We start from the raw sequence: 59,989 nt of genomic DNA, 5'->3' as shown, positions 1-59,989 counted from the left end.
CATCACGGGCTTATTATGACAAACAGCACTTCCTAATACTGTATGTAGCTCCTAAATATTATATTGTATTTCAAGAAATCTTACCCAGTTTTCATTTGTTCCATTGGTAGATTATATTTCACTGATTACAAGCAAAAACACCTTGTATTAAGTGTTTCTTTTCCCCTTTTTGAAGTGTTTTTTTAAACTATAGTATACAAAATGGTTTACAGTTACAGTTTCCCATTATTTTAGTAGAGTATATATTTAGAACTTGTATTTGACTGAAAGGATTTAAACTAATTTAGAATATTTGCTATTCAGACCACAGCTGTTCTCTTCAGCTTTGAGCTGAAACATATGAATTAAACACAAGAGAGCGATTGTTTGTATGCTGTGTCCCTTCAGGTTGTGTGTGTGTGTGTGTGTGTGTGTGTGTGTGTGTGTGTGTGTGTGTGTGTGTGTGTGTGTGTGTGTGTGTGTGTGTGTGTGTGTGTGTGTATGTGTGTGTTGGCAGCTGGCAGAATAGGGGACGGACGCCCCCCCTTTTATACACGTGGATGATGCATTAAATGTCATTTAGAGGGGCAGATTGTCATTCCATTAAGGGGCGGGGCTTGTCTCAGTGTGTGCATGTGTGCGTGAGTGTGTGTGTTTGCCTGGAGGCTAAGCTGTGATCATTAAGCATGTGGAGAGGTGAGCATATGGGGACTGGAATAGACCATTTGACGGAACAAAGGACTGGCAGGGTGTCTGAGCTTTGGAGCTATAGCTCACTCTCTATTGTTAGTGTTTGATATCATTATCCGCTGGCCCACAAATCTCCTTTGTTCTCTCTGTTGCATTTTTTTTGGGCCATTGGCCATTTGTGACAATACAAGCAATTGATCAAATGTTTTGAGATAGTGAAATAGACCGGTGGGTACATGGGAGGGCCCCTATTTTAGAGATGTTATCTTCATGGGACTCAAAACCAGTACTTTTGTCACATGGGAATGGGCATTGGAACATGACCCAACTGCAGTACTGTGATTTATATATTTTTTGTTGTTCCTTGGAAGTAGAAGTATACTCCTAGTAACAAGTGATTCCAAACAGGTAAAATTAACTTTAAATAATAGTCCTTATAATGACTTAAGCTGCTGAATGTTAAAAACCTAGAGGGACATTTTCCATGATAAAGCCCCAAAAAGAATGACAAAGCACCTTGGTACAGGGATTTGTCTGATGAGACAATCTGTGCATACGGTACACTGTTGCTTTTCTAGCTTGATATCACTAGACAAAACTTCAGTACCAAAGTAGGAAATAGAGTAATGTTCCTATAGTACAGCCTAAAATAAAAGGACAAGGTAGAGGTTGGAGATGTGGATGACTTTAGAGAAGCCAATGTTGGGTTCCTTTAACTTTATAGGTTTCCACTTAACGCTGACCGAGTTTTTTAGCTGCAAAACAACAACTGTTCAATCTGTCTCCATCACTCTGTGTGTCCACACCCGAGGGTTGTATCACAAAGCAAGTTCGACATAGCCATGCTTTCTTTGTTGTAGCTTCCTCAACGGAGGCTAAAACCCCACTCAGATAAAGATGGTACCATGAGGGTGGTTATCAACTGTCTTTGTTAAAAATATGTTGCTTCTTCAGGCTCTGCACTCATTCTCATAAAAGGGGGCTTTTGGCACATCATTTGATTCTACTACCTAACAAGATGGACTGACTGCGTGCTGCCTACTTCTGCCATTGAATAATATGAAAAACTATGACACCAAAACATTTTTTGATGAAAGTTTTTATACATATTACGTGCTCTAAAACTTGGAACATATTTTAACCTTAAATTTAGTTCTGACATCGTCGCATACTGAAGGATACGTGGAAATAGAACTTAAATTAATTGTATTGAATAAATGTTATAGACAACAGTGGCTAATCAACACCAACCTAATTGGAGTTCTTTTAGCTGCAACACCACCAGACTTCAGCAAATCAGGACATTGCCTAAAAGTATCATCCAAAGTGGTATGATATGAAGGAATTATGAAAAGTTGTGTTTTTACAAACAACACATCACAACCACACGCTGGTGTCAGGCAATAGGGTTTAACTAACTTAATTAATTTATTATTTTAGGAATACGTAACATGCAAGTTATCTTTAAAAATTGCAGATCCAATGCAATATGATTCCTGATGACGCTATACAATTATTTATAATACATCAGAGGTAATATTTTGATTTCTTTTTTTTTATATCAATTTCAAATAGTTTCTTGAGTTTCATCTTTTTACCATCCAAGACGCAGTTACTGATTTCTCCAGCAGATTAGCCATGCAGCACGAGAACCACCTTCATGAAACCGAGAACTCTGGCCTCAGCATACCTTGCTAACCCTAATCTTGCTTTGTGGTACACCCCTCTGATTTCCTGTTGTTCTCTGTTTACCTTGGATACCCCTGACCTTAGGCATAAAGTGTTAAATGTGGGACCTCATCTAGAGAGGAAAGGAAAGGAAGTTAAAGTAACCGCTGTTGTGGCTAATCAGCAGTGTGTTTTTAATTAATTAACAGGATAGACTGCTGGCATTAACCTGGTTTCTACAGTTAAAGGTTAGCGCCCATGGTGTTCACCATAGCATCAAACAAGGCTAACCAGGCTAACCAGGTCATCTCCCAGTATAAAGATGTGGTTAGTCCTTTTAACAACAGGCACGTGCAACTATCTGTGCTATAGCTTTAAATTAACACTGTGCCCTTTGTAATTGCATTTGCTGTAAAATTTAAGTTAACCCCCTCAGCTCTGCAGAGGAAACGGGGTTAATGACTCCACCGTCTCTGCTCCTCACAGCGTTTGCTCTGCTGTTGTTAAACCTGGCTGTGCTGGAGAAGTGAGCACTTTCTGTGTTAGACTCACTGTGGGAAAAACCATTAGCGGGTTAATGAAGTGCATCCTGTGTTTATGTGTGTGACTTTGTGTATTTAATGTTCTCACACTGTTTATCCGTCATGATTCTAGCTGATGAAAAGTATTCGAGGCAGGTTACATGTAATATTTAGCCTGCTTGCCTCTGTCTTAGTTCTATGTGCACGTTCTCTCTATCTCTTTTATTCTGTCTTGAAGATCCAGTCTCTGTCCAGCTATCTCCTCTAAGCTCATGTGCAATGTAATTCTCAAGCTATCAATTTCCTCTTTGATATTTGTTGAAAACGTATTTTGAGCTAGCAGTGCAATTAACACAGTGCTGAGCTGTGACTTGGCAAGATGCACTGTGTGTTTGTGTGTTTGTGTGTGTGTGTGTGTGTGTGTGTGTGTGTGTGTGTGTGTGTGTGTGTGTGTGTGTGTGTGGGTGTGGTCAGGGCCAAGAAAGGAATGGGATTAGTGTTTGATTGAGCCACTACAGTATTAGTCTAAATACAAAGTCAATATTGATCTGTCTGGGCTAGAAAAGGGGGAATGAAGTGCAGAAGGAGAAGCACTGCCAGCTGTCTTGGACATAAATAGTGAGGAAACTGATAAACAAGATGGAAATAACGGTGCTGTGCTTAGGCACTTGATTGCTTACCTCTCTGTAGCAAAATGTACAGATATTGAGGCAGAGATTAGTTAAGATTGGTTATCCTTGTCACTTATATTTTTAAAGAGGGAGAGGTAGACACATAAAATAAAACATTTGACATGTTTCCTATAATTTAAAGCCACTAAAGCTTGATAGTTCAGGACAAAGAAGCTATGGTATAGAAAGAAGCATTTAAAAAATAAGGTGATGTTCAATTTAATGGAAAATTAAAAATGTTTAAAAAGTCAGTGTGACATCAACTGAAGAAGAGTTTCATCCTTGCTTTCCAATGCATCATTGTTTATTTTTACTCATACTGGGGCATCAGTACAGCAGTAGTGTAACAAACATGTTACAGGAGTTGGTGATCCTGAGCTTGTATCAAATCCCCATCACCCCATTGTATCATTTAAGGTTGACCTTTGAGAGACATTTTGATAAAGTCTTTGGGATGTGTCCTCGGGTCATGATCTGGTTCCATCTTTAATGAAGCAGCCTGCAGCACTGAGTCAATGTTCCCAAAATATCCGGATGAAAGATAAACTGTCCCCTCTCCTTTGCCCCTCTCTCCCTCCCCTCGTGATTCTCTCTCTGTGCACTGCTCCCGCACTCTTTTCCTTAATCCCCGCCTTTTCGTCTCCCCCCCTCATTTCTTTCAAAGCGTTGTCTCCTCCCATCCCCTAATCTCCCCCCTTCATATCAACTCACTCATATCTCCTCCTCTTCTGTGTACTTCTCACTCCACCCATGGTTGATTCCCCTCCTCTGTCTCCTCCCTCTCCCCTACCAACCTAACCTCTACCCATTCTTCCTCTAGCCTCCCTCTTCTTCTCTCCCCTCCTCCACCTTTCCCCTTCCCTCCGTCATTAGCTGGTATATAAGAGCATTCTATCCTCCTCTGCCTCTCTCACACACATACAGTGTGTTTGCTGGGAAGGGGATAGTCAAGGGGAAACTAGAGATTACATTGTCGACCTGCCTGTGAAGGAATTATTTTCCTCTCTGGAATTTCCATTAAAGAGGTACAGCTTTTCCATTAATTATATATTACCATTAAATAGTAGTAAATGTTATGCAATTAAATGTTGGCTGTGTTATTGTGCTCTGCTGAGATTTCCTGGGGGGTGTTTTAAGTATTTTATGCTACTGAACTGCTGCAGAATACTTAAGTATCCTTTGCATGTGTATGTGTTCATGTTGTCACCTGTGTGCATCCTGTTGTATAATGAAATTTTAATTATTTAAAAAATTTGAACCATGAAAACTCATGTTGAATATGTCCATTTTTGTTTGTTTACTGAAAGTCGCTGTATAAAAAGTCCTTTCCACTTGTGCCTCCCGTATCCTCCTTTTGCATTATCCTCTTGATCACTTTTGTCATCCATCACAATTTTTTTCTTGTCTCTTCACTTGTCTTATATAAACCATACAATGACAAATCTGATGTATGCTTTTCCTTCCTATCTTCCCTCAGATCTTGCAACAACACCCTAAAGGGACCTGCTGTTGAATTCTTACCCAGCATCAACTCCCACTGACATCACTATTACCACCTGATCTGCAACACATTTTCCTGCCGTCACCACCATCACTTGTCAGTGATATCGACGCCAAACGCATTTAACATCGCCAAAGGAGACCATGAACAGCAACTACAGCATGACCCTCTCCGGCCCGGCCCCCTGGGGCTTCAGGCTACAGGGAGGGAAGGACTTCAACATGCCCCTCACCATCTCCAGGGTAAGACTGAAACACGCACACTTTGACACACAGCCGTGAGCATACGTCTACTCCAACACGCATTCAATAAAAGCACATGTCTGGTTTCATCCCCGCACTCATTCATCACAGTGCAGCTGCAGAATGACATCCCAGTAATGCAACATGGCCTATAAGTGATTAAAAAGATGAACACTGATTTCCAAGCTCCCCCCCCCCTCTTTCGTCCCCCTCTCCTTCTTTACACCACCTCGCCCCCCACCGCACTTGTGATAGCTCAGCCAAATCATATGGTCATGTATCGACCACACAGGAAACCTTTTCTCCCTGTCTACGCCTTCCACTTCACTTTTGAGTGTCTGCAGCGAAAGCGCCGCAATCAAAGCTCTGGCACACAAATCTTGGCTTCAGCCCCTCTACTCGGACAAGTAGCTTGATGGTCCCTTGGTTTCTGTGCCTTTCAGTGTCTACTCCTAATGTTACCTCTCGTTGCCCTCCCAGTCTGCGGTTCATTCACACATTAAAGTTCACACAAAAATGTTTCCCCATCACCTTAACTAGATAATGATCCTGAAATGGATAATTCTGCTCAAGCTTCTGTTCCGTTCTGCTTGGACAGTGCAGCTTCCACTGGCACACACAAAGTACAGGGATGCACACAATTACAGTGTATTCACACGCACACACACACACACACAAATCACTAGAACTGGCAGGGTACAGCCTTATGGCAACATGAGCTGATGATGAATGGCTTGCCAGGTCCTGTGCCAATCCCCCTTGGGGCGACTTTTGGTTGCCATGTTTATGTTATTACTTTGGATGTGATACTTTTCCCACTAACTGAAGCCATGTGGATTCTTACCACAGTTGTGTGTTTGTGTGTTGTGTGTGTGTATGTTTGTGTCTGGGAGTGTGTGCCTGGACTCAAATTATGGAAGACGCTATCTGAGTACCGGAGAGACAAAAATGAGAAATAGAATCATGATTTACAGAATAATGAATTTTGCCATGCTAATGACGTTATATCTGAAATAAGAAATTCTGATGAAAATATTCTGCATCACAAAAATGTATTCTAAAGAAATCATACTGATAAAACGGATAAAAAAAGATGATAAATCAAAATAATTTGTGATGTTGACGTAGGATTCTTTATTCCCAGAGAGGTTAGCACTCTAAACTAAACTATAAATGTCTTAACAGCCCACTCTGACCTTTACTGCAGTGTCACAATTGCAGTTATATGGTTTGAGGTTTCAAGACATTGGCAGGGTGAGCAAGTGCTGGTGCAGTTTTGGGTGCAGTTAAAATAAATGTTTGTTCGGTCTGCTTAAGACTGTAAAGTGTACCGTAAGTGGATCATATGACACATGAGTATGCATTAATACTTAAAGGTAATTACAGATTCAAATCAATTAATGTCTAAAAACTCCAGCTCCAGTTTTTTTCAATAAATCAGCCAAAAGTATAATGAGAATAAAAGAAAAATCTCAGTTACTGGTTACCTTATTGTGCATCAAAAGATGTTAACACAAGATTTAGCCAATTGAACCAACTCACAAATTCTGCCCTCGGCATCTTCAGCCAACTGATATCCGATTGATTCACCGCTGATGGTGTCGCATTCAAAAAATGATTTACAATCACAACTCACTGTCTTGTATCGAATGTAAAAGTTCCGGTCTACTTTTTGATTGGGTCTCTGTGAAATAAAGGCAAATTGTATCAAACACAACGTAACATGTGGCTATTTCTTGAAGCTCAATAATATTTTTTTTTTAAGAAATGTAGATTAGCAGAGGACAAGGAGAGCATGTGACTGAATCTAACGGGATATTGATATGCAGTGTATCGGATACATCTACTCATTGTGTACAGAAGCTAAGGGTAGCTTGAGGGCTGACGACAGCCAGTCTATCTGTCACTCAACAGGTCATCGATCTAGATTTGCCCCTCTCATTCTTATTATTCCTTCATCCCATCATACATTACATTACAGTCATTTAGCAGACGCTTTTATCCAAAGCGACTTACAATCAGTAGTATATTACATATCATTCACCCATTCACACACTGATGACAGGCTACCATGCAAGGTGCCACCATCAGACTCTACCTAACATTCATGCAACATCCAGTCCACACCGATGGCAAGCCTTCTTGGGGTTAAGTGTCTTGCCCAAGGACACATCGACTGCCGAAGCCGGGTATCGAACCGACCACCGACCCTCTGATTGGAGAACTACCTTGCTCTCCACTACGCCACAGCCGCCCCATACGCTCCTCTTTGTCTCTCTCTTTCCGTCTCCCTCTTTTTTATTAGATCTTATGTAAGACATGACTCACTTCTCACAAACAATATAGTTTTCAGTCCACATACAAGAATCAAACCAAACCTATTCTCTCCGCCCCATTAAACCCATTTTATGGTGATATAGACTGGTACTTCTGACTGCTGATCACCCATATACACTGTGTGTTTTCTGCTGTGTGTTTCACACACATTTGTTCTCTGCCAGTCCAACCATGGTGTTGGTTCTACGAAGAGGTTATAAGGGAACACAGCACTCCTGCCAAACCACACTTAGCCTCACAGCTGCTGTTGCTAAGCTCTATACATATGTGGACATATTGTGCGTGTCGTTTACGCCACAAGTCATAGCCACGGTATTATCACACTGTACCGGTACTGCATCAGAGGGTCGAGTATAGGTGTAACCCCAACTATAAGTCCTGTGCTATCTGCCCAGTATCTGCTTTTTTTACTGTGTAGAAAAACTGTTTAATTACAGGCCAAGAATGACAATGCTGCCTCTCAATGTGCCAATGAAACGTTTTACCACAAAAACACAGTTTGACATAGTCTATAAAAGGAGATATTTGCGGAAAAGATTTGAGCAAAATCAGGCAGAGTGAGAGAGCAGGGTCGCTAAGTTCTCCTTAAATATATTTGTTGATAGCCTGCAGCACCTTGAACATAACCTGCATTTGTTAGGCTTTTCCCCATTAATCTATATAAAATACTGTACAAAACAGCTGGACATACTGGTGCTCTTCTACAGAGTCCACACAAGTAAGAGTCTTGCTCAGAGACATGGCGGATGATGGCCTTAAAGAGAGCAATGGAAGTGTGAGCTGCGATAGTTTGGATACACAATTGCCTCAATGGACAGCAGACGGCCTTAATGCCTTGCCTTTTAGTGAAGCAACCCTTTAATGGATATGCTGCTAAAAAGATTTTGTTGAAAATAGCTTGAAGAAGCACTGCAGTAAATCCTCATAAAAACCATTTGTCTTGAAATCCATCTACTTGTGATCCGTATCAAAGGTTTTTCAAGAACAAGGTCCCTCATGTGTGGAGACAGAAAATAGCTGCCCTCTATTCCAAGTTCACTTTACAACGCGGTGAATCAATATTTAAACCTTACTTAGGGCAGCCCCTTTCAGGATCCACTGCTGAAATAATTTAAGGGAAGGCAACCCAGGGGAGCAAGTGCATTAAGACTCTGAAAATAGATGTGCTGTTTCTCAGGTCAGCTCCCAGTGACAGCACCCACCCATGAGACAAACTGATCTCGGATCTGTACCCCTGTTTTAAGAGCTCCTGGGTCCAGGCTTATTGTTGCTTAATGTTGACCAGAATGCATCTTGGGTATTTTACGTCAGGATAGTTTGATGATAAAGCATTTATCTGTCGTCACTGCATGAATCCTTCCTCTGGAGCTCTACATTGAAATGTCTGTAGAGATTAAACATTTGTTTTGGAGAATTGTTAATCACAGGAGATAGAGTTTGTGCTGTGAATACAGCAAGATGACTGGAAAGCTAATCTATACTAATACCTTTACATGGAAGAATGCAGTTCCTGGAACTCAGTGGAGGCTGCCTCCTGCCTCCCCTGCTTTAACAGGTGATGATAACAACTGACCACAGTGATGGGTCTATTTCAAAGACTGTTTAGTTCTATACATAGTCTCTTTTCTCTCTGTGTTACTGCCTCACTGACTGTTTCCTCCTCTTACAGTACTTGCTCTTACACTCGCATTGCATCACTGTCCAGGTCTTTGTGCCTTAACCTTTCATACCAGATTACCAGAGCCAGTTGACAGCTGCTCTATGTGACTTATAATACCTAAATCTATCTTAATCAAACAAGCCCTGTGCTTCCCTCTGAGTATATATCTATCTTAGTAAAACCAACCCAGAGCTAGAATCAACAACATATCATTTACTCTCCCACAAATCAACCTGTCAGCGCCGATGTGTGTACTTGTTGGCACACAATTGTTGTATTTGCCCAAAGTAACAGACTGGACTTTTCTGCATTCACGGCGGCACGATTATTAATCTCCCACCCCTTAACATTTATGAGATCTGACGTTGCATTTCTGGATTTGGTGTTATTGTTATTGTGGCTGTTTTTGTAATGCTACTAATCTTTTATTATTACTAGTTACCTCTAAGCATTTGTGCGGTTGGCTGGCATCATAATAGCAGCGTTGAGTTGAATGAAAAGAGGAGGATTACTATTTGAAAACATGCTCATACCTTCATATTGTATGTTGACAGTTATCTGGTCCTACTGGTGACCTCACTAGGACATTTCTGTCTTCACCGGTAATGGGCTGACTAATCCATCGTAAAAAGCCCTATCAGTGTCACACATTCCAATACAGGAACCATGCTGAAATGACAAACACAGTGAATCCTCTCAGCAGTTGAAACAGTTTTTCATTCAGGGTCAAACTATCTTACACTAATTGAAATGACTCATGTAAGTGAACAAACCTTACAAAGGACAAACTATAGCGGTCAGTTTAAGGACATTATCAGAAAATATGAAAGAATTATCCTTTAAAATATGTTTTTTGATGGACGCTGCTTTATTATAACTGGAATGAACAGAATTATTTGAGGCCAGCAAACTTGTATTATCCTGACAGACATGCACAGCCAGGTCATAACATCCACTGCAGTGAATTCACAATGAAGAGACTTGAATGTCCTATTGTTTAATGTGGCTATAATGTATTTTCCACAGTAGCAGCTGATCTGTCTGTGTCTCCTTTGCCTTCCTCTCAGGAAACCCGCCTCATGTCTGGTATCATGTTTATTCATAATAATATTGGTTGACTACAAGAACTGATAGATATAAAACTTTATTGGCTGCGGGTTAGGAGTTTAATAGAAGAAAAACAGCTGTTGCTGTCCTCTTTCCTCTTTGGCTTTTAGGTATTTGCTTTTGATGCTTTGTTTAAATATTGTTCAGTGGACTCTAGAACCTGAAGTCTCATTCCTACTGGGAGAATAAAACAGTAGAGTAAAAGAATAGAAGTAGTAGTAGAATAGAAGACAAAGCTGGCAATTTGGTTCACTGAGGAATGGCTTATTTAAGGGACCTTGCTTGCACTGCTGTGTTTGAAATGAGGCTTCTCTAAAAAAGCAATTTTAAGATGTTGTTCAACTGCCTCTTTGAACAGAAACCCGTTGCTATTCACACCTCACTAAACATTCAAGCAGTTTTCATTCCCACATTTCTGGATGGATTTCTCACCCCCTGAGCCCCAACTTGATCTAAAGCATACTGAGTAATAACACTGAGAATATAGAAAAACAATTGTTACCCTAACTCATTTTTATGTTTTTTGGCAGGGATTTTCTTTTCAGATGTTGACTAATAGCATTCCCATTAGAACTTATTATAAACAACTTAAACATGATTTAACCTGTAACTTAAAACTATTTTGGATTCATTACAGCCTCTGTAAGTGTGTGCCGCTGGTGACGCACACTCTGAGTTCATATGGAATAAGAACAATCCAGTCTTGTGTAATTATGGCTGTATTCCTGAGTGTGTGTTCACCAGCCTTGCCAATACTAAGTCCTGCAGCACCATGACAATCACATCATTGAGTCTGGCCGTGAATGATGGCTTGTTTGCCTCTAGTTTACCAAGGTGCAGTTAGTTTTACAATGTGAAATGTGTGTAGTATAATAATATGGACCTCTGTTGCATATGTAACACTGTTACTGTAACCCCTTACTTCATTTACATGTGAAGGAAACATCCAGCCGTCAGTACTTAAACACACAGTGTCAGTGTATTTTGTTGGTGTTCACTTTTCCTTGATCTGCCTTGTAGACAACTACTCGTATAGTAAATTTTATCTTATTTCTTTCCAAAATGTATTCATTTATTGATACCCCTGTGGAGTTTTTGATCCTTGGAGATATGGAGCAATGTTGTTAAGAGTTGGTCCCTACATACAGTCGCATTCCTGCCAGCTGTGTCTCACAATTCCACTTATCTACAGGTGGCAGTAAAGTGCCAAGAAACGCAGTAATGTCCCAGCAAAGCATGGAAGAAGAAGACTAAACGTTCATGTAAACATTGCAGCTTTCCAACTTTTCAAAAAAAAAAAAAAAAATGGTCTGCAAATGCTGAATGAGGACTGAAATGCATTCAAAATGATTGTTGGACCTTACAGACAAACAATGTGTTTAGGTGAGTAACAATGAATGTAAACTTTGTGTTCAAGAAAACTCCACAGGGCACCTTTAAGCATCTACTCTCAGCTTCAGGTTTAGTGCATACACTGTATTGCAAAACCTTTTTGGCAAAACTATTATTTGAAAACCCATATAAGAGGAATCATTTTGTATCTACTTTTTGTGGATATAATAATAGAGAAAGCAGCTTAATCTTAATAAGGTTTATCAGCTTGTATCAGAGGTTGGCTTCTTGTAAGAATGGCAGATCTCTCTCTGTCTCGTGCAAGTCTTTATGTTTAATGTATACAATGTGTTTATGTGGGTTTGGCAGCTGTATCTGCACTGAGCTATCTATGGAAACTCAATCCCATATAGCATTTCCTTATTAAGGTCTCCCATTCACATACAAGTCAGGCAGTGGTTATTACATAATAAAGGGTAAAGGGCCTCAGCCAGGGTAAAATAACATTATATTGATTCCAGAGCACTGTCTCTTCTATAAAGAACAAGTTACCCATTTATTCTTTTTTCCATTCTGTATACTTAGTGTTGTTGTATGTGACGTGTATGGCATACTCACACGTCAGGCTTTTTGTGGTGACATGACTAGCCAGCAGTAATGTGTGCTGTACTTTTCTATTCATAAGTAATGCAGTGGTCTCTTTTAAATTCTTTCAACCCATGATCACTTTCAAAAACTCAACTTTTAACCCACAAGCAAACAATCTGCCAGCGTCAGACTCCTTATAACAGCTGAAAAAGAGCAGCGGATTTTGTCGGATAAACACTATATCCTGTTTCAAGTATTTCCATGATGCACTTGACATAACTGCATGAATTACCTCATTCAGGAGCATAAATTATGAATGAAACGTTGCCTGACACAGTTTATTATGTGTTACTGATGGATCAAGCTACGTTGAGGTGATGTCTGCCCCATCTTCTGTCTCCTGCACATTTTTAATCTTCCCGTCTCTTTAAACTTTTTTCCATCTCTTTCTCAATGTCTCCTTCATAAATCTGACTCACCTCTATATTTCTTCCACTGTCTCATACCCTTCAAATCCGTCTCAATTTCTTCATATAATTTTTTTGTCGTTAGTTTACCGTTTACTTATCAGAGCACTGAAGCTGGCTTTCGATTTCCCTTGCAAATGTTTTATTTTGATATCCATACTCTGGTTATTCATGATTAGCTGGCCAATAAACAACAAGGGTTTTAATAAAAAATTATGTCAATGGAAATATTACACCATTTTCCCATAATTACATTTTTCTGTTCCCACTTGAGATTCAAATATACAATAAAGGAACATTTCCTGTCATGTAGGATCACAGTAAGAGATGTTATCTGGCCTGAGTGGAATAAATATTTCTTAAAGCTGGCATATGGTGGCTGTTTTTGTGGATGTCTGAGTTATGAGGAACAATCTGGGTATTCGTGTGTCCTGCTCTGAGTGTTTCAATCATAGCGTGATGTTAACCATCTGCCTGTCATCTTTGTCAATTCTTTGTGCTGAAAGCAGCCATTGTTCAAAGCACTCAAACTGGTCAGTGTATGTTCAAACCAGACAGTGTTTCAGCACCCCATCTAGCCCTTATTGCTATGTGTTGGAACCAGTTTACTTTTTCAGAGCACTTAAATCAGACAGCGTATGTGTTGAAAACTGACGTTGCTAGAAGCATAATGGCAAGTTCATCTGTGAAGGCTTTAACACACTGCATGTGTTTTTCTCATTCTTTTGAGGGTTTTTACACAAATGTTGACCCTTATATACAAATATATAATAAGCCAGGAAACTTCTACACAAAGGTAATGTATGTTGAACATGTAGAATAGCAGGTATTTTTTTTATAAAGAAAGCATGAAAAAGCAGATACCAGCTTTTATAAATTGTGACATTTAAATAGTGAGTTAGTTAGTTATTTGATTTTAATTTTGGACACCTGAAAAACACAGACTTTACCATGTTGTCCTGCTGATAGGAGAGTCAGATCAGAAAACACTTTGTGTCGTATTCAACGGCAATTACCTACAATGTTTTTGTAATTTAGGACATGTTGTTTTCTGAACACCTGATGAATGTAAGTAAAATGCTCAACTCTCCTTTTAGCTCTGTTTTGGTCTTTATTAACTCCTGAGGAACAATATCTGCAGTCCTTAACTATCTTGATGCTGCACCTAAATTTTGCTTTTACATTACACGTAGAAATTGCATACATTGTCAATGGAGAAAATCTTTATCAGAGCATAACAGAGGGCTTTTTATACCTACTAATTTTCTGTGAAGGATTTTTAGAGAAGCTTCTATGGCAACTTTAGTCACCTTTGTCGTAGTGAGATCAACAAGTCCCAGTCTGACAGGACAGAGTTGAAGGGAAGATCTGTACTTATCCACAATTATAAAATTCCTAAACCGTTAATCCACTTTTCTGGTGTGTTTTAGTTGTGTCAGTGTTGGGATTTTTGTATTCAGAGGGTTATTTCTATAAGTCGTGGTCAAGTGTTGACGGATGTCCCTGCACATTTGGAGCTGAGCTCAGCTGCTGTCGGGAGAGTATGAATATACTTGTACTGTATTACCATCCCCAGTGTTAAAGCTGCTGTTTTCTGTCATGGCCAAAGCAACCGAGCCATAAATCAAATACCCTGGGAAACCTTTTCTCAATGATTTCTTGAACTCTCTTTGATATGAAAATAGAAACTAATTTGAGCTCTGAAACCTTTTTTAATCATATTGATTGAAAACAAATGTTTGCTTTAGGAAACAGATGCCCGCACGAACAATTTCTTTAGACTTATTTGGAATGAGGACAAACGGATTAAATACTTTCAACACAAATCAAACCTTTTTTATTCTCTGTTTGTTGTATAGACTGTGGTTCAGAATCAGTTGATCTCTCTTGCATAGCTGCAGGTTTCTTTGATGCAAAGTTAGGGTTAGTGTTTCTGTATGGATTAGGAGAGAGAGAGAGGTAGTGGTTGTGCATGGAGAGGGCAGGAACAGAGCACTAATTGGGGGAAAACATATAATTGAACATTTTGTGGTGAGTATTTGGCCTCTGACAGTGCCAGAGTGGTTAGCATGAACACACTCGTTGAAAAGGGTCAAAATGCACAGAGAAGAAAGAGCCCACAGATTCAGCAGTTTTTCTCCATCCCCTCTATTTCTGCCTGCCTTTCCATCCACGCAATTCTAATCAGTGTCAAGTCGAACCCTCATTACTCTCTTCTTCCTGCCCTCTGTGGTGGTGAGTGGTGGTGAGTGATGTTGCGTGTGTTGGGCTAATATGACTATAAAAGGTTGGGGCTGCAGAGCCTTAACACTAATCCGGGTGCAGAGCCTCTTTTATTAGCCCTGCCGTGTCTGTCTGTCTTTGTGTGTGAGCGAGAGACAAAGATAGAGGCAAAGGAAATGGACACAGAGGGGACTGTAACACACTAAAGACCACTAAACCCACATTACACCTCCTCATCTTAGACTGTCGTTTCTCATTCAGCAGAAACATATATTCTTGGAGAAGCTTCAAATACAATAGCTGCACTTGAGGTGATAAATGGTAGGTAAGATTAAGTGCCACTTCATAGCTAGAACAGTGTGTGTTCAGTGAAGTGGTGTGTGTGTGGGATCTTTTTTTCACTGTGTCAAAAGTAACAAATGACCTCACTCCCCTTTGGACACACGTGGACCTTCTGTCTGCCCAAGAATGGTCCGAGTCACAGCTGCAGCTTCAACAATATCTAATCCCCTTTTTGTTAACAGTATAACAAACGAACTTAACCAAATTGTCAGAAAAATCATTATGATTTCAGAATTTGTTAAATATATTTTGCAATGATACCATCACATTGGACTTAGATGGAGTGCTTTGGCGTCATGGGAAAGAGAAAAGTGATACTGAGTGTAACATCCTACGCACATTTCCAAATTTGTACCGTCCTCCCTCAGCCTCCTGATAAGACTCTCTCTGTTTTAAATGACACATGCCACTAATGTAGTGCCCCTGTTTGTTGGTGACGGTGATTTGAGTTCAAGACGGTAATAAAAAAAAGAAAAATGAACATGTTTAAACGGTATTTCAGGTCAGAAAGTCAAATATCCGAAACAGACAAAAAGTATCCTTACATGATATTTATACAAGAAAGAAACACAAAGAAACTGTTTCTCCTGTTTGTTTTTCTATCAATAACTTAATTATATCTGTGTCACCATCACTTAAGTAATTTAAATCTTCCTCACCTGTATAAATGTCCTTCAATAGCCCATACTTTGACTTTCCAAAAAGGAAACAGGCGGAGTTTCAACACATAAATATAGAACACAATTACACATTTAATCTAATTGGATTTTATTTCGGTGTGGGCTCCCCTTGTGTGCCTGTGAAGTGGTTAGTTGCCTCGCAACTGTTCTCCAACACTTGTTTACAAAATCTGTTCAGCATTGCTCACAAGTAGATGGACTACAACAGCAGTGGTTGGTGTGGAAAATGTTACAGTTGTTCCCCCAGCATGATTATAGTTATATATTTAACATTTCTGTCAAGAGCAAAATTGATTCAGTACGGCATTTGTGCACATTGAAGCCATGTTGAACAACAGAGTTGGTGTTAATACGAGCCCTGATGTTCAACATGAGTTCCTCTGTGGGGCTTGAATCTGGGTCAAATTAACCAGCTTCCTCCAGAGTGGAAGTGCCGCAATTAAACTTTGTTTGGAGGCAGATATTTGAAGCAAACCTCAAAAATCACGGGATAAACTGAAAACCAGAGACAAGTGGAGAGCATACATTTTATGATACGTGCAGACTAAGAGATGTCTGGCTTGTAATTGCTGTAAACTAAAAGCCAATTAAACTGGTATGTGTCTGTAACGTCCAGCGTCGTACCGTTAGCTATTTGTCACCTTTTTAACTGCAATTTGTTCGGAGAATGATAACATAATTGCTATTTACTGGCACTAGATTCACATTAGTTGATATTAAGTGTGCTCAGTTTTGTTTCTGTTTATAGAAGCAGACATTTTAAAATACCAACCTCATGGTTAAACTTGTGTTGAAAGTTGGCCCTTTGCTCTTTGTGATATAACTTAATTTCCAATGCACTACTAAACATTTTGGGACATTTGGCGTTCTAATACAAGTTCACTGCTTGTATGTTGATAAAAGAATCTCTGCCATAGTGTGGATTTTCATTAAACAACCTACCAATAAAAAAATGACCACACAGTTGAGAGTTTGGATACAAGGATTGCATTATGGCTGTGAGCGTTCTTCCCACACATGCTGTGGTTAAGAGACATTTTGAACCTTTCTCTTTGCTCTTAACAAGCTGTAAGCTCAGTATGACAGCAGGTCATAAAGAAGAAACAAAGGAAACTCAAAGATGAAGGCTCCTATTATTAGACACGCATCAGTGAGTGTACAGTAGAACCGCCATCCTGCGGTAGAGGACCAGGTCTTTCATTAGCTTTGCCACAACACTTCTGTAATGGAATAGATCCATAAATCTTGCGATAAATACAGAGCGAACGTGTTCTTCCAACCCTCCTGCTTAATAATCCTGACTGTGATGCTGTTGGTTTTGTAGATAATTCAAACTGTTTGTGGTTTTTGTGTCTCCGCAGCTGACAGATGGTGGGAAGGCGGCTAAAGGTGGCATTGGTATCGGAGACATGGTTCTGTCTATTGACGGCATCGCCACGGAGGGCATGAACCACCTGGAGGCCCAGAACAAGATCAAGAGCTGCACTGGCAACCTCAGCCTCACCCTGCAAAAGTAAGCCATGATCTCATGTGTGTGCATGTAGTAGTTATACAATAACTTCACTTTAGAATGATTTAATATGTGGAGGTAAGGGGGAAGCCATTTATCTCCATGACAACACACCCATCCGTACATTCCCCTTTCAAACACACCCAAACAACCCATCTCTGCAAATTTAAAGTCCATGCTTCCCCTTTGAACCCCGACATCCCGCATACAGGCAGATGTTCACTGTTGTTGTAGAAGTTAATCTTCGCTCTAACACAGCAACACCATTAGTTCTGCCTGATGTTCCATTCCCTGAAGGGAAGAGGAATAACTGAAATCACAGCTAGAGCATCACACATGTGGACCACCCCCTCTTCCCCAAGGCCTACTCCTCTCTGTTTGGTGGAATCCTGTCGTACAGTGGAGCTGATTTATCACAAGCACTTGTGTTGCATTGTGTGTGTGTGTATGTGTGGCTTTATATTGGTTCTCATGTGGTTTGAATTGTCCGGTTCCTTGGCAGCACCTGTAGGCAAGCGTGTGTTTTCATTTAAACACAAATGTTCAAGGCTCCTACACTTGTCCTTTTTGGATTCGATATCATGAACAAGCAGGCAGATTTACAGTATTTAGTTCATACAGAAGCAAAATGAATCAATTTGCTACGGTTTTTGAAATCCAAATTGAATTAATTTTGTGTGTTTTGCTTTGTCCATTCTTCTCTGCCTGGATGTCATATTTCATCCTCCCGCCATGACTTTCATCTTTATTTCACCCCTCCCCTTGTTTGAGGCTAACTGAGCATGTCCTCTAACTCGTGTCCAAATGATGACGGACCAAAGATGTTTTTTCCTTTGGTCGAGTGGTAGAGAACAATTGCTCTAATACCACAGGGCTTATGATAACTTAAGATCAGTGTGCGGTTTTCTGTGAAAGAGAAACCCATGATCAAGCTCAAATTTTTATAATGAGTAAAGCAGGTCCTAGAATAACACTTGGCTAAAGATCGTCAATGGAGGATTTACCTGTCAAAGTGGAAGTTCATATTCTGATCGATTAAAAAGGTTTTTATTCTGAAGAAAGTTAAGCAGGTTTGGTTGACAGTGCTGTGGAAGATATACAACAAATCGGTCTGGCGGTCGTTTGCTTTATTCCTTTTAGGCCGTTTCAATTACACAGTACATCCTTTCTCAGCATATTGAAAAAACATCAAAATAAAGGTTTCTTACTGATTGATTATTACAAGTATTAGTTTTAAGCAGAAGTGTAGTTCGGCTCATGGTTGTCATAGTGGAACAATACTTCCGCACATGCATCAGATTTTATAGTTTGTCTCCCTGAAGCTGCATTAAATATGTGGATGAGACAACTAATGTATTCAACATTTCTGTGCCTCATCTAACGTTTGGAATAAAGTGAAAGAGGTTGACACTTTGCAAGACTCAACCTGCCAAACATTTGATTTATTGTTATGACTGGCACACCATTTATCTTCTCTTAAAGGAATAGTTTGACAGTTTGGGAAATATGCTTATTTGATTTCTCAGCAAGAATTAGATCAGAGGATTGAAACCACTTGCCTGTCTGGCATAATGTGAAGCTACAATCCAAGGGTAAAAAAACTAAACTGCTGCACATATAAACACAACCCCAACCTGTTGTTTTTATATTTCATTAATTTGTACAAATTAAACAAATGTGATTTAATATATTTTTTGTGAGCTTTAGATATGGTCCTTGTCTCATCACCTAACTCTCAACAAGAAAGTGATTAAGTGTAGTTCCCAGAAGACCTTTGTTTCCAATTAAGTGCTTAAAGACTTGCCAAGTCCCAATTTAACTGAACAAATCTCGTGTAAGGGTGCGCTTGTTTGGGGGAACAGTTAAAGGACTATCTGTTCTGCATCGCTCTGTGTCTGTGGCAGACATCAGCCCTTGGAGGGTTGATTCATGCCCTATTGGAAACACATGGAACAGCTTTTTTCATTAAGTGGCAGCATTATATTGTTGAGGCGGGGTGACCAGGCTGCCGCTTTGGGGATAGCTGGCTCCAGCTTCTGCTTTACTAGGACACTTTAGGGTCCAGAAGATTGACAGTATAATCCCTGTTCCTTCTCCAGACTCCATTAACAATTAGAAATAAGATCAGAATTTTAAAGTTTCATAATGTTTGTTGCTTGGCACTCATTGGCACTGTGAGTTAGACATACAGTACTGTATATTCAAAAAGTGTCATTCCTAGGTCAACATCTGGACTTTAATAGATTTACATGCGTAATGGAAAGAACCAATCTCGTCTCTTGCTCCTTTTAGTTTTTATAGGCGTCGCTCGCTCCTCTTCCCATTTTTCCTCTTTGCACATTTTGATTGGGTTTGTCACTGGGTCAGATAGCAACAGGAATGATAACAGCGAGAAGATACAGAGAAATGTTAACAATTCATGCGGTGTCTGCATGTGTGTATTTTAAAAGGAGACAGGTTGTTATTTCTTTTCCAAATAAACCAGTGATGGGGAGAAGAGATGGACAGCAGATGTGTGGACAAAGACAAGACAAAGAAAAGCTGTAGAGTAAAGTTGCTTCTCCAGTTAGAACTTGAACTCTTAAAAAGCTGAATTTTTCCAGGTTATAATAATGTTTACGAATGACATGGCAGATGCAAATTATCCTGGCACTGATTGGAACAGGACTGGGATTTAATGCCAGAAAAGTGAAGCCAGGTAGATGCATGAATGCAAATACTATGGTTACCAGTGCAATTATCACTAACCAACATTCATTTAGCTGTCTGTGAGACTTATTTCTACAGTGGAAAACCCATCGCAGTATAGCAAGCAGAGCTGAAATGTCTAGTAATAGGTGCCAAAATGCCATCAGGGTAAGTTTGTTGTTGTCTCAATTATTTCAGCTCAGATCAGTCAGTTTTAACTGAGTTTACCAGTTTAAAGGCCGGTTTCAAAGTTCAATTGAACAACAAGAGATCTGCGCATTATTTTAAAAAAAAACACTTTGATGAGCAGCAGATTAAAGATATCTGATTTCGGGTTTTTTTGCGAATCATTTTGCAAACTCTTGATGCACTTTAGGCTTTGGCAGTCACTCTATCAACTGGTTTCCACTGTTAAAACAGCAGGCTTTTATACATCACCCAGGTTTCATCTTGAAAACCAGATCTCACATACATGAAAGGCTTTTTTTATCCGCTTCTTTCATCCAGGAATAATCCCTCTTTTATTGATTTTTTTTTTTATTTTTTTTACTTCTCACTTGCTTAAGAGTTTTTTTCAAGATGATCATTTTATAGGCAGAGTGCACAGACAATTTCTTCTAGAGTTGCATGAGTTTCCCTCCTACATCTCGGCATATAGAGCTAAATTTGGCTTCAGCACCAAGTGTCAACGCAGTGTGTAAATTGAATTACAGGCCTTTAAGTGTGTCGCTTTATCACAGTGTGACTGAGCGAGAGATTCTGTAGGCTTTCATATATCAGTATCATCAGTGTCACATACAATGATTCAGTTAATTGTTTAAAACTGTCTACCGGCTTTCTATTATTTACACTATCTGTGTAAATTGTATTGAAGGTGGTTTCCCTCACTCTAAATTATATACATTTCCTGCATAACTGGAATAGCGGGAAGGGAATAAATAGTTAGTGATCTGAAATGTGTTTGTTGTTTTACTTGACATTTCCATCATTGCCTGAGTTTTTCCTCAGTCTAGGAATGCACTCTGTATTGTTTTGTGAATAATAGCTCTCAAAACACAACATTTGGGTTCCTGACCTTTGGAGCCTTCAGAGCTTTCTGTCAAAATGAATCAGTGTGTGTGTGTGTCTCCACCTCTCCTGCTGACGGGGTGAGGTTTAAATATTGAAAGTAACAGAAACAGGAAAGATGGAAAAAACAAAAAAAAGTCAAGGGAGGTCATTGGAAGTAACACAGCATGGCAAAGAGATGAAAGAGAGACACATAAACAATGATGGAGATGGATTCTCCAAGGCCGACAGTTTTCTGATCAACTTGACATCTGAAGTTTCTGTAAACCGTGGATCACCCTGCTTGATGGCACCAGGTGAGAACTTTAAAATATCACTGCTCCATGTTTAGATTCATAGATATCCATTAAATGTGGCTGTGAGTACTTATGCGCGACTGAGGAAGAAATGCTTTTCGAGTTTTTGGAAATCTTTTTTGTCGGTGATTCATTTTTTTTTCTTCAGCTGAAACGGAATTCTATTTTGATGAGAACTATAAAAAAAACTAATATCTTGTTAGCGAGATGGGCTGTTTTATTACGAGAGAGGTATGAACACATGTGGAGCATATGTTCTTAAAACACACACACACACACACACACAATGGAGACACAGAAAGAGACTGTTTTAGTACATAACATTGAACTTACATTGAACTGAGCAATACTTGGATGACATAGTCTGTGCTAACTTGCAACATCAAATATGTTTCTTGTTAACAAAATAAAGAAACCTTATTTATTAATAAAATGTTGATTCCGAAAATGTTCTACAATATCCGATCCTATCAACTAAAGCATGATTCATTTTACATGGTGATGTTTAGCCAATCGATTTATTAACATTTAACCAAACCGAACCATTGTTTCCTCACATTGGTCAAAGATGCTTTTGTTGCATTGAACCTAAATAGTAGTATATAAATGTAATTACAAGGAGTTTGTCAGCAGAGCAGGATGAGGTAAGAGGAACTGATAAGGTAGAGCAGAGAGGGGTGTAGTTGAAAAGATGTTGAAAGATCTGCACAGAGAATGTTTACAAAAAGGAAAGAAGGCAGGAAAGGGGAGAGGGACAAGTAAAGGAGAGTGGGAAGCTGACATATATATATATATATATATATATATATATATATATATATATATATATATATATATATATATATATTGGAAGAATACAATGCGAACTAAAGTAAAGCTTTAAAGTACTGAAAATGAAAGCTACAGAGGGGCCTAACATTTAGAAGTTGCTGAGGAATTACAAAAACAGAGGGAAGTTTTGTCTCCATGATGATGACTCTGTCATTAAGCAGTCCCTGTAGTATGGTGCAATCACAACGTTTCAACACTTAAATTAGCCTCTTCAGCGATGTCATTATTCTCTTTAGAGGTACACCAAAGTATTAAGCTGTTCATTACAACCAATCAACCCGTGCCTCAACAAAACCACCTTTGTATTTCACTGTTATGCACTTCAGCTGCCAGTGTCTGGTTTAAGGCTTTATTCCCAACAGTTAAGCTATTTTAATGGGCCTGTATGCCTGTGTGTATTTGAGTGCTTTTCCCCAGTGATGGCACAGTCTCAAGACGTCAATGCTTTCGGGGGAGCTAAAAGGTCAAAACTGAAAGGCGGTTGACCTGATGAACTCACCCACAAATGCAGCACGTACTGTAGGCACATCATGGAGCGCTGTAAATGAGTGCACAATGAGAGCAAAGAAGAAAAGTTTTTGAAGCAGTTTTCGTTGTGCTCAGTTAATTGGTTCCACTTGTCTTTTTATCAGAGCGGAGATCTCACCCTGTTTATAGGAACTGAAAGAGGATAATTAGAGTGTTTGACAGGCCGATTCTCTGTGACTGAGAGTCTCAGTGGTGGAGGCGTCACATTTATATTAGTGAAGTCTTATGTACCCATGCAGAAAGCCACAGGGACAGGCCATAATAAGTCATGGATAAACACAATCAGGTTTTAGATGTATTAGGCATGTGCGGTAAAGCGGAGATGAAATACTGGTGTTGTTTTGTTGCGGTGGCACTGATTTACAGACAGACACACACACACACACACACACACACACACACACACACACACACACACACACACACACACACACACACACACACACACACACACACACACACACACACACACACAGACCCCCACATGCATATATCACATCAGTCAGCAAGGAAGTTTAGCTTACCTCAGCACTAATGCACACCCAATGATTAGCATTCACATGTTACATACATAAAAAAATGCATCTGAGGACCTGAATACAAAGTGGCATGGTACACTTTAATGTACCCAAAGAAGACATGCCCACCAACCAAGATACACACACACACACACACACACACACACACACACACACACACACACACACACACACACACACACACACACACACACACACACACACACACACACACACACACACACACACACACACACACACATTGATCCCATGGCAGCTGCTGGAGTTATTTTGAGTGTAGAAGTTGGCTCTGGGTGCTTGGGCAAAGGTTTTAGTGAGGGACTAACATGCTGGGTTGGGGTATACGTTTTCATTTTGTTTACATTGCGTTCTCTGAATAGAGATCCTACGTGGATATGCTGATGCTTGTGCACAGCCACGTGCCCAACAAACACTGATACATTGGCCTGGCCACTGGCTACTTCTAGCACAGAGGATCATTTAATTTTCTCTTTGGATTTGTTTTGTATAATGTAATTATCCTCATAATACAATCTGAAATACATGACTGATGGCCTCTCATCGTATCAAAATCAGTTACAAAATAAGTCAGTTGGTGTATGTTTTTTATAGACTCTTTTTTTTACTTAACTTTTAACTGGAACCCAGAATGGACGGCATGCCTACTTGGAACTGGCCCGCGTGTAACAAGAACAGCGTGTTTGAATAAGCTTGGCTTTGAAGGAGAGAGATAATTGGAGTCCATATTTACAAAAGAGAGAGCGAGACCATGCCTTTACAGAAATACCTGGGTTAATGCAACTACACTGGAAAACATTTGGCCCGCTGGAGTGTTTCAGAGCAAAGCAAAGCTGGCGATTTTCTAGGAAGGGGCACGCAGAGGTGTGAAGCAGAAAGAATATCTCACAACAATGAAAAAGAGTGTGATATTAAAACATTAAGAACACATGCTCTTACAGGGGAACCCCTGTAGTTTGATGGCATTAAACTACAGGGGTTATGGCACAAGTCCATGAGCTATAAGAGTACCTACTACCTTTAAGTCTGATGGTGATGGACTATCCTATTAGAGCTATACAGTACATGTTATGTGTTTATCAGAAAGCAAGAGGCGAAGACTCATGATTGTGGCCTTAACCTGTAGGCCACCCTTGCGCTCTGTAACTCCTAAGAGGATATTACTGCAAAACCTGTGCTTGATCGGGTAATTGTGATTGGTTTGGTCTGAAGACTGATGGACCTCAATGGTGAACTCAAGCCTTAGAGATTTAATGTTATGTTCTGCCTGCTTATTATTTTATACATCACCACCCTGGCCATGGCTTTACCAATACTATAGTAATGTATATATCTGAACTCAATCACTAATCTACATGGGTTGCTTATTGCCGGTCATACAGCTTTTAATGAAAAAAGCCTGATAAAACTAGTAAAAATGTGCTATACACAGGTTAAACAAGTATACTATTGGCTTGATCAGTTAGAACTTGCGAGGCTTGCACTGTAGCTGCAAATTCAAAGCCCTTTCCAAATCCTCTGTACTCATAGACGCCCTACACAGCTGCCATTGTCACTTACTCGGCTCTAATGCTTGCCAAAGATGTTCCAAAGCCAAGAGTGCTAAACTGGGCTCAACTGTCTCGGTCTTTCACTGGTCAGTCATGTTTGCAAAAGATTATTTAAAACTGATGGTCATCATCTTTGGCTAGGCTTTTAGTATTTGCCCATAATATCCTAATACCAAGACAATGCAGCTACAGCTAGACACACCTGTCTCTGCCTGTCTGTTATTTGTCTGTTGTTTTCGTCAAAGGAAATACAAATCCCAAGAACATTAGGGGTGTGTGAAGGTAGCCCACAGACATTCTGAGGCCAAGATGACTGTGTTAAGCTCATCGGTCTCTGTGTTTTTTCTAATTTCTCTCTGCTTCTTGCCAAATCTATCTTATTGTAAGCCAAGAGCACTCATCTTTAGGCCAGCCAGCAATGTTAAATGATACCTGAAACGGGCCGTGGGAACAGTGCGAAGAATCATCTGGACTAATTAGAAGAGAAAAACAAAAAGCTAGATTTCATAAGCGCTGAGTAGTGACTATAAATGAGCGTCGGGGTGCAAGTCCCAGTCGGAAATCACAGTTACAAATGACTCAATAATAAATTGTAATCAACATGTTTTGAAACATAATACTCTAATGAACCGTAAGCAATTCACTGTATGTGATGGCTTCCTACTTTATTTCCATTTTGCAATATTTTTATCACAAAGAAACATGCTCAACAAGATTTCGCTAGATAGTTACGTCCATTCAGGTCACTCATGGTTTGATGCTTTCAACACAATCTACAGTATGTCCATTGCATAATAACACATTGATGCATTTATCTACATAATGAATATAGATGCACGCACTGATGCATGAGGTGTGTACCTCGTAACTTCAGGTATTTGGTCCGTGTTAGATCCAGGATCATTTTATGATCACTATCACAGCATTGTCGCCCGAGTGAGTGAGAGAGAGAGAGAGAGAGAGAGAGAGAGAGAGAGAGAGAGAGAGAGAGAGAGAGTTACAGAGAGAAATGGGCTGAGTAAACAGAAACAGAAAGTTGGACACTGAACCGAGAACCTAAAATAAATCTTGCATCTCTGTGAGTGAATCCTCCGAGTGATACTGACGCACATTGATATCCATATCCCTCTCAACCGACCTAAGCCCAGATGTTGAATATTGAAAACACTACCTGATCCAGCTGCGGGTCATCTTGATTGGCAGGCTGTCTGAGTGCTGAGTGCTGGACCCAGCTGGAGGGCTGTCTGTTCTAGTCTGTATTTCTCTCTGATGTACCGTGTTGTTTCTGTTTCTGCTGCCTGGAAAAATAACTGTGAGCTGCCAGAGAGAAAACTATAAACCGTAGTCAGCAGAGAATAAAACTCACTTTCTGCCTCTCTCACTCACATTAAATGTACATTTTAGGTGTGCCCTCCATTAATTTACTGTTTATTCTTCTGCCGGATACACACATTGTTGATGTAGCAAGACATAAGCACATTGTTTGGGACCATAGTTCAGGGCCCCATTTTACAAAACCGCAGCGCTAAAGGCTCATTAATCTTAAATCTCTGCTTTAAATCATCCCATTTCGGGCCCCCTATCACATGGATGTCCTCATCCAGTTTGGCCCCCCCTGTACCACTGGTTTCCCTTACAGAGCTCCAGCATTTTCCTAGTTTGCCTCCAAGGCAGAGATTAATAAACTCCCTCTGTCCAGGACCCACAGATGAAACAATCTTCATCCGTGTCTCATGAAATCACACCCTGGCTATGGTCGCGCTGGGTTTAACCTGTGTTGTGTTAGCCAGATTTGCTCTGGAGATCCTCTGGTTGTATGGTTCTGGTCAAGATTATCATAGTGTGCTTGTCAATCATCTGCAGTGAGAGAGAAAGCTCAGTTTTGAGATTGCTGTATTGGTTTCAGTGTGGAAACGTTTAGTACGTCTTTCTTAACAAACAGGCTGGTCACATTCCGTTTTATGTCCGTGGAGTCATTAATTTATTCAATTACTCTTTGAAATCTTTTAAGCGATGATGGCGCTGTTAAGTGTGGGCGTTGCCATTAAGTGTTCACAGAGGTATAGCAGGACATTATCAGGTCAAGAGTCATTAACACTGAGTGAAAAAAGCTTTAAACATGCCAGGTTGTGTTGCAAGACAAATATTTTATTTTTCTATTTGGGTGTGTGACTGCATGGCAGCATGTGTTTGTGTCAGCCCTCTCCCTGCGCCTGTGTGTCTTTCTTAGCGCCTCCATGTGAGTTCCTCTGTTTATATGTAAAGTTTTTACTTCTGGGTCAGTTTGCTATGAAACAAAGCTGTAAAAGTTTAAATTAGATTTCAAAAGACAACACAGGATTCCAGTCCTCCCATCAACTTATTTTATTGCCCAGTGACTCAAGGGACAGTGCAGACTAACTTACTCCTATAGCCACTTAAACCAAACCTTAGTGCTTCACATAAAAATAAAACATGTCCTCTTAAAATAATTAATGTAATGTTACATAACATTACTTTTATGATCTTTGGAAAACATCTAAGAATAATTATATGTTGTAAAAGCATGTAGACTGTTCATCTGTTTAAATTATGTGAACTTTGGTCTGCTACTACATACATGCGTTAGATCAGTAACTCTTCTTCTTTGTGTCGTAAAAACTTCAATACTCGGTATAATATTTAACAGCTTTTTGTCTTAAATATATGTCTTCTCCACCCCTGCTATTTACAGCATAATGGACGTCATGCCCAAACCCAGTAAAATATGTACTGCAGCTGTGTTTTCCACTCTCACATATTTTTTTATTTTTACACTGGTACTCTCACACTTAATCTTCTTTTACCAATTGTTTTTGTTTTCCAACCTTTATTTAGTCAAGACTGAGGTGTAGTTGGCCCTTTCTCCTCATGCTGTGGAGTGGTGGGCATTAGTTAGAGGAGTGATACCCCCCCTGCTCCTGTGCTCTGTTGGGGTTTGGATGCAGTACTGTTGACCTTCAGGCTGTTGGAGACATTGCCTCTTTTCTCCTGCCCTGGCGGGGTTTAACTTAATGTGCCTGTTTCCTCTCATGGTCTGCCTTTAAGACTCCTTAGGGTACCGGTCCACTGCTGTGTGTTTTTGTTAGACAGTGAGCTACTATAAAATGTGCTTGTTTGTTGCTATGTTACCACAGGAAACACAGTAGCTCTGTTGCATGTAAATGCATTTTCTTCTGTGGTAATCTACATTTTAAACAAGGACATTCTGTTATCAAATCCACTGCTTATATCAACATACTTACACAGATTTAGCCAAAGGAAAGGGATAGAAAATGTGTCTTTATGTACACATTAGAGTACCAGAATATCCATGTTAAAACACTAAGAGATATTGACCTGAATGTGAGGGACTTGTCAAGTCGCATTAAATAGAAACTTTTTGTTTTCAGGCAGCTAGTGTTAGATTCTCTTTCATGAAAACAACAGTTGACCCGTACCCTCAGGCTTTTTTGTCTAGCCATATTGATTTATGGCAGAAGATAAAGAAGCAAAAACATTACAGAAACTATATAAAAAATATAATATATATCTTTGAAATCGCAGATCAATCTAACATACTTGAAATTGTCTCAAAGTTGATTGATAATTACTTATGGTTTAGTATTGAAACTGTGCTACTTTTAACGTATTTTGTTCCTTTGGTCTGGTCAGCATCAAAGCTTCTTTTAGGATCTTGTGTGACGTCATACTAAGCTGAAAGCCCTGTTGAGGCCCTTTGTGGAGATAGCGGTGGGAGGCAGTGGATAAGGAATGGGGAGGATCACACACACACACACACACACACACACACACACACACACACACACACACACACACACACACACACACACACACACACACTAAACAGACCTACAGTACCTCTGATCTTTGGGTGACCCCTGTCTCCTATGGTCTTGCCCAGTGTGAGGACTGATAAAGACGGGCAGACTCAGCTTCCAGATCTATTTAAAGGCCAGCTCTCGATAAACCCACACACTGGTCTTGAAATAGCAGATAAATAACACAGTTGTTTTTGGATTTAATCACACCAGCAAAGGAATGTTACACCAGCTAGTGAAACCACGACTTATGGTCTCTGTTCAGTCATCATCTTTCTTTCTCTCATATACTCATAGCTACATCTTACCCACTGTATACTCCCTCTGCCTCCATACCCCCCAAACCACCATCACCACCACCACCACCACTACATCAACACATGCACACTGTTGACATTCAAATGCTAAACCACATGTGGCAATAATTCTTATTGGTGCCCTGGCATTCTCTCCTGGTCACGTTGGTCTGTCTGCTTCAGTTTAAGGTGAAATTGCGCAAAAAAAAAAATGAAATCAAACCAGCCCTCTCGTTCCCTTTCTTCCTAATAAGGCACAGAAAAAGAGAGAAATAGACAAGGGCTCAGAGACTGTGTCCCACCTTCTGGAATGACGACTGCATATATTTTAGAGGGCTTTGCTTCAATAAGCATCGTCACTTTTGTTTGAAGAACAGTGACCTCATCCTCAGGGAAGAGAAAAAAAGGAGCAAACGGCATGAAGGGCAGGAAGAAGTTAGTAAGAAGAGGAAATAATTTAAACGCAACAGAAAAGGATGGAAAGTTGTAGTGATGGACTAAAAAGGAAACAAGAGGTGAGAAGAGAGAAAGAAACGGGAACAACGGTTAGGGTAATTCATTTTATTTAGTTAAGGCTGAAAAAACAAAGTTAAAACCATGTTTTACGTTAATGACCCTTGGACACAGTTGTGCCTGTACATAAATTACCAAGCTGCTGGAGTCCCTAATTTACACAGTAAGGGAGGAAGTCTCTCTGCTGTCTCCCCCTCTCTGAACCATGTGTTTCATCTATTGATGGATCCCTTGGGAAAGACAAGACAAGTTTGATGTTATTGCACACATGGATTCACAAACACATTTTTAAATATTGGATTGATTTATTCAATATTGCATTAAAGTTTTTGTTGGACTTCAACCGGATTACATTGTTCCTCTCTGTCCCTCGAAGGAATGCAAAAGTTACCACAAAGACATGCATGTGCTGCCAAAAAATGTCTCAGCAAGACAAATTAGGTGCAGATCGAAGATAAGATCACTGTTCATAAAGAACTGAGAAGGGTTTGAGGTAAACGGGACCAGCTCTTGGAAAGACAGCCAAGCCATTTAAAATGGATCTAGTTAAACTTTTTACACATATAAGCATTTGGAAATGCCCAAGGTACAGTAATTCTAAAAATCGATCTGGACACACATGCTGCGTGTCTACATGTGTGTGCATTTATTTAGAGCCTATGTGCAGGTGCAGATGCTGCAGAGAGCATGAACTGGTCTTTGTAGTCTTTGTTATTGCACTGCCCTGGTAACATTTCCTGGGCCAAACCCGATGTGCCTGAAATCACTGTCACCACACCCTGCATAATACCTCATTGTGTGTGTATGTGTATATTTCTGTGGGTGAATGTCAACTGGGTCTTTGTCCATTCCCTACTTTTAAAGATTCTGTCATCCAAATGGCAGCACACTTTATTAAAGGCCTGCTTTATTCTGAATTACAAAGTGTTTAGCTGTTTAAACAAGGCTGACAAATAGGATTGAGAGGAACTATATATGCAACTATATGGTGTGTTTCTGTGTGTGTGTGTGTGTGTGTGTGTGTGTGTGTGTGTGTGTGTGTGTGTGTGTGTGTGTGTGTGTGTGTGTGTGTGTGTGTGTGTGTGTGTGTGTGTGTGTTCACAGGTACACCCATGTGGGGAGTTTTTGTGTTTGAGTAAACAAAAACTGTCATTTATTTATGACACATAAAGGCATCGGGTGATAGAATCACCTCCTTCAGTTCCTTCAGTCGGCAGCTTGAATGTGAGTGCCTATATCTGTGTTTGTGTAGAATGGTATGTGTGTTTTGCTTGTACTGGTGTTACTAACAGATCCCAGTCAGTGTCACCCCCACCTTTAATAGCCTCTGGCTTTGACCTACCTCCTTTTTAGACGTAAAATGACACACACACACACACACACACACACACACACACACACACACACACACACACACACACACACACACACACACACACACACACACACACAACACACACAAATGTGCCTCCATCTCTTATTGATTCAGTCTTGTTGGTTGCTCGCTGGTGAAGCTGATGTAAGTGCAAAGTCCTGGAAACATCGGTCAATGATCTCTCTCTTTAGTATGAATAGACCCAGGAGATTTAAAACAAATGCACAAATGAGAACAGAGAACAGCCGCAAGGGCACGTGCGATTTGAGAGGAGATGAAGAAGAAGCAACATCCTCTCTATGACATCATTTACTGAGAAGCATAAGAAAAAACTGTAGAGAGACTCAAAGGAGCATAAAGGCAACACATGGGGGCATATTGAAACAGACTGTTTTTAAAAAGATATGACAAGAAAATTATAAATTTCATAACCCTTTAGCTCTAGTTGTCTTTAGTGATGCAGTGTATTTTACAATTATATCTGATGAATAGATTTAATGTTTCCTGAGATGCAGTTCAAGACCACACAAATTGCGTTAAAGGTCTCTCCATTCCCGGGGCCGAAATTTCTGTCCTTGCATATACGTAACAAAATCTGGAAATGTTATTATGCTACACCATTGTAGCCACAGCCTGCCCTTGGATGTGGTAAGGTATCAAAGCAAAATCAGGAAGTCTGTCGGCTTGAAGAATTGCTGGGGAAACACAAACTTGAACAGACCAATCATTCTGTTTTATGATATAAAACTTCCATGACCATCAAACATAGTTAAAGAAACACAGAAACGTATAGCCTTACAGCTAACATGAAACATGCAAGGTCACAATCACAGAGTACAGAAACATGTTTCATATTGGCTTGAACTATGAATCAAATGAAACAGTTTGTGGGGAGAACATACACACAGACTGTACATGTGCATCCCACCAAATCTTTCCATATGAAATGTCATGTTTGTTACCGTCACACTTTCATTGTCTTTATTGTATCCACTTACTCCCTGACCCTCTCGCATTGGAGCTATGGTGAAACAATCCTGTGGCAAAGTGTTTGAAAAGGTGCAATGTCCTGTTGTTTCTCTGCTGTAAGGCAGATCAGCACCCAGGAGAAGCCCCATATACTGATGACATATTATTACTTTTGCCATTTTGAAAATTTAAATTCTGCTGGTTTAATGCATACAGTACACAACCAATGCAGCATGAGCACTTTTATCAGAACAGTTTTCCAAAGCCCCAAGAACATAAAGAGTAATTTAAATAAAACAGTAGGTTGCTTGTTTGAAAGCCTAAAATACCTTTGACTATGGAAATCGTCAGAGAAACGGTATGAATTCTCATTCACTTTCTAGCAGGCATCTTTTTTTCATCCTTCTCACCATATGACCCCAACGCATTTCCATGTTGGTGTTTGCAGTTATAGCTGCAAAATAATCAAGGCTACATCAAACAGGAATGAGGTGACTACTTCCTACTCTATAGGGACCGACCATTACTGGATTTATGGGGGTGATACCAATATAAGAGTGTAAAACATTTTGGAAATATATATCGGCCGATTTGTGCTGGTTTATAGTTTTAACCATGGTTGTTACATTTCTTGAAACCAGCTGTATCTTTCAAATACAAGTGCCTTTGAATCCCTGTCTTTGATGATGTAGTTGAGAAGTTGAAGATTACTGCATCTTGCATTACATTCTAGGTTGACATACTGATTATCACAGCTCCCTCTCTTTTGGATCTCATATCTACTCATTCATATTTTAGGCACTATTTTCTTTAATAAAGAGGTTTCATGTTGATGACAATCAGAGAACACACATGCCAATGCGATTTACCACCGATGTTACTGTGATAGGCTTATATTGCGTCCATGTCATCGGTAGCACAAGTGGTCAAGTGTGCTGTCCTCAGACCAGCTTTGATGTCAGTGAATACTTTGGTGTTGCACTGGTTTGGTATTTGTTGGACTATCTACAATATAGTGTATCCAGGGAAACCCACAGCCAAGGCATACTGCTGACATATTCTTACTGAGAAGAAAAACAGATGAGGTGTATTGCATTGAATGTTAACAGGAACATCTATAACAGTTAAGCAGTTGTTTTTGCTTTTGGTTTAGCCTTGGACTCTTGTGTTGAGATAGCATACACACCCATGCTTCTTAACTTTAAGTGTCAAATCAAATAACCACAAACTGAGTCGTCCTCCAAACATCCAGTGTATTTTATCAGTAAACCTTATTGAGGGGCAGTACCCTTCAGGGTGGAAAGGCTCTTTGAGATGTTAAGATCAGACGTGTTCATGTTTCTCTCCTCCAACTGTATGTTCTTTAAACTTGAGCTTGAGTATTATGTGTGGATTACACACGTTTGATGATAGTTGCTCTAAATATGATTTGAACTGTGGAAAACAATTTCATGGCCTGAAGTCCTATTTGCTGCTGGTGGTAAACATAATTTAAGATCCTCAGATTTCATGTTGATGAAATAGGACAGCTTTATCAGGACGCTGCTGGCAGACTACTGAGGAACAAGAAGCAGGGAGGAAAAGGCCAAGTATATGAGTAGCAGAGTCTGTGGACGGATGTGTTTCCAGCTACTACAAGGCTGTCGGTTCAAATTTACAGAGGTGAAGGACATGAACCTCCCTCTGGAAGTTTCTAGAAGGGCCACTCTCAAAGGAATGCAGGTCTTTGGTTACTGGTCAGCTTAATTAACCTTTGATTTACGTTAACTCATGTATTTTCTTGCTCAATGAAGATGTGATGCACTGCAACAGTTCCATTTATTTGTGTGTAACTTAGTAAGCTGTTGTTAGTGAGGAAATTCGCTCTTCTGAACAATTAATATGACTTATATCTCGTGTTCAAAAGAGTGAATATTGATCAATAACTGCATCGGCATATAGTGTCGTATTGCGCCAATATCTTCTTAAACCAGAAGCTATAAACAGTGTAAACAGATGATAAATGATACGTGTTATGATATGCATTCGTATTAGTTGTTGCACTTACTGTATTTGTATCAGTTCGCTGCACTTATTGAATTTGTATTTGTTTACTGCACTTATCCTATTCGTAGTAGTTTGTAGCACTTACTATATTCGGATTAGTCTGTTGCAATTATTGTTTTCGTAGTAATTTGCCTCTGCACTATACTTTTGCTCTGGTTTATGCTTTAAGATGCTTGTTTAAGAAAGGAGATACTTATGACTTCTGGTGACTAGTAGTTCTCTTGAATACCTATGTGGAATACACTTCCTGTAAGTAGCTTTGGATAAAAGCGTCTGCTAAATGACTGTAATGTAATGTAATGTAATGAGGTGCTGAGCTGATATCACTTCTGAGTCAATTTAACAATGTGTTGCATGCATGTTCCTCAGATGACCTTTTAAAGGAGCTCATGGCATCAAGAGTATCAAAGACCAAGAGTATCAGATTGAAACAGCTGCCTTCAAAAGCACACATACATTGAATTTTTTAGCCCTAGCAACTTAAGTTTCATAATCTGACACAGAAAAACAGTGAGACTCTTTTGGATTCTGACACAGCATAATTCACCATAACCACAGTTCCCCTCAGCCTCCGTAGGAGTAAATATTTTACAGCATAGCCTTTGCATATTTCAATGGCTCTATAAATATCAGCGAGTACTCTTTTGAAATTTTAACCACATTGTGTTAGCTAACAGTAACTTTAACTTATTATAGGAAAACAACAGACATTTTTTCAAAAGAAATATACAAATGTGAAAATGTGGAATCATAACTCATGCACTTTCTCTTTCACTTATTCCTCCTTCTCTTCAGGGCCTGCAATGTTCCTAAACCTCCTCCTGTGGCACCAAAGGTACTGACTGAAAATTATATAATATAATTATATTTAAATGCACAGCATGTCTATTTGCAGATACAAACAAGTCATGAAACGTTACTGTTTAATTAACGCAAGGTACTCCAGTTGAAAAACTTGATTCTGGTTTTATAGATAAATTCCAAAATAATATATTTTGAATCAATACTTTATGTAGTTTAAAATAAAAATGTAATTGTTTTGTAATCAACCAACTTTTGGGTTACCATGGAATGGGAAAAATTAACTCATGACATGACAACTTTTTTGATTGTGACTGTATGACAGCGTAAAAAGAAAAAAAGCCTTTCACCTGAGGTACCAAGTGCTCTACATACTTGTCTTGATTTACTACACCCTTCTGAAACGATTTCATACACACATTTTTGCTGCATGCAACCTTATTCTTAGTTTAAGTAGGTGTGTTTTTTCTAATGTTGCTACATTTATTTTTGTATTGTAAATGAGTTAAGTATACTGATGCCTCCCTATCCCCAGAAAACTCTCAGAACATATTTACAGGGTCTATACTAAGTGATTTTTTCCCAGCTACTCCTAAATTGAATCAAACTGTATTAAAAAGACAGATGTTAGGCTTTATGCTGCATAAAGTCAATGGGACACAAAAATGTTACCTGAGAGGCATCAGTATAGCGTGTGCTGTGTGGTGATTTGTTTTTGTCTGCATGCTCTTCTCTAACGCCGCTAGGATGACAGATCAGACATCATAAAACCAGTGGCCCTCACCCATCCCCCTTCACCACTCCATCCCCACGCTCACTCCTCCAGCCCCTCCACCGTCGGCTACAACAAGGCCCCCAGATCCTACGGGGGCTGTGCATCAGAGAGCGAATACCCACCTTTCATCCCATCCCCATCCTCTGCCTTCACTCCTGCCTCCTGCAACACCTCTCCCTTTCCTCCTCCTCCACCTCCTGTCTCTTACCCATCCTCTTCCTCCTCATCCTCCCCCCCTGTGCTCGTTGCGCCCCAGCCATCAGTGTATAACACACCCATCAACCTCTACTCCACTGAGAACGCATGTGAGGTGGCTATGGGGCAGAGGAGGGGCCTGCTGGAGAGTCAGGGTGGAGCCTTGCCTTTGCAGTTTAATGGGTGAGTGGTGTTCTCTCCAGCAAATCCAACTAATGAATCACTTCTCTGCATTTCATCTACCTCCCACTCTCTGCATCTTGGTTCTGTTCAAGTTCTCAAATGGGAGATGAGATATTCCTTGGCCTGTCAAATGTCAACTATATATTTTTGGCGTCTTTCCAAGGTTAAGTCAAAGTTTATGATCCTGACTGGAAATTGTTTATTCCACGCAGCTTGCTGATCAGGCTCGTCAGACTCCAGCTTTACAATTTTGAAATATTTTCAAAGATTTTCTACATCATTAAATCAGACTCACATGTCTGTTTGGTGTTTAAAAACATATCAAAATACTTCACTGCACATTGTAATGAGATCCACGGGTTGAGTTGAGCAAGCTGAGTCTAATTATGACGCCTCTGTTCCTGAGTTTTTATTAAAGTGTTGAGAAAAGTGACAGTCACAACTTTGCAATATGGTTTGGTTGCCATTTACCAAAAAAATGACACCAAACAGAAATACTGTCAGTTATTTGTGTACAATGTCATGTTAGAGAACTTCTATTACTACTGTACCCGTCTGGCAACACTGATGTGTAAGCAAACCAAAGTGGGTTAATGTACCATTTGTTATATAATGTCTAATAGCTGGGCTCTAGCGATGGAAAACTGGATAATTGATGGACTTTGAATGAGCATTTAGCAGTCCATTAAAATAAGGGTACATGATGAAACATTACTTTAAGTTTTTCTAGGTTGAAATTTAGGATTTCAACGTACAGTTTACTTAAAGTTATAATAATAACTTTATTTACATAGAAAATAAAAATAGAAAAGATTTTATAGAAAAGATAAGAATCCCTGGGAAGATGGCTGTATATATTTGTACTCATATTAACACATACCTATTTGCCATGAAACAAAAAAAAAAGTACTCACTCTCTCACTCCATTTTGTTTGTGAGGGCATTTTTTACTTTCATTTTTTCAAAAAGGATTCAAGATATTTAAAAAACAACAACATGACTTTGTGAAAGTACATCCCCTCTACTGTTATTTGTATGGACGTCAGGTGTTTGAAGGCAGCAACGCATTTAAAACACACATATGGTTACTGGCACTTGAAAATAATACAGCTAATACTTTCTACTCACTCAGCGCCTCTCTCTACATAATTCCCACCATCAGTTTTTCCCCCCTACATTTCTGCCTCAACCCCACTCTCCTCTCTCAAGAGGCATAGTGAGTATAACTATGCTGCAATGCTATTACTGACTGTGTATATATAGCCCGCGTTAGTAACTGGAGCTGTGTGGCATTCTCTTTGCTCTAAATCAATGCAGGTTTCAGCCTTGAATCCACGTAGATTTACACAATCACTGTTTCTCTTCACAGACTAACACACTTTCCACATTTTCATTTACTAGTTCATTCATTTTTTCAGTGATTCAGTTCAAAACAAAACAAGGGATGGATGTTTTTGATTTATTGCACCCAAGATACCAAATGAACTGAATATGCTCCTTTTATGACTTCATTTTAATTGTTATGTTCTCTCCGTGCTCTTTTCTGTGGGCAACAAAAGGATCAGTGGTTTCTCTTTCGGTGACACTCAGCAGACACCAGTGATCTGCACAATATAATCTTACACCATGCAGCTGTGCTCACGCACACACACACACGCACACACAGACACACACACACACACACACACACACACACACACACACACACACACACACACACACACACACACACACACACACTAGCTGCCATTGATTTGAGTACATAGCTTTCCCAAAAATGTAATTTAATAGCATGGGATACTTTAATAAAGTAACATCTAGATCTATCTTTTGTATTTTTATGACTTAAACTTTCTTTCCTCACTTAACCATTTCCGTCTCAATGTTCTTCTAATTTTTTTTTTTTAATCTTCTTCGCTTATATTCCCAGTCAAGGATTGTTCAACAACTACAATAGTTTAATAACTGTCATCTATAGTAAATGTCAACAGGTTCAGGTTCATATTGTTGGTTTATTCCAGTATCACTTATTCCATCCATTCTTTTTAATCTATTGCTGAGGTGACAATGTGAGACAGCATGTGTGTCCTCTTTGCGTCGTGCTTGCCTGTTTGCATGCTGTACTGTAAAAGAGCTGTGTGGTTCGTTTCAGAGGGGATGTTTTTGGCAGCAGACATGTTTTTACTGAAAATTGGCCAGAATCTGGACATGTCAATACTCTGTCTTTCTCCCTTCCTTTCAACTCTTATCTTTCCGCTTTGCAGACTGCCGCATCTCGTCAAGTCACAAAGTTAGTCTCTGAAGCATGCCAGGTTATGAGTGTGTCAGCCTGCCTTCCTTTTTATTCCTTTACCTCTCTCTGTACCTGTGTGTCTACTTTATCATGGCAGCTGCATGCATTTGATTATGATTTTACTGCAGAGAATGATTCTTGAAAGCAATGTGTCATCGTTCATTTGGCTTATTTTCATGTTTGAATTATGCAACAACTGCAGCACACATGCATTCAGCTAATTAAAGTTTTGTGTGTTGATCATGCAAAAATAATATTTTGACAGACTGGTACACACGCACACACACACACACACACACACACACACACACACACACACACACACACACACACACACACACACACACACACACACACACACACACACACTGTCAGACACTTCCTGTATAACTGTAAGTGTGTGACGAGACTCGCATACAGCCGTCAACACTCCCACACTCACATAGCTGCCAATGTGACAAGAATGTGTTGAGAGACACTCATAAATCAGTTTGCTAGGTGAGTGTGTTGGTGGGTAGGTTTATTTATAGGTAATGTATTGACAGCAGGTCATGAAAAGTCTTCAATGCCCATCTGTGTGTGTGTGTGTGTGTGTGTGTGTGTGTGTGTGTGTGTGTGTGTGTGTGTGTGTGTGTGTGTGTGTGTGTGTGTGTGTGTGTGTGTGTGTGTGTGTGTGTGTGTTTGTCTTAAGAACAGATTTATTGACAGCCAATTAGTAATGGGCCGGTCAGCTCCCTGTTGCCATGGACAACCGTAGATTCACACACATTTACTGTTCATAGGTTTATAAAAGCTCAAACGACACATGTTAATTCAATACTTATCAATACAAACAAATAATTATTAATCATGTTTTAAAAAAATAATGAATTATGATATACTTCTATAGAAAATCCCAGACAATCCAGCAGCATCACCATGTGGTTGAAAACAGAACTGACTTGTATTTAGAAACTGGTGATGTCACCAAATGTCTCCATGGATATTTTGACTTTATGTTTTGCATGCATTGGTAGTTGTCTCGCATTGGTAGTTGTCTGCTTTTTAAAATTTTCTAAAGCTATATTCTTCTACTGCCTGCTTTTAACACTTCCTTTTGATTCTTTTTAAAATAATGTAATTGATTCATCGAACTTCTCCTCCTCTTTCTCTACTTTAATACTTTTAGTGGACCTCACAGCATTTTGAAGTAAGTCTTTTCAGATTGTGTCTTTATAACTGTGAATGTTGCTGGTTTATTTGTTCTGCCTTTATTCAGTCTATTTCTCTTTTCTTCTGCCCTACTTTTCTCCGTCAATGTTTTATTTCTTTCAGAAAACCACCGCCACCAAGGTATCAGATTGGTTCAGACCAAGACACTAAATGCATTTAACAAAGTGCGGTGTGATTTTTATCCCCTTTGTCTTCTAATAAGCACAAATTGTGGGTGATTATTTTTACCGTGTGCCACATTGCCACCGAATGTAACCTGCAATCTAAACAGTTATACCGTTCCTCTAACTGTGTGTTAAACAATGAGAATACATGTAATGTATATCAGTTGAATTCCTTGGTTAAAAATTAACCACCTAAAAAGACTAAACATGTCTCACAACTCTGATGGACAGAGCTACTTACTTGGAGTAGTACGTCTAGGAGTATAAAATGTTTATTGGATCCTGCAATATCAAACTTTTCACTTAAGTATGCTTTAATGCCGTCAAGGAAATTACATCAGTCTACATTTCTATTACTTTGATAAATTATACAAGAGAGAGAGAGAGAGGATGTAAATTTAAAAGTATATTTGCTGATGTCCTCCATCCTGTTCTACCCTGCCCTTCCAGAGTTCCCAGGAAACACATTGTGGACACAGACATCCAATTTTACCATGTGCCCACTCATGCTGATGCCAGCAGGAAGCGCATAACGGAGGACACAGAGGACTGGCGCCCACGGAGCGGGACAACCCAGTCGAGGTCTTTCAGGATTCTGGCTCAGATCACCGGTACCGAGCGTGGTACGTTACTCACCAAAGTGCACACAGTGACGATGTTTGCATCAAAGACTGGATCATACCCAGTCTTTTGTGTAAACACTTTGCAGTCATTACCCAGTCTTTTGTTAGTGCACCTGAGCTAAGGACTCAACACATCTGAGCACGGGGCAACCTCCATACATAGGGCGAACAAACATTGCAACACCATCATTTCTTTCTAAATCAAAAGCTCATCATTTTCTTTAATGGACTTTCTATTATTCCCCTTTTAGCTCAAGAAGAGGAAGCTGACGCAGCCAAGAAGACACAGTAAGTGCAATGAAACTTTTTACTGTGGTTTTAATAGCCCCAGACTCCCTATCATCGGTTTTTGTATCGTTGTTTGTATGAATAAGTGCATTGTGTGGATTAACAATAAATTTCATCTTGTTATTTGTTTTTACCCACTCAGTCGGGTGCCTCTAACATATAAAGGCCCTGTTTACATACAGTGGGTACGGAAAGTATTCAGACCCCTTTAAATTTTTCACTCTTTGTTTCATTGCAGCCATTTGCTAAAATCGAAAAAGTTCATTTTTTTTCGCATTAATGTACACTCAGCAACCCATCTTGACAGAAAAAAACAGAAATGTAGAAATTTTTGCAAATTTATTAAAAAAGAAAAACTGAAATATCACATGGTCATAAGTATTCAGACCCTTTGCTCAGTATTGAGTAGAAGCACCCTTTTGAGCTAGTACAGCCATGAGTCTTCTTGGGAATGATGCAACAAGTTTCTCACACCTGGATTTGGGGATCCTCTGCCATTCTTCCTTGCAGATCCTCTCCAGTTCTGTCAGGTTGGATGGTGAACGTTGGACAGCCATTTTCAGGTCTCTCCAGAGATGCTCAATTGGGTTTAGGTCAGGGCTCTGGCTGGGCCAGTCAAGAATGGTCACAGACTTGTTCCGAAGCCACTCCTTTGTTGGCTTGAATACTTTCCGTACCCACTGTACATAGAGCATCATAAGATCTGGCTGCAGATCTCTTTGGCGCAGTTCTGGCAAATGTCCTGATGCTGTGTGGCCTCTTCCTGTCTCGACGACAAAGAAGGGATCACATTTAAGCCATTGAGTCAAAATCCAGATCTCTGTGCATTGTACAGTATGTCCATTTTTAATTGCACCAAAAAGTTCAGAATGCACTTTTAATTAAATTCTCCTCCGAGATTTCTAAAGGCTGATTTTAAATGTTGTCCTTACCTATCAAAGTGTAACTCCATGTGATGGTTTGTTCATTTGGTTGTGGATGTGACTGCCTTGCAGTGCTGCATGCCATAATCTGTGATTGTGATGTTGACGATCATGGCTGGACCGTTGCTCTTGTTGTCAGTGTGATGTGAGTGATCCATTGGCTATCCATTGCTCTTGCTGGTTTGTGGCGTTACTCGTGATCGCCGAGTGTCTGTGATCACTTGTGTTAACATGCTGAAAATCCTGCTGTCTGTGGGTGTTGTTGCTTCATGGTTGAATTCATTCATCATTTTAGTCCATCCTGGCCATGATCCATGGGCTGCATTTAGACCCAATAACACAGAAGTTAAAGCTGCAGTTGGTAACTTTTTTTAAAAATAACTTTTTATCATATTTGTTCAAACTGTCACTGTATCCTGTCAGTAGTACATGAGACAGATCATCTGTGAAAAAGTCAGGTTTGTCTGCTTTGTCATTTTATGGCAATTACAAGGTTTTCTCCTATTTTAGTGAACAATTTAGCTGTAAAATAAGAAAGTTGTCTTGGTTTTTCTCAAACTTTCTCATTTAACAGCTAAACATCACACACTTCACATCTCCACCCCATCAAAACCTTCCCTGTCTATTATCAGCTTCTTGTTTGTGCCAACAGCCCTCTCCGTATCATCAGGCTTTCCTTGGGGCATGGCTTACACTGTTTCTCAGAGCAGACTGCAGGGCAACTACTCTACTTTTCCTAAATCCTTATTTTCTCTCTTGTTTGGTGTGTTTTTCTCTTCTTTTCTCTCTCTTCCTGTGATGGCAGAGTGAACAAGACCACCACTCGGATGGTGATTGGTCCTAAGTACAACGAGCTGAGAGACTGGCACCATGGAGTGTCTGCTCGCACCCTCAATGTCCAGTAGACTGTGCGTGTGTGTGCTTGTTTGGGGGGGTTGATCATCTACCTGTGTATGTGTGCACTACATCAGTTTGACTTCTGGAGATGGTGGTTCATGACTTTGACTGCTGAAGGGATAAAAGCGTATGGACATGTGGAAATAAAGCAAAGAATACTGGAGTGAAAGCTTCAAAGGAACTGGTCAATATCATATAATATATGGTGTGTGTGTGTGTGTGTGTGTGTGTGTGTGTGTGTGTGTGTGTGTGTGTGTGTGTGTGTGTGTGTGTGTGTGTGTGTGTGTGTGTGTGTGTGTAAGGGTTAGTTGTCTGCCTGTGTATGTGTGCACTATATCGATTTGACTTCTTGAGGTTGTGGTTCATGACTTTGATTGTCAAAGTGATAAAATCTTATGGACTTAAAAAAAATAAAGGAAACAAAGCAAAGAATACTGGAGTGAAAGCTTGCAAAGAAACTGTTTCTGTGTGTGTGTGTGTGTGTGTGTGTGTGTGTGTGTGTGTGTGTGTGTGTGTGTGTGTGTGTGTGTGTGTGTGTGTGTGTGTGTGTGTGTGTATGTGGGCTTGTCCTTCACTGTTTCTTTATGTGGCTGCTCTGCGCTGGCCCTATTCAGACCTTTAATGGAGTGTTGCCACTCCACTGACTCCAGTCATAAAGGTATACTGCTGCGTAAATACTGACTTATTAGTGTGTTGACCTCATTATACATGAATTTGGTTTTGGTCAAAGCATTTATATGCTTGTTTTCTGTGTAGTGAATTCATTAAACCAGAGGTATCTGCACACTAATAAGCAATTAAACATTTAGTTGTATAGTTATGATAAAGTATTGAGCTGAAAATGTGTCACCAGCCAAGTATTTGTGTGTGTGTTTTTACACACAAATACTCGAAAGACAAGTAATCCAGAGTTTTCTATTAAATAGGATCTAATTTAATACTATGCAGTTGTCAATCTGCATCTCTGCCTATCTCAGACTTCACTCTAAATAATGTATCGTCTTCCCTAGAGATATATAGTACATACACAGACTCTACATACTGTATATTACACAGTATGAGCTGGCTGTGCTGGAGACAGTACACAGGACCGGTTCCCACGGTGGTGAGAAAAGGCAGACAACATTTTAATGGATCTCTCAGTCTATATTCATTCTTAAACATGATGATTCATATAAATCACACAAACTCAAATGTGTAAATAGAGAAACCCTGCAGCATAATCTGGAAGTCTGCATACAGCTAATGAGAGAGATGCCAAACTGCCAGTCCCACTCTTTACAAATGCAGTACATCACTGCACTGCTGTTTCCTCTTGGTCTTTTGTACCACTGCAGTGTAGATGTGGCAAAAAGGGAAGGTGTGTGATTTGGAGTAAGAAGTATATTTCTAAGATCATTGAGTATAGCAAATCTGGTGTTGGTCTGTCTGCGCAGTGCATTATAGATAAAGTAATGGAAGACACTTCAAACCTATTCAAAAGCTTTAATGGCTCTATTGTATCTGCTGGCATTGGAACTCTTTTTTTCATAAAAACAGTGTCTTGGAATTTGGTGGCATTTGAAAAATAGGAAAAGATTTCAACTCCTAATGCATGTTAAAAACCAATAACTTTTTAACATGCTTTATATAATATATATTATGCTATATATAAAACCAATACTTTTATTGCTATGCTGCTGTAATGTAAACAGACCGTCCAGATAGTTGCTGAAAGACATTAGTATGGTATAAGGTATATGTAAGTCAGGAAGGCTCTTTTCAGTGAGCAGGTTGTTCAGCTTTGATGGTGTGCAAAGTGACTGTATAAATGTTATCAATGCTTGCAATGCAAATATATATTTTTTGAGGCCCTTGCCATGTAAAATATGTCTCTAGTGCCTTTACATTTATTTCAACCCTATGTTTACTTTCTGCAGATTTGATAATAGTTACTTCCTTGGAGATTGTAATGGTGTTTCATTTCAACAGCTAGACAATTGGTGGCTGAAATGTATCTTCTTGAGTTGAACTAAAAACCCACTATTATTTAACGCTGTAGCTAATAAAATGATGACCTGTTTTCCTTGTCTTCCTTTCTTTCTGTCTTTGGTGTCCCTTTCTTTCCTTCCTTTCTCCCCTCATTCCTTAGTTCCTCCACTCTTTACTCTTCTAGTTGTCTCACTGAATCAGAGACAAACAGCGGGGAGGTCACGTATCAATGGTATAAATCATCATCTAAACCTTATGACACTTTTTTCCACCTTTTCACCTGTCACATTAAATTGTCCCGCAACACAGCACTTCCCCTTTTAAAGAAAACGGCAGTCTCAAAAAAGGCTTTTTAATGTGATCACAGGTACTAACTAACCATGTCTAGTCTTTGGTGTTCACAGATGTGGCTAAAAATGATTGATGCCTTACAAACTGAAGTTTAATACACTGGGATTTTGCAAGCTATAACACTGATTTCACATTAGAGCATTTACTGATCATTGTCACGCCTCCACTATAACAAACACCTTCTTCAATCCAAATTATATATTTGAAATTCATCAAAAAACTAAGTACTATTATGGTCTGCTATCTGTTATCTGCCAGTGAGCGATCCCCAAAGCATCAATCCTCTGACCAAGTAGAGGTTTCACTCTCAGCCTTCAGTGGACTGAATGATGCAGGAGCCACAAACACATCTGATCACAGTGACCAACCACAGCCACAGGTGGCTGGCTCATCAGCTAATCAGCAACGGCCAGAGGAGGGCGCTACAATCCCCAACTCTTTCCTCATTTCAGAACCCAGCAGCTTCTTAAAAACTCAACATGAAGAGAGCAATGGCTCATCTACAACACCCCTCCACTTAGTTGCCATCCCAATGACATATTCAAGTTCTTTCAACATGTTGTGTCAAATACAGCCAACCCATTTGTCTAATATGAAATATCCATTTGCTCCAATGTTGGTACCTTTAACGCACACTAGTTCAACCCTAAGCCCAATACCCTCATGTCAAGCCCAAAGGCCAAATAACACGTCTCTTGATGCAATGTTAATGCCAGCACACATCCCACATTTTCTTGAACCAAGTCCTGTTTTTACTCCAGCATCCTGTTTACCTGTTTCTAGTGTATTACCTGCTCAAGGACTTTACTTGTCACATGGTAGCGACTCCTCATTAGTTCAAAACCAAGAACCTGAGGCTTGTTCTGATCCTGGCCCTGTTCTCAGACCAGCTGCTTCAGATGGTGCAGTTCCAGAGCCACCAGGCTTTCAAAAGCCCACAGATAAAAGGTACAATAGGCTTGGGATGTTTTATTAAAGCTGACAGTATTACACTACAATGCATAATAGTTCCAAAAAAGGATTAGACTGTAATCATTTTTTTTTTTTAACTTTTGCTGCCATGGTCTAGCAATTCCTCTGCGACACCACTAGAGGACAGCATAGACTCAAAAAACTCTGAGTGCAGAGATCGTTGTACTGATGATGATGGTGATGACCACGAATTACATAGACAAGCTACCAAGTGTCTGAAGGCAATGCAAACTCAGATTGACCTTTCTCCTCAACACAGGTGCTGCACAACACTTAAAAATAGTTGATACACATGAAGTTAACTTTTCAGTGACAGGTCATTAAATTGCTTCCCCTATCTGTGCAATCTTTGTGTCTGTATGTCTGTCCTCCCAGTTCTGCAGCTCAAGTCAATACTCATCTATCTCATATATCAACACGTCATCATGTTCTTTCTACCAAACCAGTCAGGTACAGTGTTACTTAAATATTGCAAGAGCTACAAATTTGTTCACTGTTAGGAGGAACGATACCAATCTGCCACAATTACTGAAACAATGTTTTAGTCATTTTTTCAGTTTTTTTATGGACACATTTAATTTCACTTTGGTAAACAGGAGGGAGCTCTTGTCAAGTCCTCTGGCCTTCCTGCCCAGAGCAGCCCCCGCCCCCTCCTCTCACCCCCAGTGCCCCCAAACAGCCCACACAAAACGCACAACCGGAGCAGAGAAGGCAAGTGCAGGCGAGGTAAACAGAGTGTGCCTGTGTTGTGTGTGTGTGTGTGTGTGTGTGTGCCTCACCCTGAAAGTATCCTTCTGTGTACAATGACCTCTATCTTTAGGCTTTAATTGACTACTTCTGAAACCCTTTTTTCTTTCAATCTTTTTTACACAATCGACATCTTGGTTACATCACGATTTCCCTTTCCTCCTCTGCCTCCTCTCTTCCTCAATGTGTCATCACCTTGTCAGAACAACTTATCAGAGCAGTCCTGGGCCTCCTGAGAGAGCAGCGTCTCAGCGCTTATTGGACGCCCTGTTAATCACCCCTATCGCTCAAGCTCCGCCACTACGTTTGAGGAAGAAAAAGAAGAAGCGTCGCAGCGTCAGTGAGCTGCACCTGTCCAAGAACAAGAGGTAGACGGGGCAGACCTGGACTAAAACTAGCTTTAACTTACTTGACTGCTATAGAATTACTGTGTTAAGTTTAAAAGAATTGAGAGCAATCATTATTAATCAGCAATATTCATATTGTTATTGATGTGGTCTGAAGTCTTTTAAATACAGTTTTGTCCATGTCTGAGTCCAGGAAAGACTGACAATAATATAACAACCTACTTCACAAATAATATGATATAACGTGTGGGGACTCATTCACTCATTGATATACACCAATGTGATGGGATGCATGAAGTTTCACATATTAAAACTCGAACTAATTTCAACCATGAAGACGACTAAAGGAAAGAAAATGTTGTTATATATTCTATTTGTTGTACAATTTGACTAATGTAATTATTTGTTTTTTAATGGTAGACGTATCCCTAATTTTATCACGTAGTTGAAACAACCCGTGAGTCCACTGGACATGCCATTCATTGCAGTGAACAAGCTGTGTTTGGTCTGAGCATGCCAACACCAAAAGACACGCTCCATATGTCTCTGTGGAGACAACTCGTGACATTCTGTGGCCACTGTGAAACAACTTGGCAGCATCACACACAGATCAGTCATTGGCTAGTGGACACAACTGTACACATATAAACCGTGAAGTATGTAAAGTGTGTGCGTGAGGGAGAGTTTGAGTGGGTGGATGTCTTTGACATTGTGTGTGCGTGTGGATGGTATAGTGTGCGAGGATTGAATGCGATCCAAAGAATATCACAGTGCTGAATTATAGACCATCTGTTGTGTGGTGGAGAGAGCTGCTGGACAGCAGTCAGCTATGTTAATGGCCATTTGTTCAATGTTCAAACCACACCAACACATTTATGAGATGCATAAAACAAGTTCTGGTGGTAGCTACAGTACACAAGGGGTTACTTCTTAACATATGTAAACAGTTGGGGGACTGAAATGTACCCTTTTTTCCTCATTATCCCTTAATATCAGCAAACAAGACGTCTCATTATTAGACGGTAGTGCTAAAATTAGACTTCAGATAAGATATAGACAGGAAAAACTAGAAAGGTGCTTTCAGTGGAGTGCAGATCTCTACAAGGTGTGTCTGCAACGACCACTGCTGGATTGTTTGATTGAATGAATACAATTTCCACAATTGGTCAATCCACCGTGTAGACACCAATGGCCTTTAAGGCTTCTAAAACACACTTCATTCAAACTTAAGGCATTCAGTTCGAAGCCATCTTATTAGACACGTTGTTCAATCTTGCCATAAACAAAATTGAACTCGCCAAGCAGCAGCTGAGTGGTGGCAAGGTAGTGTGTGTACTGGTAGTTCCATCTGTGGTTAGCCAAACACACCGACCAAACCAATAAAAGTGGGCCGTAGAGCAGCAGCGGAGAGGTATGCAGCAGTGTGTTGCTGCTATTTCCAGTAGCTGTTAGCCAGCCAAACACACCACATACTGTTATCCCCCCGATGTGGTCGTAGAGTCAGAGATGGGGGGTTGGAGATGCGCTCAGCTTTGTGATCACTAGCGGCTCCTTCTGGCCAGGACACGGTTAACAGTAGTGAGTGAAGAGTCAGAAAGAAGTTAGCATCCGTGAGCATGGAGCCTTCAAAAGGGGACCCAAAATATAATGCAGTTTTATGCAGCAAAATGCGAGATAGCCGTGGATAGACACAGAGGTGCACACTCACTCGCACAATCCTCCTGGCAGAGATAACAACAGAGATGCAGAGCAGAGGCGAATGTGGTGATACATGATTTTAAATTTCAATTTTTGCACTGTATTTATGAAAAAAGTGTAGAATACTGAGAGAGAACAGGAGAGACAGTTAAAAAGAAAATAAATGTCTTCCTCTCTCCCTCCCTCCTTCCTCCCATCCCTCTTTAATTATCCCTTCAGTTAACAAGGTTTCATATGTGGCCCAGTGCGTCCATATGGTCAAATCTCTAACTGCTACTATTGAATCAGAACAGCGGGGCCTCCATTAATCAACCAATCACAGTCTTGCAGAATACAATTAAGTTCCCCTATAATTGGCCTGATTGGTGGAGAATATTAACGAGCTGTGCTGTAATTGGCTCTAATGAATGAAGAACTGGGGAGCATCTTATTTCCTGCTCTACTTGTCACCTGTTGTTAGCCAATTACCAAAGCTAATGTAAATTAATGTTGTGAGCTGGTTCGCCAACATAATTAAAATAGATGGCACTATAGCCTTTAATCTCATAGAGCATTATAGCATAATGGGAATGAGGTCTTTCCTGCTCTTTACAGGACCGTTCTGCTTGATAAGTTTACGCCAGCTGATGCTCTTGTTTCTGTTTCAGTAAAGAGAAAAAGTAAAGCTAATGTCTTAGTATGGCCATGAATAGAAGTGGAGCAAATTAAAGTACAATAACTTAAGTACAGAACTACAAGCAGGGGTGGAAGTGCTGTCGTTCATGCAAAATTGTTGGCAATAGTTAGAATGAAATTGTATGATTTAATTATCAGTATTTATTTATTTGCACTGTTTGTATTGTTTACAATTTACTGAAGACTTGACTTATATATGTATATGTATATATATACATTTTATTTTGATTATTTTGGTCGTTGGTACCCTTGAAATATATTTATATAATTCTTATGTCAACACCTTTCACTTTGCTTTCTTCACTACTTTTGTACATAACAGTCCTGTCTCTTCAGCTTCATTTGCCCAGTTTTGTTTCCCTCTTTCCTAGCTGTTATTCTATTTCTGTGTAAGTAAATCAAGAGACATGCAAAAAAATAAATAAAAAAAGAGTCAAAGTCCTTACAAGAGCACATGTGCTTGTCAAATAAATCTGATTCTGAAATGATGGCTAGTTAGCACTGTCTGCCTTCTGTCTATACTTCTCATTCTGGCTATAGACCTAAAAAGTTAGTATTTGCTCCTCCTGTCAGACACATGGTATCCAAAATGATAAGCATATAATGAAAATGAAGAGAGATGTTCTGCAGTGTGACAGTCTGTTTCCTACAGAGAGTACTTAGATCAGGACTGTATCGGCCAAAGGCTGGTTAGCTGGAATCAATGCTAACACAACTGTCCGCAGGGTACATTTATCACAATCTTTGTCACTGCAGCTTGTGTGCACATTGTTTCACATTGTTTATATTCATCAGATGGCTTTTCTAACCATCTGCCCATTCAGTTAAGATTATTTGCATTTGACAATAACAACTACTAAGGGTGGGGTTGACATTTTGGACAGTTAAATATAACCAACTATCTCTGTCACGCTTTATGTATGTTTCTTTTATATTTCTGTGATATTTTTTTCTTCTCACACCAAAGGGTGTCTTGGCATCAGTCTGCCACAGAAGAGGGAGACCCTCTCTTCTCTTCTCCCGTCAATGCTGTCTATGTCTTTAGGTAAATGTAAAGTCTCCTCTCCTTTCATTGTGAGTTCTACATTTGACCACATATCCCAAAACTGCTATTCCAAAATACTTATTCAGAAAGCATGAATTGATGATGTTGGAGGTAGTCCTGGGTGGTAAACCAAGTGAACTCTCTGTAGGGACCATTTGATGTTATGGATCATGGCAGAGTCAGGGAGGGCAGCTAATACACATGGCATCTGCTGAGGTGGAGCTAGCACACAGACATGCGCAACATTCTTCCTCTATCTTTTTCCTTTTGCCTATGGATTCAACTCATGGTTTCTATTACTCTCTCTCATTTCTACTCTTTCACTCTTTCTCACTCACACAAAACAAGCAGGCAAAACTTAACGTAACTATGACTGCAGTTGCCATAATACTTCTCTCCCATGAGTCCCCGAACAGCCAAGCACAAGGGGAAGACAGCGGTGATCCAACAGTTGGCATCGGCTACAATTATGCATTATGGGTGTAATATGTCTGGAGAGAGATTGCTGGCCCACCCAAGCTCCTCAACTGGCATAGATGAACACACACACACACACACACACACACACACACACACACACACACACACACACACACACACACACACACACACACACACACACACACACACACACACACACACACTTGATGTTACTCATAGAGAGGTTATTCATTTTGCATCATAGGGCAGTGGAGAGTTTGAGGCTCTGGGGCCACATTTGATTGAAGAGCAGAGACATTTTGCTCCGTTCCACCGTGATAGGTGGACGAGCTCTGGCATATCTGCAAGGAAAGGAAGTTAAATGGAAAAGGACTTTCACAGCCTGTCTCTGTGTGTTGTTGTTTTTTTTTTTAAACAAACCTGCAAAAAAAATTCTATTCAATAAGAGAACAAAAATGTTTTTCTCCTGGAAAAAGTATGTAGATCCAACACAATGGTGTGCATTGCACAAAGACCAACTTAACCAAGTCGAGAAAGTCTGCCTCATGAGGGTGTGTTTCGCTTATAGACACATGTTTTGTCCTGCAAGTGAACAATTTTGGCCCAAGAGAGAATGTGTGACCTCAAAACAATATATATCTGCCGAAGAAAATTGTGTTTCCTTAGTACTCAAAACAATACCACGGATATTAAACATTTACATTTCTTTAGAGACAAAATGTGTCACCCTGTTCCACAGCACTGTTGGCTGAATACAAACTGAAAACCCACCATAGGCTCCAAATATCTATTTTGTGTTGAGAGCTGGTCCTGTGAGGTCATTTCCCTTCTTCTGTCACTTAAATTTAGTGTTCTGGCACTGTTTGATATGATCACTGCAAAATGTTACTGCAGAGTCCTCAACATTACTCAGCCTTTGACCCAAATGTAAATTTAGTTGTATTTCTTTGGGCGCATGAAACTGCAGCGGGGATTCATTCAGTTTGTCTCTTCATGACCTCAATGAAGCGTCCAAACTTGTACATTCAGATGAGACATTTGAAATAAAAAGGAAGGTGGCAACAATACCTGTAAATACGGTAGTTGTAAAAATATAGAAGTACTCCACTGAATAAGGTAAACTCTATACTCCACTATAAGAACTCTGTGTCCTCTCCATCATTAGCGCTGCCTGTCTGGGATCTGTCTACACCACATCTGGAATGAGCGCTTTATTTCACTCCACCGTAGTCCATTACTCTCTGTTAAGACATCTACATTGATATACTGGCATCGTTTTTGAATAGGTGTGCTGTATCGGTAGTGCTGTGCAAACCTACTCGTCTCCCGTCCATCATTAGGCCGGTGGCCTGGACTCTGTTCTGCTGTGAAAGTGGCACATGGGCAACATATTTGTGCTCACAAGTAGGAAGTGCACCATGAAGTTGAGTACTGTACTGTTTTGGCTGTAGCGGCATATTGTGTTGTGTTTGGTACCATATTTGTCTCCGCTCTGTCAGCAGGTAGGTGGTCTGGAATCTGTCTCACTGCATTTTGACAGGAACTTGAAAAATGAGACTGTGCTGGTGTGGTGTTTCTTTTTTCTAATGGCCATGGAAACAACATCTTTGTAAGACACAGACTGAGCAGGATTCAAATAGCAACCGTGTCTTTTGCAATTCAAGCAGTGCAAATTGAGTTTTATGTGCAGCGGCAATGGTTTCTGGTTTGTTTTCATTAAAATTAATTAAATCTCAATACCTATTAATTGATTTACATTTCCGTTTTTTCTTTCCGAGCAGTGATGAAGGAGAGGAGCCAGAACTCAACAGCCATGAGTCTGCAGTTGTCAAGACCATGATAAAAGGACCTGTTGCAATCCAGGGTAAACACAGTGTGTGTGTGTGTGTGTGTGTGTGTGTGTGTGTGTGTGTGTGTGTGTGTGTGTGTGTGTGTGTGTGTGTGTGTGTGTGTGTGTGTGTTTTCCACTTATGATAGCAACTTTAATGGTTTTTCATTTACTTCTTCCCACATTCACAAAGAGCAATGGTTACTTCAAGCTGTAATTTATCCAGTCTGTTGGAAATATATTTCATGGATCGAGGACCAAGCCACAATTGGCATGTCTCCTATTAACTGACCGAAATAAAATTTTGTGAAGACATTAAAGAATACAGAATGTGTTCATAAAAAATATGTTTCAGTGACTAAAATGCATTTTTGTTCACCGAGCCAATTGTTGCATGAAATCTTTTGAACAGTACATTACTGACTAAATTTCGTTGCCAAATCCAACAAAGGTACATCTGTTTGCCTGTGTGTGAGTTTCTTATACTCTAAGCATGTTGTGGTATTTTTTCACTAAACTAACTCGTGGAGAATGATCATATTAAGGTGCCTGAACTGTTTTCTTAGCATAAGTCACGTGAATGCTGTAGAGTCCCCAAAAATAGATCCCTAAAAATAAACTTTGAATTGAACTAAATTTTATTTTAAGTACGTATTTTGATTGATTCATGTATCCCCCTACAGTTAAAAATAATACTGTTTTTTTTTTCTCATACAACATTTTTTGGTTCCAAATCCTGGAATAGTATAAAACTGATTTACTGCTGTTAGATTGAATGTTGTTGCAGCCAGTTAGCGAGGGGAAAAGTGGCTTATTTTCCGTGCTTGAAGCGTGACATATGTTGTGAAATAGGTCATTGCAGACTTTCTTTTTCTTTTCTCGTCTTTTTCCTCTGTGGAAGCCCATTAAGCAGGCGAGAAGGCCCTGCTCTGCCTGTGGCGCCTTGCTTAGTCACACGTGCAGCAGCTCTACTCCGTTAGAAAGATAATATTTACTGAAGGGACCTGTCGGGAGTTATGAATAAAGTTTTAAAGGCAAGCCACAGAGCTGCAGTATAATGGCCCTACTCCATCTTCACTCAGCCCATAGATTCAGAGATATTCTGCTTATCGTGTACATACCAAAATATGCATTACATTTATTTGTGAATATTTATTTATGAAACTAACCTAATATGTTTAAACATTTACCCCATCTGTTCTGTCAGCTCTCTTCCTGATGTAACTGCCAATCAACAAAAATCATAAGATAGTCACTCACCCATGGACCCTGGCTTATCAAAATATACTAATAGCCGTAAAACGCCCTAGAAGCAGTAAGCCACTGATCCATTTACACAGATACATTATTTTAGTGACAAACCTACAGAGAATTATCACCTGAATCTGCAGCTCCATATGGATTTCAAAAACAGAGCTAACTACCAAGTTACCAAGCTACCAAGTTTGCTTGATCAACTTAAAAGGTGTTTCTTCTGCCCCCAAGTGGCCAAAAAATCTGTTATTGCAGGTTCAACCAGGTTAAACCTCTGGGTCTGAAAAGTGTCTCAAACTGCGATTCTTTCTAATTGTCTGCGGTGGAAAACTGTTTGCAAAAAGAGGTCCAAGAGAAAATGACCCTACTTCTGATTTATTATCTCACTAAACATTGTAAACATGAGTTTATGGTCTCAATAACTAGTTTCAAGTCTTCTTCATTACAGGATGATGTTCATTTGGTAAATGATAGTCCCATTTAAATAGAGAACAAAGCAGGGTATGCTTTAGGGGTTGGCTACCTTGTGATTGACAGGTCACTACAATGTCGTTGTCCGGTCTAGGAATTGGCCTTGTTTCCATCTTACAACTTAAACCCTTTCACTGTGTGTTTTCAGTCCATGAAACACCTAAAAATGTCTTCATGCGTTCAGCTGTACTTATTTCAACTCTTTAGTGTCACTTCTGGTTGCAAAAAAGCCAAGATGGAGACGGACAAAATGCCAAACAAAAGGTTCCAAATGGTAGTCCACAAATAGGTGACTTCAGGGTGACTACGTCCACTTCTTCCATACAGGTTTAACCTCTATTTTTTTTATTATTGCTCAAATGAATACCTTACAAGCCCCAACATTTAATGTAATGCTGGCCCCATTCCTAGCCCAAACAGACACACTTAAACATGGCATATTATGGTAAAGCCAAGCTCTAAAAGTAGCCCTCGCCTCAACATGCACACACATACAAAAACAAATCTCCTTCCACAGTGTGGGGATCAAAGGCCAAGCTACATGTTTAGCCAGGTGTGGGTCTGCGTTTAAGTAGAGGGAATGTCTAGGTGGTCTATGTGTGTGGGTGTATGTGTGTGTGCGTGCATGCACATAATATGCCATAGGAATGTGTCGAAGGTGGCGGGAAAGATTCAGGGAAGATTGATGTGGTGAATTCATGGTTGTGACAACAGTAGTCAGCCAGCTGCATGCACTGCCATGACACCTGCTGGGTGTATAGACAAAGAAGGTAGAGGTCAAATAACTTACACACCTGGAAAGAAAACACACACGCACACATGCACATTCATCCTTTGTGATGCTCTTAGTGCTCACTTTTTTTTTTTTTCATTTGTTTCTCCTTCCTTTTACCATCTCTTCTCCCTGTTCCGCAACAAGTATAACCTTTCATCTCTCCTCCATCTTCTTCAGGTCACGGTCCACGGACTGGTTTGATCACCCCTTCTTTTGGTATGAAGGGTAATGGAAGTGCCATCGTCCCGAGAGGTCCTGTCCCGGCCCGACCTTTACCTCAGCCCCACCCTAAAGATGAGGACACCCTGGTCCAGATGGCGGAACACATCCCTGCTGGGACTCGTACGCCCATGTGTGGCCACTGCAACATGGTGATCAGGTGAGGAACAAATAACGCGGCTAACAATGGAACGTAATTTATCAATTTAAGAATGACTTAAGGATCTCTGAAGGGACTATATGGATTATTTCAAGTTCAACCATTTTAACCAGGAACTCAATTAACCTACAGTGATCATTGTACAAGCATCATTCTTGGTAGAAATCTGCAGAATGGAGATATCATGAATGAAGAATATATGGCCTCACTCATCAGAATGGAATGAGGCTGTCATGACGATGTATTGTTAACATTTTGAGAGAAACAGTTGACATGCATGGTGTTTAGTTCTTGATGGCACAGCCTTCGGGATGCAACTCAGGGTTAAGTGTCTTGCCCAAGGACACATCATTACATGCTCATATGCTGCTTGTACAGGGATATAATAAAAAAAAAACAGGCAATCTCTTCCACTTGGCTGCACAGACATCAATTTGTACTCAAGCAAATTAAGATCAGAAAGGAAAACATGTCCACTTCTCAATTATTCATTGTCCCAGTTAGGCACTTAAAATAATTACATGGAACCCATCTCGAGTAAAGAATCTGTGTATGAAACTGTAGAACTGCAAAGATCTGACGAAGTGTAGATAAGGAGAAGGGGAATTAAGTTGCACCTGCAGTAGATCAAACTGTGGTGAAGTTGCACACCTACAGTATATAGACACACTGAATGCTAAACACACACACATACGCACACAAACACTAAATAGGCTGTTTCCAACTTCTCCTCTCTCCTGTTCAGTCTTTCCGCTTAATTATAGAGTTTATCTTTTTCTTTGTCTCTCGTGTAAGTCCACCAAGAGTGGCACACATCACCTCCTCATCCTCCTTCCTTCCTACTCTTCGTCTTCTCATGCCTAATCCAAATGTTATCTAACTTGTGTCACCTTACATGACATATCACTAAGGATATAGTGTAGCTCACATGCTAATGGAGGCCAAACCTGAGCCACTATCTGGGAAAGCTCAGATAAGCACAGCTGAGGTACTGTGTGGAGTAAATTAGTCTCTGTTGTTTTCCCACTTTACCTAATCATCAAAGTGGACAGTGCCAAGGCGCTGTCTGAGTGGACGCAGGGGATGATGGTAACAGTAGATATTTTGTGACGTCAACACATTGTATTTCCAAACTGTGTTCCTCTTTTCTGTAGCAACAGTAAGTGATCTAACTGGAATACTGATACAATGAATCCTTTAGTTGATCGAACAATATCGGATACTAATCATAATCATCACAATGCACATTTGGATCAATGTAATGACTCTGTTATAGGAAGAAGGAGAACAGGAAATATGTTGAGTTACCAAGAGACAGTTTGTAGAACTTATTTACTCACATAGTTATTCATTCATTTAGTCAGTTGCTCCCCGGGCGCTTCATTGTTATGGGTTAAATGCAGAGAAATAATTTCCCCATTGTGGGACTAATAAAGGATTGATTATTATTATATTATTATTATTTGCAGTTTGCCTATTTGCCCTCTAGTGGCTGTTTGTAGACATGGCAATGAAAACAAAGCACATTAACTTTATGACCTGTCAGCGTAACTGCTGAGCAATGTAGTTTACTTTGCATATGTACTTGCATTCATGATGAGGTATCATTATAATACAAGTAATTATAATAATCAGCCTGTGTCTCATAACTTTATCTCTTCTTGTCTTTTTTTCCAAAGAGGACCATTTTTGGTAGCAATGGGGAGATCATGGCATAAGGAGGAATTTAACTGTGCCCACTGCCGTACATCGCTGGCAGATATAGGCTTTGTGGAAGAACAGGGATGTGTCTACTGTGAACACTGCTACGAAGATTTCTTCGCTCCGACATGCAGCCGCTGCCAGGCCAAGATACTGGGGGTGAGTTGGTGTGTGTGTGTGTGTGTGTGTGTGTGTGTGTGTGTGTGTGTTTAGGTGTGTCTGTGTGCAGAGGTGAAGGCTTGTTGTACTTGTGTCTTGTCTGTTTTGTGATGGCCATTCAACAGAATGTACTGTACAGTTTAGATTTATTAACTCTTATCATTTAATTTTGTGCAAAAGACAATGAAGATGATAACTAAACTCTAGCATTACAGTGCAAGGAGAGATAACATGGGACATTTGTCTGAAGACTTTTAGTCGCTACCATTTACTTACTGTACAACTGACCTTTACATTGTGTATGTGCCTGTTTAAAACTCAACCACATGTTGTTTGGAGACCAAAGTCCTCTTCCTTCTTTCCATTCAGTGCAACCCTGACACACAGACCAACGTCTGCATTCATTTGTCTTACAGTTTTTGTGCTTCAGAATGATTTAACAGTTTGTTACATTGTGAAAAGACCGGTTTACAGCAACTAGATGTATCAGTTGAATTCTTAGACTTCACTGCTATGTACTTTTCCCACTATGGACCAGCTGCAGGTTTGAAGTGGGGAAATGGATGCATAAAGTTTGGTAGCCAACATGATTACTGTACCTGCAACACCTCCCAAATGTGAGATGTTTTACTTATTAATGATACAGAATAGATGTTCTTGATGTTTGCAGTTGAATCATCCTACTTCTTAATGTGAGTTTTAAAATAACTTATATATGGTCATACAAGGCTTTATTTCTATGTAATCCAGTTCTCTGTCTTCTTACTTTGTGTGTTAAGAGATAGTTTTATCAATTTGAGACCAATGAATAAAAAGGCAAATGTACAGATATAGACATCATCAAATGGTCACTTTTAGGGTCAGTCCAACCCCAAACACGCAAGATAAATGCTTAGGAGGCCAATGTAGGAAAGCTATAGGGAATTCCTATAGTGACCACCACTGAAACTGAGGAATGCGGTATATGTTCTGGTGTTAGGGGAATTAGGCTTAGAGGCCTCGAGGCTGCAGGTGTAGCATGAACCCAGAATGTCAGGAAGCTGAGATCTCTGCTCTCATAACAGATCTGACATTCATCCCTCACGTGTCCTAACCTCTTTAGCCTCTATCCCTTTCAACCCTCTATTTCTCACACATCTTCAACCAGCTTACAGCTTCTTATTAACCTGTTTTCTCACTCCCTCTCCCCTAATCCTTCATTTTACTGTGGCCCACCAACTTTCCATTGATTCCCTATCCTGTCTTGTTCTCACAGTATAAGGGTGGGAAAGAAAAGTGCTTTGTCTATTTTAAGCTGGGTCATGTGGCCCACAAGAAGAAAAAAACCCATAATATTTAATATAGAGGACAGACAGTAGGAAACGCTGTGCATTTCTGATAACAGACACATTTATCCATTATGATCAAGAATAGGTTGATAATAGAAATGTACTTTTTTGTTAAGATATTAAATGCACAGCAGTGTCACAAATAATCACGCAATAAGCAATCAACACGTCAGCATCCCACCAAAAGTCTCTGTTTCCTGGATCTCATTTTCCAGTTACTGTGACCAACTCACACAGAGACCTGTCCTCCTGATGAACTGCATGACGCCTCCAATTAACCACACTGTCTGCTTTGTTCTCCCAGGAGGTGATAAATGCCCTCAAACAGACGTGGCATGTCTACTGCTTTCTGTGTGCTTCCTGTCAGCAGCCAATCAGAAACAACACTTTCCACCTGGAGGAAGGAGAACCATACTGTGAACAAGGTGAGTGTTATAAGGACTCTGAACAAACCGCTTATTGGAAACAATGATCTTGCTGATGAGGCTGATGAAGGATGACTGGAAGACACGTGTAGCTCTCTGTTATGAAGAGACTTTTATTCTGGTGCCAACAATAAAAGAAAAAAATATATATATATCTGTAAAATAAAGAAAAACAAAGAAAATATTGATGATTTGTTCTGTGTAGTGTATGTCATGCCTTGTTGCTTTGTCGTTAAAAAGACTTCTACAGTATGTTTGGGACCTGCTGCCATGGCTGTGAGTTCCCCATTGAGGCTGGAGACAAGTTCCTGGAGGCCCTTGGTTACATCTGGCATGACACCTGCTTCGTCTGCACTGTAAGTGAAGGATTAGTATATTCACAGTGTAGTTTATTGAGAGATTCCTATCCATCTGACTGCACAAACGCAGGAGCAGATTCAAGGTCCCTCACAGTGATGTGATAAATGCACTTTCTAACATTTTTATCATTATTTTCTGAGTTTTCTGGACAAAAATACTTTTGTAACCTTTCTATGTGTGTGTATGTGTATCTTTTTCCTCAGGTGTGCTGCACCACTCTTGAAGGCAAGACTTTCTTCTCGAAGAAAGACAAACCTCTGTGCAAGAAACATGCTCACACACTGAAAATATGAATCTTGGACTTTTTTCACTACTTGGTAGATGGGATGGGAAGGCCTCTTTATAGTTCATGCAACAATAAAACTCAAGCAATACTCGCACAAGTATAGAGGTCAGAATAAGGGAAACATTGCCATGTATGCAAAAGTTAACTTGTTCTTGTCTCGGGACCCATTGTAAAACCTAATCTACAGTACTTTTCTCATGTGATTTCTACTTAAAGCAGCAACAGCTTGCAGTAAAGAATCACTGTTTTTACCAATTTTCACCACAAATATTGATTTTAATCTGCATTTTATTGGTTCATGCATCCGAAACAGTTTACCTACAAATGGTGATGATCACCAAAGTCAGA

General features: G+C 39.9%; 1 protein-coding gene across 1 annotated transcript; it reads left to right on the top strand.

The window, feature by feature from the left end:
- Window positions 1-5,173: 5,173 nt before the first annotated feature.
- pdlim5a (PDZ and LIM domain 5a) lies at window positions 5,174-59,710 on the top strand. Its single transcript, XM_054611359.1, has 12 exons — window positions 5,174-5,272; window positions 17,370-17,521; window positions 34,870-34,909; window positions 35,622-36,028; window positions 40,148-40,320; window positions 40,572-40,608; window positions 52,457-52,539; window positions 55,181-55,382; window positions 57,062-57,242; window positions 58,875-58,995; window positions 59,236-59,351; window positions 59,559-59,710. The coding sequence occupies exons 1-12, from the start codon at window positions 5,174-5,176 to the stop codon at window positions 59,646-59,648; spliced, it is 1,701 nt and encodes a 566-aa protein (XP_054467334.1). The 3' UTR covers window positions 59,649-59,710.
- Window positions 59,711-59,989: the final 279 nt, after the last annotated feature.

Source organism: Anoplopoma fimbria, chromosome 13 (genome assembly GCF_027596085.1).
Source record: "Anoplopoma fimbria isolate UVic2021 breed Golden Eagle Sablefish chromosome 13, Afim_UVic_2022, whole genome shotgun sequence".
Lineage (NCBI taxonomy): Eukaryota > Metazoa > Chordata > Actinopteri > Perciformes > Anoplopomatidae > Anoplopoma > Anoplopoma fimbria.
This window is presented reverse-complemented; position numbering and strand designations above follow the sequence as displayed.

Excerpts from the sequence above, each read along its gene's own strand:
- pdlim5a (XM_054611359.1), top strand. The coding sequence starts at position 5,174 with ATGAACAGCAACTACAGCATGACCCTCTCCGGCCCGGCCCCCTGGGGC. Across the intron at positions 17,522-34,869 it reads CTCAGCCTCACCCTGCAAAA|GGCCTGCAATGTTCCTAAAC; the intron begins GTAAGCCATGAT and ends CCTTCTCTTCAG. Across the intron at positions 55,383-57,061 it reads CACTGCAACATGGTGATCAG|AGGACCATTTTTGGTAGCAA; the intron begins GTGAGGAACAAA and ends TTTTTTCCAAAG.